Here is a 59,518-nt window from a genome sequence, read left to right as displayed (position 1 = left end):
AAAGAAGAAAGAGAAAAGGGGAGATGAGAGGGGATGATGAAAGTTTAAGGAAAGCCATTTCTTGAGGCTCATTGGTAGGGCTGGGACTGGCAAATCTTCTTCCCAGTACTGCCACCTGAAGGAATCTGGAGAATGGGCAAGCAACAGCTGGCAGCAGCAGAAGAAACAGAAGCATGAGGCTTGTGGTCAGAGATGAGTCCTCCTGGAAGAAACTTGAAATAATAATAAAGCAAAGGTGTGTTTGTACAGTTTTGTTTTGAATTAGATACATAATTTTCCCCAGTTCTTGTTAGGTAATTTTGGGTCAATAACTCAGACTCATGTCCTTGTTGCTTCCATCCCTGTATGTTCTAATGGGGTGCAGACACCCATGTGTGATTGTTACAATGGCTGCAGAAGGCAAGGGTAAACCAAGTTCTTGTTAATAGATCCCTTGGGGTGGATTGGAGTGAAAACACAAAATTATTGGTGTTTATAAATATACATATGTAGGGTTTATTATAGTACAATTTGGTTGCAAAGAAAAACAGGTATGTAGCAATTTTGGTTGTTATTATTATTTACAGTTATATAACAACATGGAAACATTGCAATATGAATGTGCAACAACATCACCCATGGACATGCACAAGGGAAAAGAAAGAAATAAGGAGAGAGAAAGGACGAGAGGGTAAAGATCTCAGGACTTGTAGGCCCAGGGACAAGACTTGGTTGCTGCACAGTCTTGTTTGAATCGGTGGTTGCAGACCAGATCCATTGGGTGGGGGCAGAAGTCCCAAAGTAATGGTGGGGAAGAATCCCGTGGAAAATCCGAGGAGGAGAAGGAGCCCTATAACCCAGTGGTTTGTGCAAGGGAGGACAATATAGCATGACAAGAGGCATCATCCAGTCTCCAAGGATTGTCTCCTAACTCACTCATAGCCCATCATTCACCCTCTGTCTTATCAGATCAGAGATCAGCCATTACACACCCAAAAGCTCGCGTCTTCCATTTCAGCAAAGCACCCTGGCTTCTCTGCAAATGGGGGGATGTTTTGAGTCATTATCCCTTAACAGTTCAGTTTCTCACAATGGTGTAATATGTGACCTCCCTGAGATCACTAAGACTGTATGAAGCCAATTGTGAAAATAACAGTAGCAGAGGGTTATCAGGTATTTTGGAGCATGACAACCAAGTTTTAACCAGTAAAGAACATGCCATCTACAACACCAAGGACTGGACAGGATTTTAGCAAGAGAGAGTGGCATTGAACTTTACTTCATGAGAAACAGAGGTGACAGTCTTGATGACAAAAAGGAAGATGATTGCTCCTAGGAAGAGATGACCAAAGGTCAGGAGATGTTTATATATCAAGAAATAAATAAAGAATCTGTGCAGGTTTACTAGGACAACTTATTCAAATACGTTCCAATCCAGATCTTAGCATTAGCATACTTCTGGCAGCACACCAGGAAAGATTGGCAGGATTTTCTGTGTTTGTTTTTGTAATGAGTTCGTGTCAAGTTTTAAGCAGGAGGTATTTGTTTTTAATGACTACAGTGGGCACCACCATGGGTTCAGAAGTGCAAACAGGTTTTACAAATTTCTCTTGTCCCCTTTTGTGATTCAGGCTCTCAAAACCAACCCATGACAGATACTACAAAAAGGACACGTTCTGCCACCCATCCTCCAGGACCTTCCAATGGAGCCAACGTGATCCCCTCCACCCCAGGGGTACAGCATGGCTGACATGGCCATTCCTGTACAACTGAGCATCTGTGCGGGATGTTTCCTCCAGCTGTAGGACTGTTTATTTGGTCTGTATCTAAACTTTTGTCTTGTTATGGAGATGCTGACAGGATTTACTCTTCTTTTACCAAGCACTACACCCAACCCTCTCACTCACATAGGAAGTGCTGAAAAAATTGCTTATGTGACCATTCTAGTTTGTCAAAAAATATCTTTGTCTGAAAAAAGGCACATCTGTTTTACACAGTTACTGTCATACCACTAGAGTGTGGAGGATCAGAAATGGGACATCATGCCATGATCAGTGTGATCAAGTGAAGCCGATTTATTGCAGAAAGTAAGCTGTATTTATACTGTGTTCCTTTGTTCACGCGCCTCAAACTAATACATGATTGGATAAATCCTTCTGTGCATGCATTTTAAGCTTTCAGTTAATTTAGTTAGTTTTTCTTCTTCATGTGTCTCACTGCGGTTTTCTTGTCTGCCTTTACATCCTGAACCATCTGCTGCTGAGTGTGTTCTTCCTCTTTCGTGTCCTTCAAGGGCATTGTGACTTTCTATTCAGTCTCAATGAAGACTGGATTGTCCGTATATCTGTTTTCCTGCAGAAATCCCTCAACACTAGAGGAAGACAATATAGCTGTGATATACTCTGATTACCTTCAAAAATAGCAGGGATCTCTTTAGCTTAGCATCTGAATACTACTTATTCAAAGGTCTCAGAAAAATTTCCACAGCTCTTTTAACTCCTACAGGCTTACAAAATGGTTTCATTATATTTTTCATTAGAGCACAAGCAGGCAACCAACTCTGAATTACATGCTGCAGATAATATTGTCTAAAATCCCCAGAAATTTCTGGAGAATATGACACAAATTTTATGTGAATCTGGAGGTCATGGTGTTCTTACAGTTATGGAATATAGCCCATATTCCAGTAAGGGATTTCCCTCTGTTTGGGTTTGTAGCTATTTGCTTTAGGCTTTCTTGTTATTGGAGCGTGGTGTCTCCATACAAGAGAAACACAAAAGTGAAAATTTAGCAGAGCTGACTGAAGTTCGTGGTGCTTTTGCTACTCTTGATGTCCATTGAAAAGACATTAAATACCCTGAGAAGAGTGGTGGTAAAAATTTTCCAGACATTGCCCAGTATCTGAATCACCTATGTCCTAAAATGTGACTTGTACATTTTAGAGCATGCAGATCACTGACTGGCTGTGAAAAAGTATGGCTTATCCCCCACTGCACTTCTTTCTGGAAATAAAGCTTTTTTTTTTTTTTTTTTCCATTTATTTTACCTCAGAAGTTCAGTAAAATGGAAGTATTTGGAGATTTCTTAGCCCAAGACTCAGATGTCTCTCAAGAGCTAGTTCAGCTATTACAGGAAAGGCCAAGGTACTGAAACTTCGGCACATGTATTTTGTCCATTCTTGTAATGTATTGGAATTAAAGAGCAAAATCAAAATGGGACTCAAATCACAGTAAAAATTAGGTTAAAACACTGCCAGTATTTACTGGTAATGAAAATATTAGAAAACATTTTTTTTTTCCCTGCAGTCCAGTTATGCAATAAACACAGAACCATAGAAGAGCTCAGGTTGGAAGGGGCCTCCGAAGTTCACCCGGTCCAATTTTTGGTGGGAAAGGGAGCCATGATGACATTATCTAGCACTGTGTCCAGTTGCACCTTGGACCAGTGATGGGGGGGTCCTCTGCAAGCTTGAGGAGGTTTTTCCACTGATTGATTGTTCTGACTGTAAAAAATTTCTTTCTTATGTCTCAAGATGAAGACACCTGTATATAAATCATTTTTTTTCTCTAAAATTTTTCCAGTAATATATAATTCTATATAGTTAGTATAGTACTTTTAAGTCCATATTAAGCTTCCTCTGACAACATGCCAAAAACCTGATCTTTCAGAATATACAAAATCCCTGAGGAAAAAAAACAGTAACGGAATACATACAATGTTATACAAAAGTATTACACCATTAGGACCTCACAAAATACTTCATAAAAGTAACTCTTACATGCTGAAGAATACACAGTCACACAGAAAGTAAGTTACAAAACCAAAGGAATAACACAGTCCTTTTGTTTCATACTTCCTGACTGGTCCAGAAGATGTTTTGTTTCAAAGGAAAATATAAGTAGGATATAAAAAAAATGACCATCATCATGAACAGTAGCTTGGAAAGATCTAAATGCTGTGGAATGATGCTGTTATTGTAATCGGTGGAAAAGTTGGCATACATTTGGTGTCAAAAATTCCATCTTTATACCATTTTAGGACCATGGTTCATATAGGAAAATGCTGCCTTCATAGTGACATGATTAATTTGCATAAGCGTTCTGCTTGTGACAGCTTTTAATGCCAGACAAAGAGATAACAAGTAATGTTCTGGTACACTTGCAAAGACAAATACAAGCTGCCTTGCCTACAGCAATGTCCTCTCTAAGAATCAGGGCTTCATCTGCCGTCAAGTAAAGACCATTTCTGCTAATACAAATGAAAGCCTGAAGAATTTGCATCAGCTTGACAGGCCGGGGTCTCAGCACTTGTCTGGGTTATGTCAGCCCAAGCTGATTCTGGTTGATTTTAGCAGTGATGGCAACCACTCAGTGGTCGGGTTGGGTTTAGGCTCCCTTTAGGGGATTTTGACAGCAGAAATTATTTTCTGTTGACTGTGTTCTCTCTTCTCCTAGAACAAAATTAAAGGTAAAAGAACCAAAAATGGGATTTCCTTCATAGGGGACCTACTCTGACGCAGCTCCTGGGCTGTGTGTTTACCATCTTTGATGATGTCATCTCCTGAGGCAGCTCCCTGGCCTTCGAGGTCGCTATGGTAACTCACAGGCTTGAGAACAGAGGAGACACCACTCCCCCTCTGGGATGTTCCCTTTCCGCCCTCTTTGTAACAGGCTCTGCTCCCCCGCCCCTCCTCTCGGGGCGGTGAAGAAGGCGGTGGCAGGGGCGGTGTCCATCGCAAGACTTGCCTTTCTCCTCCTTTACTGACCGGGGCCCCGCCCGAGCCGCACCTCCCCCGGCCCGCCTTCGCGGCCGTGATGGAGGTGGTGGCGGGGACGGGCTGTGTGTCGCCATCCTGGGCCCCCTCCGCTGTCGTGGTTGGTGTAATCAGGTCTATCTCTGTCTGTTCTGAGTTTTTATATTCGCTACTGAAGGTCAGCTCTTTCTTTTTACCTTTTAAGACCAATATATGTTCTTGTCGTCTAGGCTTTGCTCACATGCTACCACTATAAAAAGCCAGGCATACTGCAACTCTTCACAATATCAGGCCCTGTGTATGCAGGATATTAAGCTTGATACTAATTTTCGGTCTAAACTTCCGAATTTAGGCCATATTTCTCCATTATCTAGTTAATATGTTGGCCACATTTTCTCTGAGAGTCTAATAAATTCAGATTTTAAAAGCACAGACTCTTCTCTGGTTAAATTTGCCCAGTTCTTCAATATTAACCCCAGGGCTATCTCTTGGAATACTACTGTTATCATATTCACAAGAAGATACACAGGCCATTCTGATGCCCAAAAATAAAAAGCAAAGAGGCATAAAACATACAAATCCTAATCGAGATTAGAACTCAAAACCTTCAGAACCACAGCAGAGAAGCTACTCAGCTGCCTCACCCTTTGGCTTCAGGCCAACCTTACTACAGTTTAAACTTCTGCTTTTCAGAGGGCATCCCTTCTTGCCCCAGCCTAATTAGCAAAACAGCTCCACCCAGAACCCTAGTGTTCCCCGAACAAAATTGCAATTTGCCAATACCTCTTAGCACCTAACCCAGATGCTAAACAGAATATCCCTTTCTTTGGTCACTCAAGTGCCTCTATTCCAAGGGTTCTTGGCTCTGATCCCTCTGAACCTCAGCTGGATCTCCCCCAGAATGCAGGGTCCAAGGGTTTTCCAGATGCGTCACGGTCCCATCTGGGGTGCCGGAACTGCTACCTTAAACAGCTGGAACAGAGGCTAGACAGAGTTAAGGGGAATAAAAGGAAATTTATTGAAGGGCCTTCAAAGGCCACACCCTGGCAGTACCAGAGCCACCATGGCTTTGGCTCTGCCCAGATGGCTCCAAGGTGGAAGCAAAAGAAGGCTTGGTCACAAGATCTCACATTTTTTAAGTTTTGGTCCAATAGCATATTGGAGCTAATTGTCCAGTTACAGCCCCAGCCCATGACGTCCCATCCTTCTTGTTTTTCTCTCTTCAATCCACGTTGTTTATACTCTTGGGCCTGAGATCCAGATCAGTTGTCCTTGGGTCCCCAGCTAGAGAAGGAATTGTTGTGTCTACCTACTCTATGAAGAGAGCTTAATATCCCTGTATATGAAAACCCACACCTTATTATCCCCTTATATGAAACCCAGACCCACAAAATCAAAAAAAAAAAAAAAAAAAAAAGAAAAAAATAGAAAGCTGAAACCCAAGATATCATAGGAAATGCAACTATGAGTGTTTTAAGGTCCATAGAAATAAATGTCTATATTCTAGGTAGAGAAGTGATATTATGGTTAACATACTGACAAAAAAAGAATTATTCCAAATTCTATCAGGCATGTCCTATAGGATCTTGCACAAATCATGCTGTTCACCTGAGTGCTCCAGGGCCATCTCAAGTGGATTTAATAATAGCTCCTTTACCTGACAGAACTGCATACACTGGGTGTGATGAGGGGATGTAAATACTTCAAAGTTATTTTCTCATCATGAGCTTCCAGAACATGCTTTCCTTCAGAACTCATAAAAATGCACTATAAACTAGGGTGAAAAAAAATTTATTGGGGCAATATTATCCAGCAGAAACTCCTCTTGCCTCATGCAAATGCCTGAAGCTTTGTATAATGGCATTTGACATGTAGTCTGGAGCAGCTGTTCAATTCCTAGAAGCACGTTTTCACCAAACCCTGGGCCATGAGTGACCAACTCAGAATAAAACTACTGTGGCTAAACAAGTGATCCTGTGTCAGGTACTGTCCTGAATTATATATGGGATAATCTGATTTCAGTGGAACACGAGTCTGAGACCTTTTTTTCTGTCATGAGATGGGGGGGTTGTGTGGTGGAGGTTAGGTCTGCATCAACTCAAAGCAGCTCCTTCTCTGTAAATAGGTTTAGTAATGCATCAGTACTGCCAGTACTATTTCTTCTGCTGTTGATATACAGCCAACCTTTGTCACACAAATTTTGTGTTAATGTTTTATTCTACATCCTAAAGATGCAAGAAATTCACTGCAAGAAGAGTGGGTCTGTATTCTGCAATGATAAGGGTTAAAAGAACTGCCTGGATACTCTGGGTGCCTGTCAAGACAAGCTGAAAAGAAGCAGAGGTCTGTGAATCAAGATTATTTGTTTGCATTCTTTCAGTTATCTCTTCCTTGGCAACTGGAGACATTTTTGAGAAACTGTCATAAACTATGCTGCAGTTTGGCATTAAAAACTGTAAGAAGGGTAAAAGATACCATTTTCCACTAACATGCACATCATGGGAACTTATTCAAGGGCAAATGAGAAGACATTTCCAAATACAGGCATGTCACCTAAAAAAAAAAACACAGCTGTTTTTTACAAGGAATTCTGTTAAAGTGGTAATGTATTAGAATGCTGCTCAACTTGCTTCTCTTTAAAAACAAACAGAAAATCAGGCTTTTTTTTTTTTGTTCAAGCAATCCTCATCTTTTAACCTCCTATTCTGCTTAAGTTGCAGTATAAAACCCAAAGCTTTCAAAATGATTTAATCAATCTTCAGTCCTTTCTTCAGTGTAGCAGATCTCTGCCTTTTTTTCAGACATGTCTCATGTTTCAGAATGTAGTATTGAGTTCTAGTTTCACACAGAAGACAGTGTTGTGCCTGATGCCTAACCAGCCAGGCTTTATTTGCTTCCCCGTGCTACAATCCCATGCTCCAATTCTTTCTTAAACCTTATTTACTATTTCTTAATACTCTCTTTTAACCGCTCAAGGCAAATAAAGCAATGTTGACTTTGAAGGGGTCAATAACTACTTACAAATAAGTTTCAAATATGTTTTCTGGAGTTCCCAATGTATTTGAGTTGGAATAGTAAGGACATGCTGCAGGCAATGAGTGGCTAGGACTTCAAAATGGTATAAAGTATCATAGAATCAGAACAGTTTGGATTGGAAAGGACCTTTAAAAATCATTTAGCCCAAACCCCCCTGCAATGAGCAGAGACATCTTCAACTAGACCAGGTTCCTCAGAGCCCCGTCCAACCTGATCTTGAATGTTTACAGGGATCGGGCTGTCGCTACCTCCCTGCACAACCTGTTCCATTCTTTTACCACCCTCATAAAAAAAATTATTTCTTATGTCTAAAAGAATGTATTAGATTAATATTATCAGATCCCAAACTAGATAGATCTTTGCATTTAAGAAAATAAATTTTCTAGTAAAAAACAAAGCATTTAAAATCCATATTGTTTACTGGCTCTTAGGCCACCTTTTCCCAGAACAAGTAAGATTTTTGTAAGATTACAGCTCTTCTATTGCTTTTTTTTTTTTTTTTTTTTAATTACATGATCCTCTGTGTCTCAAGGGAAAAAACTCACTACACTTCTCTGATGACTGTGGGACTGTTTCAGTTTCATGTCTTTCTAAGAAACTAATTCTTGCCTTCTGAAATTTCATACCATTGATTGCTAAATACATCAACTTTCCTTTCTGGGATCTTAAAAAGCATTAAGATTCCAAGGCTCTTTCCATTCATTCTTCACCGTTTCTTTTGCTCTAACACCACTTCTGTGCTCTGGCACCAAAATACACTGGTTATATCTTCCTAAATTATTTAAAATGGAATCTGTATAATTTGCTTTAATTAAAAAAAAAATCTTTTTTTTAACACAATGTCACAGAAAACAATCCAAACTGGAATGGGTGAGAGCAAAGCTTGCAAGATATGAGCAACCAGAGCTGACCTCCAGTTGGAGCAGTTGCAGTGTAAATATGAAGAAATCTTTTGATGACTGCTTGCAGCTAGAGAAATAAACTTTTTCACACCTGCTTCCACACAGAAATTAGGGTTTTGGCACAGACAATATAAAAATTTTAAAACTGCATGCAAGTGACATCCAGTAAAATGAGCTGCATCTCTGTGATACAAACTTTGGCACAGGTATAAGGAACAAATGTGAAGATTTTCCTACAGGCTGGTCCAGGGCAGATACTGACAGTGCATATAGCTGTCAGCAACAGCATGGACAAGGGAGAGTTGGAGAAAATGTCTTCTGTCCCATATCAAATGCTGAGATCCAGCAGATTCCTACTCCCATTTCCAGCTGCTCTGAGTAATGCTTGTCCAAGGCCACTGAAAATAGATTCCTCCTCTTAAGTTCAGATCCTGGAGCAGAGTCAGATTCATAGGATCTGAAGTTCAGTGCTTCCCACACTCCTTCCCACGTCAGTACACAGTCAAGGTGAGTGTATAGTAGGTCACCCTCTCTTTGTCCCTATTAACCCTTTCCCTCCTGTCCCACTCATCCTAACAGCTCCTGAATCTTTTCCTGAAAGTCAAAACAAAAGTGCACCATGGCCAAGATAGCTGTCACTGCAGCCTGGAGGTTCAGGAAGCCACAGGCAGGGAGGTGGGAGGGCAGGACGGGTGTCTTCCACCCAGGTATTTCTACCAAGGTCAAAAACTGGGGAACCTGAAGTCAGCCTCAAAAGGGGCTTTTGTGGAGAGCTGTCATGCTTAGGGGCACTGCAGGCATCTGTACATATCAACGGGAATTAGACAGAGTGAAACTTTGTCACAACCATCCCAGACAGTGCTGAGGACAAAATGTCCTTGGAAGGCAAAACACCTTACAGCAAGGTCCCACCAGTTCAGTTTCACATATTTAGTCCCTAACAATCACAGAAGTGGTTTTGCTTCTTGCTCTACATGTTCCTCAGAGGGACTGTATCTTCTTCATGCCTTTGGCTCGGATCATCTTGTTTAAAATGACACGTGTGAAGGGGTATTTCTCAGGTTAGGTTTTTTTCCTTTTCCTTTCTGCAAAGTGAAAACTGCTTTGTTTATTGCTGTCAGCATTTTACAATTAACGTACAATCTCAAAGATGAAGACAGGTGTTTATGAAGAGGATGAGAAGAAGCTGAAATTACATTACAGTAGATTAAGAGATGCCAGTTGTAGAGCATATTCAAGTGGAATGATGTCCATTTCTTGGTGCTGCAGCTACAAGCAAGACATAAAACCCATGCATATACTCTGGTGTTTTACACAGCAGTACACTTGCTACATCACCCTGACAAGGCAGTGCAGTGACACTGCCATTCTGGAGAAGCTTTTACTTCTCTGAAGCCCCATTTACAGCTTGCCTGAGAGCAGCAGTGGTTACTGTTCTTAGGGAAATGCAGTGAAGAGCTGTTTTGCACCAGGACATGCTGGACTGCTACCATCCCAGTACCATCTCTTATTTGAGATGGAAAAATAAAGGAAGAGACAATAGTACAGATAATCTTACATCCCTTTTCATACTGGGAGCCTTAAGTTGTGAAGTCTTGAATGGGCTTCCAGTGCAAGTGTACTGCACCATGCAGACCCTGTTTGCAGAAGGGGCTACCTCATTTTGGTTGTTCAAGTGGTTGTAGGATTTTCTTGCATGAAAGAAAATCCATTCGTCGTTTCTGCTGTCAAACAGAAAGGATATTCACATGAGAACTCCTTGCTGCATTTGTAGATAAGGGAAAGGCCTCACAGGTGGTGTAATTGCTGGTATGGAGGGGGAGCTGCCAGCAGCTTTCTCCTTTACAATGAGGCTGAGGTTCTTCTGTGGGGTGAAGGAGTTTGTGCAGCATAACACAGGCCCAAAGCCATGCTGGGTGTGCAGCAGTTTAATTCATGTGTGTTCCACTGACTCCTTTGTTTGCAATCCTTCTGGTCAGGACCACCATGAGACCAACAGTTTTCATTGCATCATGGCTATAGTCTCTTCTGTGCCGCAAAGAAGGGAACAGTTTCCCTTCTCCTGTACACTGCTCATGCTCCAACCACAAGTCCTAGAACAATGCATGAGGTTGTACAGAATGACAGAATGACAGAATCATTCAGGGCTGAAAAGACCTTTGAGATCATCTAGTTCAACCTTTGACTGATCACTACCTTGTCAACTAGACCATGGCACCAAGTGCCACAACCAGTAGTTTCCTGAACACCACCAGGGATGCTGACTCCACCACCTCCCTGGGCAATCCATTCTAATACTTAGCCACCCTTTCTATTTGCACTGGCAGAGAAAGCAAGAGCTCTGCTCAACAAATGTCTCCAAACCTCAAGAGACCCCAAAGCTTGGGAGTTGCTGCCAAGTTTTAGCTGTTGCACACGTAAGGATCTGCTTTATATTTTTGAGTAATTACTGAGTAATAACATGTACTGCGATTGCAGAGACATATATCACAGTGGATACAGGGACACTGGAAAGCATTCTGTGATTGGAGAAGTGTAGTGGCAGTCACACAGCCAGTGCAAGTCCTGCTGTCATAGGCACAGAGCTCAGCCTTGATGGATGCCACAGTGCTCACAGCAGTTCACAGAATCACAGAGTGGGTTAGGTTGGAAGGGACCATGCTGGGTCATCCAGTCCAACCTCCCTGCTCAGGCATGGTCACCCTGGAGCACATGGCACAGGATTGCATCCAGATGGTTCCTGAATATCTCCAGTGAGGGAGACTTCCACAACCTCTTCAGGCAATCTGTTCCAGTGCTTGGTCATCCACACAGTGAAGAAGTTCTTCCTCATATACAGGTGTGCATCATTTCCAGTGCATCAGTTTCTGCCCATTGCCTTTCTTACCCTTTCCAAATACCTCTTGGTGCTTGGCTGCACCAAGAAGGACCTGACTCCATCTCCTTGGCACACACCCTTTAGGTATTTATAGACATTAATGAGGTCCAATCTCAGTCATCTCATCTCAAGGCTGAACAGGCTCAGCTCTTGCCTGTCCTTGTAAGAGAGATGGTCCAGTCGCCCAGTCAACATTGTTGCCCTCTGCTGGACCTGCTCCAGGAGCTCCATGCCTCACTCGTACTGATGAACCCAGAACTGGACACAGCACTCCCGATGTGGCCTCACCAGGGCTGAATAGAGGGGCAAGGTCACCTCCCTCGACCTGCTGGCAATGTACCCCAGGATATCACTGGGCTTCTAGGCCGCAAGGGCCCTGCTGACTCAGGCACAGCCTGCTGTGCCCCGGGACGCCCGGGTCGGACACAGCCGGGTCGGACACAGCCGGGTCGGACACAGCCGGGTCGGACACAGCCGGGTCGGACACAGCCGGGTCGGACACAGCCGGGTCGGACACAGCCGGGGCCCCTTTGCGGGTCCCGCCCGGCCTCCCCTCCTTCAGCACCTCCGCAGCGCGGCCTCCCGCCGCCAGGGGGCGCGCCCCTCCCCGGCGGCGTGCGCGCGCCCCGCTTCCCGCCCGGCGTTGGCGCGAGCGCAGCTCCCTGCCCGGCGGCGCCCATGGCCGGCGCGATCCGGCGGCTGGATGAAGCCGTGGTGAACCGCATCGCCGCCGGCGAGGTCATCCAGAGGCCGGCCAACGCCATCAAGGAGATGATCGAGAACTGGTAACGCGGGGACCGCCCCTCGTGCACCCCGGCCGCGCTGCGTGGGGCGAGGGGGCTCTGCCGGGGCCGACAACGCGTCCCGGCCCCGCGTCCCTGCCCCGGCGTGCAGCGAGGGGCGAGCGGGAGCCCGGGTGCCGAGGGGGGGCGGTACCTGTGTGTGCTCCTATGGAGCGCCCGGGAAGCAGCTCCGCTTGGAAAGCCGCGTTTCTGTCTGCGTTTGTGTTTCGGCTCGTTTTGCTATTGTTTGAGAAACTTATGAATTGTTTGCTTTCGGTGTCAGGCTAATAATTCATAGAATGATTTAGGTTGGAAAAGAACTCCAAGATCGCCAAGTCCAACCATTAACCCACCACTCCAAATCTACCGCTAAGCCATATCCCTAAGCACAACATCTTCAGATATTTTAAATACCTCCAGAGACAGCGACTCAAACACTTCCATTGGCAGCCTTCTCTATGCTTGACCACCCTTTCTGTGAAGATATGTATCCTAATATCCAGTCAAAACCTCTCCTGGCACAAGTCGAGGCCATTTCCTCTTGACTTGTTCCTTGGGAGAAGAGGCCAGCCCCCACCTTGGTACAACCTCCTTTCAGGGAGGTGAGAGCAATAATGTCACCCCTGAGCCTCCTTTTCTCCTGGGTAAACACCCCAGCTCCCTCAGCCTTTCCTCATCAGCCTTGTGCTCTGGACCCTTCCCCAGCTCCATCTCCCTTCTCTGGACACGCTCCAGCCCCTCAATGTCTCTCTTGTAGAGAGGGGCCTAAAACAACACAGGATTTGAGGTGTGGCCTCACCAGTGCTGAGTACAGGGAGACAATCACTGCCCTGGTCCTGCTGGCCGCACTACTGCTGATACAGGATGCCATTGGCCTTTTTGGCCACCTGGGCACACACTGGCTCATGTTCAGACAGCTGTTAGAGCAGCACCCCCAGGTCCTTTTCTACATGGCAGCTTTCCAGCCACTCTTCTCTCGGCCTGTAGCACTGCATGGGGTTATTGTCACCCAAGAGCAGGACCTGGCACTTTATCTTGTTGACCCTCATACCACTGGCCTCAGCCCATCAGTCTGGCCTGTCCAGATCCCTCTGCAGAGCCTTCCTACCCTCCAGCAGATCAATGCTTCTGCCCAACTTGGTGTCATCCGCAAACTGAATAAGGCTACGCTCAATCTCCTCATCCAGGTCATGGATAAAGATATTAAACAGAGCTCTGGGATTGAAATTGCTTTCTTGGTTTCTTGGTTTCTGCAGTTTGGATGCTAAATCTACGAGTATCCAGGTAGTAGTTAAAGAAGGTGGTCTGAAGTTCATCCAGGTTCAAGATAATGGCTGTGGTATCAGAGTAAGTAAACAAAGTTGACAGGTGTATGCTGCTGTTTGATACAAGCTTTTAAAAATTTATAAGTGTTTTATAAGTTTAGAAGTGTTTCTGATCTGGAACAAACTCGGAAAGTGACTGTTGCTTGTCCCTTTCACATAGAAAGAAGATCTTGACATCGTATGTGAGAGATTTACTACGAGTAAACTGCAAAAATTTGAAGACTTGGCTAGTATTTCTACATATGGTTTTAGGGGTGAGGTAAGCTCTTCATCAAGGTTTTGAAGCTGTTCATTGCTGTTATTCTGTTGTAGTGGGTTGTACATAGTGTCACATTCCCAGTACTCTTTACAGAAACTTCTGTTTTCTGAGAGAGTCTGCTATGTGAATATAGTTCAAAATACATTTCAGTGTCTTTCAAGATTAGGTGGATTCCTATAGGGAGGTATATATTCTTTTTGCTTTCTGGAATAAGATTTTTTCTTTAATTCAAGCAAAGTCTGTCTTCTTAAATGACAATTCAAGAACCTACAGGTAAAAGACAGTGGATGATTTGAGTAGGAGGTGAATCTTCTATGTCAGACATTTGTCTAAATACCATGCTTAAAACTAAATGTGCAAAATGTACTGTGGTCTTCCTTTGTGTTTGCTGTTAGACAAGGTTAGTATCTCGGACCCGTCAGATATACTGGTTCTTCATACTCTCATAGACTGTATCTAAACTCTGGAAGAACAGTCAAGGATGAGTTTAGCTTTTCCCTCTGGATGAACAAGATATATAAGTGTTTGTCCTGTGCTCAGATACATAGATGCTCACATGCTCCAGAGAGTAGACTGCTTGGGTCCGCTCCTCACACACTTTCAACATAATCATCTCCACAGCCAGTGGAGTCGGATCCTGAGGCTGGTTTCATCTGTGTAGACATGTCCATTGAGTTTTCCAGGAAAACCATTGTCACCTAACATTGTAATATTACTTACAGTCAAGAGAAGAACTTGGGCAGGAGTGAGAGAATAGCAGCTAAAATCTTCCAGCTGCTTTCTAGTTAACACAGAAAAGAAAGAGGCACAACTGTAATAATTTTGCAAAATTCTTTTAGTTATGCTACATGGTTAACCACTTGCATCGTCAGAGATAACAAAATATTAGGGCAGCCAGAACAATTTCCTGGATAAAATAACTGGAAGTTTAGTATTATAGATACTAAAAATTGTTTATGCTTTATTGACCTGCAATTTCCTTGTAAGGATTTTTATTTACTGCTTGCAAGTGGTATATTGAAATTTAGTGATAGTGTTTAAAGTGTGGACATGCCTCAGCATTGTCCAGAGCAAGGTTTACAAAGATGCTTTCTCTTTACCTAGGCCTTGGCTAGCATCAGTCATGTTGCCCATGTTACAGTAACAACTAAAACGGCTGACGCAAAGTGTGCATTCAGGTATGCTGCCTATTATCCAAGTGACTTCTGCTGTATGCAATAACAAACAGATGTATCAATTTCAGAGCTCCTATTACAGAGGAGGGTATGGTAAGGGCAGGTATCAAAAAGAGTTGGAATGTGAGAAAATTGTATTTTTTCAAATTTTAAAGGTAAGCTTTAGCTTAATAATGTATTTTAAAATTGGTGGAGGTGGAGTGAGGAGGCAGGAAATCTTGAAAGAACTTCTATTTCAGTAGCTAAAGTAAGTTAAACATTTGTCTTTTTCTCTATTTCAGAATAGAAAGTTGCATATATATTATGGGCACCATGTCTAGCAAATTTCACAAGTCTCAGCACAGGAACTTACAGCTTAGTTTTTTATCATTTTTATCTTTTTGATACAACAGGTGCTTTATCCTATCCAAAAAGAGTTTTGAATATTCTTTTGAAAACTTAAGCTAAATAAGCTTATCCATTAATTTCTTAACTACCTTTAAGAAAAGGGAGGGGGAAAAAAAGATGTTCTGAATCTTGGTTTTGCAAAAGATTGTGTGGCTATGGTCTTTCGTGCATTAAACATACAGGGTATGTTAGAGGGAAAGAAAAAGTCTATCCTTTGAATTTATGCATCTCTATAACTTTCTTAGCAGTAAGACCTGTGTGGGTCAGAAATCTCTTACGCTCAAAATCCTGTTACTGTCAAAGGAAATAGATCTTAGACTAAAGTCAAGAATTTCTTGTTAGCCTAACTGAAATATAAAGTCTAGTGGGACAATTGTTATTGTCTAGCTATTAAAGAAAGAAACAAAATGCAGTAAGCCTGCCTTTAGAGGGAAAGTCCCAGTAACACAATTTCAAAATGCATATGCCATGATCTGCCTCCTTTCCTTTGCTATTATTCCTTTTCCCCCACTTCCCCTCTGGCTCTTACAATCAATGAAGACAGTTTTACTCTAGCAGATAAGTGGAAGAAGCTAATTCTCAGTGTTCCAAATTCTTTGCTGGGAGGAGTGTGTCAATGATGGGATTTCTTTTGTTTTTATCCTTTGTTGTTGTCTATCCACGTCTGCCCTCCTGTAAATCTGGATGACTGACAACTTTTTATTTTCCTCCTAGAGCTACTTACAGTGATGGAAAAATCAAAGCCCCTCCAAAGCCCTGTGCTGGAAACCAAGGAACTCAGATCACAGTAGGTTTTTGTGCCCATTCTCTCTTGTTCCTTTTCTGTTCCCCTTGCACCAATTACATTGTAAGGTACATAACAGTATCATCTCTGAAGTTGCAGTTTGTTAGGTGAACCTAGGGAGTTAAGGAATAAACTGAAAGTTGATTTTTCATAAACCAAAGTATTCTCATAAAATTTATATATAAATTAAAAATTAACAAGATGGATTTAGATTAATTCTATAGTAAGAGAGAATTTTTAAAATTGTTTTTAATTGTGAACTTTCTCTCTGTAGGTTGAAGATCTTTTTTACAATGTCAATACAAGGAGGAAGGCTTTAAAGAATCCAAATGAAGAATATGCAAAAATACTAGAAGTTGTTAGCAGGTAAACTAAAATAGGAAGCTCCCAATTTTATATACTGCCATGGGGAGTACTGGGGTTCTTCAGGGGGACTGGCAACTGTGTGTTTGGTGTCATTTTGTTGTTGGTGGTGATGATTTTGGTATGGTTTTTTTGAACTGTTTGTTAGTGTGCAGTGTCAAATAACAGTCTGTCCAATTTGATGTGAAAAATCCAGATAGGAAGTAGTGTATTCTGTCTGTAGCTATTAATAATTTGTAAGAATTCCAGCAAAGAAATGGTGATGGACTTGATTGAGTGAACTTTAAATGTACCTGGGCTGAATAGTATTAATGTAAAAACTGCTCAGGAGCATTGAGATTTGGCTGAATACAGAAAAGCTGAATGGCAACTTTCACATCCCCAAAAAGGAGTAATATCATTTTAGCTATTGGATGTTCCCTTCCTGGGCCCCTTTGTTGCCTCTTTTGCTACTTCTGTAGTCTTCCATAGTGTGCAGAGGTCTTGCAAGCAGGATCTGCACAATTTAAGCAAAAGAACTGCTTTACGCTTTCAGAAGACACAAAAGGTAGCAAAGAGAAGCAAGACGGTATACGAAGGTTTAGCCTATTCCCTAAATGTACTATTCAAGAGTCTCTACTGGGTCAGGTAGACTTCAGCCAGAAGGTGGAGGGTCAGATCCTGCTGCTTTGTCAAACAGGATGATGTGAAGTCTTGCTGAGTTACAGCCTTCCAGCTCATTGGTTGTTCTTTTTAATTAGGATTTTTCTACTACTTAATTTTGGTTTTTTTTTCCCCTCTTGAATTTTTGAGTTCACAGTCACAGTAGTCTAATATTTGTCTGCATTTTCACATTTCTCATGTTGCAAGGTTCTATGGTGTGTTTTTCTCACAGTGCAGTAATTTCCCTAGAATTTTGAGCCAAGATTACACAGCTGTAGTGTATCAGATCTCAGCTGTGGGATCACAGATAGCTGAACTGTCTGGGTAGGGGAAGTTAGAAGGGTGGGCCAGCCATTATTCAGATGCTTTTCCATAGCAATTGAGACTTGATTCTGTTGAGGGTGCTTTGGTGGGTTTTTTAGTTAAACTTGTACAGTGAAACTGAAAAAACAGGTCTATAGAAACTGATCCTTGAATTTCCTTTGGTTACAATTGAGTTCTAAATACACACTTTTTTTTTTTTTTTTAAGCTGTTCAGTCTGCAAAAGCTCAGCTTGGCTCAAATTGCATTACTATCTAACAGGAAGTGAAATTACTTGTCCCCATTATTAGCTGCTTTTCACCAGTCAAGGGAAACAATTACCTTTTGTTCCACATACTGCAGACTTACATTTATCTGTTTTTCAGGTATGCCATCCATAACTCAGGCATCAGCTTTTCAGTTAAAAAGGTGTGTAGATAAAATTTTTGTAATTCACAGTGTGTCTGTATGTGCCTGTATATATATACATAATGTGTATATCTGAAAATGCCAGAAAATTTGCACTGTCTTTTGCAGCAGGAGCAGCACAGAGAGCCTGCCCTTATACTGAAATGTTGAAGGGTATGTTGGTGCAGTTTGGATAGAAAGCACATCAGTTAGAAGTAAACAATACAAAAATACATTTGTCAGGAGTCTGGAGGATTCTGTGTAATCTGTGGTCTATTTGGTTTAGCTTTATGGGTTGTTTCAGCTTCTCTGGAGAGCCTGGTTACTAAGTGCTGTATGAAAGAGGCTGGGGTAGATTATTTTTGTTCTGTGCCATTCTTAATAATTATTTACTGAACTGAGTTCAGTAAATAGTGTTCCTCACTTTCCAGAGTGGAGTTCCTAGCCGCAGTGGGTCTGATGTGCTCTAGCTGATATTGTAAACATGTGCCATTTACCATACATTGCTTTTTTGAACCTGAATAAGTAAATAATACAAAACATTATAATGATGTTATGTCATTCCCTGTGGTTTTTTTTTTTTTTTGAAATGTTATTATTTAATTTAAAGTATTTCTAAAACTTCATCCAGAAAGGTGAATTGATTGATACTCCTTCCTGCTCTCTTTAGCAAGGTGACACCGTGTCAGATGTTAGAACCTTATCCAATGCCTCAACAGTGGACAACATCAGGGCCATCTTCGGAAATGCTGTTAGCAGGTACATTAATGTCAGATTTCCTTTTGATATGAAGCTTTCCAGTGAATCACCCTCCCTTTTCTCTTTAAAGACCATGGGCTATGATAACTTTTCTTGCTTCCTTCATAGTTAATTTCAGAGAAGAGGGAGTGCTGCAATTAGAGAGCTCTTCCCTCTTTTCAGAATGTGTGACTTTTTTTGTGTACCAAAGGGAAGAGGAAAGTTACAAAATTGTTCCCTTAATGCACTGAAAGGAACCATCTACTTGTAACTTTTTGTGTCCTCATGTAAAAACAGCAAGCTGAACCTGTGTTCTCTACAAGTTGCTGGTCTCTTCCTATACCATGAAAATCTTACCTCTTCTTACTGTCTGCTACCTGATAAATTTTGAAGCTACTCATTGTTTTTTTCTGAAATCTTATGGTTTCTTATTTTGACAAAAGCTACATTAGCTGAAGCAGTGTAAATCAGATAGAAAAATTAAAAAACCAAGATCATATTTTTGAAGATGTATCTGCCATTTTAGGAAAAATTCTCTTTATGAGACTTAGTTTTCAGTTGTGAGGAATCCATTGTATGTATTTGTCCCATGAATATTTGGGTGTCACTTTGATTCTGTTCTGTTACTGACTGAAGTCAAGCTTCACATTTAATGAATGTAACTTCTAATTCACGAAAACACCTTTAGGAAGCACAGCAAAATAGAGAGGCTGCAAAGTAATGAGGTTTGCAGTATTACATGTATTTCTTTGCTATGCATTCATTTATTTCTACTATGGATGCTCATTTGGTAAGAATTTTTCCTCTGTACGGTTCAGGATAAATTGTCCATTTCAAAGTAAATGTTTTGATAATTTCTTTCAAACAATAATTTACCCAGTTCAAGATAATGTTGAAAACTGAACACAAATAAAAATGGCACTTGGTATATATTGAGGTTGAATTGGAAATAAGTAGCCCTTAAGTCTGTTCTGTGTTAACTTTAGAAGTTGGCATAACACCTTCCTAGAGAGCTGTACTAACAAACTACTGAAGTGGATTTTCCTTGACTAATGAATTTAAAAAATTATTAAAACTGTTATGAAAATAGTTAATGTTAGGATTTATGTGCATGAGCAAGAGAGAAATTTTTACATTTTAATGCCTTCTTAACAGACCACCAAGAGATAAAAGTGGACAAAGTAGTCCAAAAAAAAGTGTTTGTTCTTCCTTGGCTGCAGGCAATTTTGAAGTGTTCTTGTCAATCACTGTCAATGACTTAAACAATGAAATACATATTAGAATTATCACTAGATTATAATGCTGTGGATCCTGTGATATGTTACAGTATTAAAAAGATAATGGGGTAATTTTACAGATTCCAACCATACAAGATTACCAGTTTACACTTAAGAAGAGGAAATTATGCAGTTGAGGCTAAATAATTACCATGTCCCAGCAATCACTGTTTGAACTCTGAAATAATTCTAATGTTTTAATTAACTATGATAGAAGATAGATCAGTATATGAAGTAGTGAGACTTGAGCAAAAGTTGACCTTTAGATGAACCTTCCAACCATATGTTATATGATATTTGTATCTGCTCATTAGCAAAATACACATGATCATTAGCAAAATATGTAGTGTGATAAGAACATATTTATCTTTCCATATTTAGAGGATGGACAAGGTCATGAAGTCAGACATCTGACCTTGTTTGGAGGTATGTGGTCAAAGCCAACTCCCTTGGCTTGAGCCCTGGCCAGGCTTTGGGTGGAACCCAAGAGGAGAATGAAACCAGATGTTTCTCCATTAGAAGTATGTGATCTTTTTTATTCAAGAGTATAAAAGCTGGACCCTTTCCCAGCAAAGGTGAAGTCTTCACCTATGTGTGGACACACTGTGTAGGATTTCCCAGTTACCAGGAGTGGTTCTCTAGTCCTTTGCTGTGACTGGGGCTCCTCAGCTGATGTGTGGATCCTGAGGATGGTAAAGAGTTAGGTTAACTGGTAATATATTTTCTTAATCACTCTAGGCAATCTTTTGTAGTAATGATTAAGTGCATTACTTATATTATCCTTTTGTAATTCTTTGCTGTTTTGAACTGTAGTTAATTACACTTATCCCTTAAAGTTGGTGCCTGTGTCTTTTGTGCTCACCCTGCCAACTGGCAAAACAGAATATCATTGCTTTTGAGTACTGTTCAAAATTTGCATCAATGGAAGAATTAATTTTTTGTTCATGTTTGTCAAACTTAACAGGGAACTCATAGAAGTGGGCTGTGAAGATGCAAATCTGGCCTTTAAAATGAAAGGTTACATCACGAATGCAAACTACTCTGTGAAGAAATGTATATTTTTACTCTTCATAAACCGTAAGTTAAAAAAAACCCAGCATTTTGTCATATGTTGCTTACATAATCAGAAAAACAAAACATTCTGAAGACCTACAAAGTGCATAAGTATTCTTTAAAATATTTTTAAGAATAAGTATTACAGTTAATTGTAAATCTTAAAGTGTTTTTCGATTTGTAATGTGCATCACACTTGGCACTGTATTTAGTGGAAAACAGCTAAGACTGGACCTAAAGAAACTTTGGTGTAGTGAGGTTATGGCTGTGTCCTGCCAGCTTACACAGATTGATCTCTCTTCTGTAGCAACACTGTTGACTGTATGAAATAATGAAAGATAGCCTGGTTATTTCAGTATTTGTGGGAAAAAAATACCTCTAAATGTAAAACATGCTGAGAAAAATACTTTTTATTCCTGGTTTTATATGAAGATTAAATAGGTCTTGGGGGAAAGTGGGTATAACAGATTCCCTTTGAAGACATAAAAAGCATGTAGATGTTTGACTGCAGGAGGAGCTGGGCAGTGTTCAGTGCATTGTAGCTCTTTGGAAACAGCGCTGTGTTCTGTGTTTCAGATCGGTTGGTAGAGTCAGCCGCTATGCGCAAAGCCATAGAAACTGTGTACGCTGCTTATTTGCCAAAAAGCACGCACCCATTCCTATACTTAAGGTAAAGTAATAGGAAGAATATTGTCTTGTAGGATACAGCTAGGGTAAGTTTAGAAGGACATTTCTGTTCCTCATGATAGTGTTAAGCACTGCACTGAGGTAATTAACTGCCAGGCAGGAGATAATTAAATAACATTAAGGAAATCTTAAAAAGACAGACCTTATTTTTAGAAGTAGTGAGTATCTGTAATTTCAACTGAAGTTCTTTCCTATTAATTCATGAGACACTGCAAGTAAAAGATATTTCTAAAAGTGGGTTTTTGTAGTTGTTCAGTGGAGAGTTTGGTTTAAGCTTACCAATGTAAGCTCATTTTGGTGAGTGATTTTGGATTATTTTTTAATTATCTAAACAAGTCCGACTGTAAATAAATAACTTTAATAGGTTTCAGGATCTTTTAGACTTCTTTGTATGGAATAACATCCCCAGGCCTGACAAATTTTGTCAAATTTGAGCCAATTTTTGATTTCTCTGCCATCCATGGGATATTTTAGGTTAATTTATTTTAAAACATTTTCCAGCCTGGAAATAGCCCCCCAGAATGTAGATGTGAATGTGCATCCTACAAAACACGAGGTCCATTTTCTTCATGAAGACAGTATTCTGGAGCGTGTGCAACAACACGTAGAGAGCAAGTTATTGGGCTCTAATTCCTCAAGGATGTACTTCACTCAGGTGAGACAATCTATGAAGTGATGGCAATTCTGCATTATTTTAATGATCAGGGATAATTTACTCTTTAGTAAAATCTTTGCAGATATGGCACTTACCAGTTTTGTACCAGTACCCTTAGATCTTTGCTCTGTTTCAAGTTACTTTAATGTACCAGTGTTAACAATATGACAAAAGAGAGAAAAAAAAGTATGAGAACATTTTAAGTACATTTCTGTCACATACCCGATTAGTTGTCTTGATTTTATAAGTGTGTTAGCCTTCACATGTATTGAATTGTTTTTTTATTCTGCCTCGGTTGGTGTGAAGAAGATGGGATTGAGGAAACTGTTCTGTGTATTTGATAACACTTTGGATTTAATCTTACCAGAAAAAAAAAGTCAGGAAGATACTCTCCTCCCTCTCTTTATGTAAAGCATAGTATAATAATTACTACAATTTTTGTACAAACTAATTTCCTTGTTATTTTTTTACCTTAAAGATTTTTTCTTTTGAGACAAAGAAAAGTATTGGTTTTAATTGCCAAGATGACAACATTCACTCTATGTGGACAGCAAGTGCAAAGCTAGTGGCCTTTTAAGCAGTTGACACTGTGTTGCTGGGGGTTTCAAATTTGCCTCTGAGCAGTAAGATACTGTGAGAAGTGTGACTACTCTTTCTGCTTCTTCTTTTCTTGTTGTTCAATCTCTTCTCTTTGCTTCCTCATGTGTGAATGAAGACATTGCTTCCAGGGGCTGACTGCTCTTCCAATGAGGTAGTAAAATCAGCAGCAAACTCTTCTGTGGTTACCAAGGGAAGCAGTGATAAAGTGTATGCGCATCAGATGGTCCGCACTGATTCCCGAGAGCAGAAATTGGATGCTTTTCTTCAGCCAGTGAACAACCCCCTAAGTGCAGGCCCCACTGAAGTGACAAAAGGGGTTAATGCAGGACCTCCAGAGGGTGCAGACAGACCCCAGGATGCTGAAATGGAAGAAGTCAGTGACCTGGTTGAAATGGCTGATGTTCAGGAGAATACAGTGAAGCCTGGGGGGCCAAGCGAGAGTGGACACTTGTCTCCTGAGACTATGCCTTCTCGGTAAGTCCCACCTTTCCTGAACTAAATAAGTGCAAGGCTACTTATTTATTTCATGGCATAGCCCTGAAACTGTAATTTTTTCTGATCTCTTAGGGCTTCTGCTTTTCCAGAAGGGAAAAATTATCAAGAATAACTTTTCATGACATTTTATTGAGAAATTAAACCTAATCTGTGAACTGTAAATTATGTAACGTGATAAATTTTATGACTGGAATAGCGTTTCTATGCAAACTGAAAGGCAGGAAGCAGTATAAATCATGGCATTAGTTTAGGGAGGTCATACTGGTCTGTCTCTTTCTGGAGGCCTCCCCTTTTGTGAGGGATAGAAACTATATCACTGAATTTGACAGGCATTACCCTATTAAAGGCTAAATTGCTATAAATTTTTTATAGCTCCTGCAGGAGCTGTTGCAAGAGGCCATAGTCTTCTGAGGGAATCTGATTCCCTCTCCCAGTATTACAGAAAAATGGGTATGGAAAAGAAAACTGTTTGAAATAGGAACATTTTTGATGTGTCAAAAAGAGCCAAATTTGCTTGGTGCTTAAGCAACAGTTGCCTAACGGGATTGATATTAGTGTCACAAATTCTCTTAAAATTCTGAAGTACCCTTTCCTAACAAATTATTCCTCAGAAGCAAAATAAAACTGTCTTTCTGGGAAACTGTCTGCATTTCATGTGTTAACATACAGCATGTGAATTGAGCATCTTATCTGTTGCTGTGTTTGGCCTAAGTGATAGGAGAATTGAACATAATTCCTTTTGTTTTGGTATTGTAGGAAGAGAGCACGGGAAGACATGGACGTAGAATTGGGGAAAGATGACACCAGAAATGACATGACTGCTGCCTGCACCCCTAGAAGAAGAATTATCAACTTGACTAGTGTGTTGACTCTCCAGGAGGAAATCAGTAACCAGGCACATGCAAGTAAGCATGACTCGTTTCTCAAAATTACGGTTATTCTACCACTAAATATGACTGTTTGAAGTGGGAAAAGGTATTTAAAAGGAGGCCCAGTGAGCTTACTGTGCTGCTAAGCAAGCTTTTAATAAAAGCTTTTGTTTTCCATTTTTATTTGTATCTATCCCACTTTTATGAAATGATGAGACTTATGAAATACTCTCTTTTTTTGTTAAGAGTTGTTTTAGACAAAGGTAAAAGGTTTGTGAATCTTTTTATGGTGTTTCCCTCTTAACTCAGTTGCCTCTGAAGGCAACTTACACTGACTCATACCCTTATGATTCGTATGTCTAAAAATGTTAGGAATCTCACGTCCTGGAGGTTTTGTTGGATTTATTTTGATTTTTCTGGTTGTAAGAATTGGGGACGCTCCACACAAACATCAGTAATAAGTAACTTTTCTATAAATTGATAAGAATCTTAAACTTTAGAGAGCATGAACTTTTACTTTACTTGTGCTCCACTAAACATTTTGCAGAAGACTGGTAATTCTGACCCAGTAATTCCGTATCTGACTGTCACTGTTTAAATACTGAAATCAAAGAGTTGTCCCTGAATGTTAAAATACCCAAAAATGTCTCAAAATTCACAATAAAATTTGTGAAGCTGTCTCGGGTTGTGTCTCATCTTCACATCTGTAAGAAATACCTAAAAGAGACTTTGGAAAGAGAGAAATCTTTTCTCAGACTGTTACATTCCTTTAGAAAACATAGCAGTGGAATTAGTGAAATGAGTGTAGTGCTCTGTACATGCTGTGACTGCAGTGCCAAACATCTGTAAAAAATCTTCTCCCAAGGATGGCAACTAGTGATTTTTTTTTGTGGAATGTCTACAATGAACTTCTTTTATGAAGTCTGACTTCTTATACCTTTCCCAGCCTTCTCACTCATAGATATATTTTCTTAAAAAGTTACTTTGTGAGAGAAAAAAAAAGAAATTACGAAAAAAAATATTATGGACCTATTCTATCGCACCTCTAGAATTCAGTTTGATAATACCTAGATTGTGTTGCAAAGCTGGTTTACACCTGCAGTTTTTGAAGTATGTATGTGCTCCTCACCAATCTCCTGTGGCTGGAAATTAATTTTGGAAGGCTATTCAAACACAGGAACTTTATTTTTTTCTAATCTGCATTTGTAGTTTAAATGTTAAATAACTCTTCTCACTTACACTTTAATAGTATGACTATGCATTAAAATTATTAATATTTCAAAACTTGTAATTGGTCATACAAGGATATAAGAAGAAGCAGGGTACAAGAGTGACTGAACAGTAATCTGAGACTTTCATGCTAAAAAGACACAAACCACTCAACTAAATAAATGAAGGCAGGGTTGCAACTATGAAATGACATTCTTTTATTTCTTCCCCACCTCTCTGTTGTTCCAGAACTCCAGGAGATGCTACATGAGCACTCATTTGTTGGTTGTGTGAGTCCTCAGTGGGCTCTGGCCCAGTACCAGACAAAACTGTACCTTCTCAATACGACAAAACTCAGGTAAAAGAATTGTTAGACCTGTTGGCAACTGAAATAAGTACTAATTGTGAAGCTAATTAGAAGAAGGAAGGAAATGACAGGGAGAACAACATTGTTCTCTTGTTGCCTATGTGAAAAGTCATGAGGTTAAAGATTAAGCGGTCCATTCAGAACAGTGGAAACAAGTCTGGCACGCTTGGGAAAAGTTGCAGGGAATCAGTGTCATTAAAATGCCACCTACTGTATTGTGTGCTCACAGACAGTGGGAAGGGAGAGACTTTTTCTTGCTTCATGGTGATCTAGATGATCTATGATCATCAAAATGATTTGCTGCAGTATCATGTACAGCACATTGTATAAAGCAGAGGCTTCAGAAAAGTCCTGGAAAACATTGTATCCAGTTGGGTTAAGAGTATCTGCAGGACATGATTGTAACACGAAATTTGTAATGTGCAGCCTTACAAGCCCAGCTACATAAATTTTTGTAACAAGTCAGAGAATAGACTTGAGATAGACATGTCTATTAATTTGCCAGTTCCTTTGCATTTCTTACAGTGCAGTAAAGGAGTAAAGAAGTTGAAATATAAATTATCAGGGAATAAATTCATAGCGATTGGATACTTGAGTATGTAACCTTTCTGCACCAGTGTAGCTGATGATGTCAGAAAACAAGGACTAGATTTAATTGTAAATATCTAGATAATGCAGGTGAACCCCTAAACTCTTAACTTAAAGTAAGATCTTTATTGATAGGACTAGATATGGATATCTGATGTTTACAGGATGATCCTTACTTTCCCCTCTTCATTATAGTAACTTGGAGATATGCAATCCTGTCCATATAATTAATTTTTGTGCTTCAATTTAGCCAAGAACTCTTCTACCAGATACTTATTTATGACTTTGCAAACTTTGGAGTCTTAAGGTTGTCTGTAAGTATAATTTTACGTTATATCTTACAGAATTTTTTTTTAAAAAATGTATTTACAATATGTCTGTCCTTTCAGACAAATGCATAATTTTGGTTGTACAGTCAGGTTGGCTTTTGTCCACTACAGGAATGTTGTTTTGTTTCTCAGTAAGAACAGAATGTAGAAAACATAGTAATTTTGTAGCTGCTACTGTTAAATTGTCATCCTGGCTTCTTGTTATTAGTGTCAGTTGTAGTTATACACCAAGTTTTGCTGTTGCTCATTACATTGGGACAAATAATTAATTTGAATATACAATCTGCAGAAATACAGTGTTGATTGCCAGTGTTTATCCTGTAAAATATCAGAGTGCTCGGTGGGATTGTGGACTGCAGAGAAAGAAGAAAGAAATTCATACCTTTTTAGCCTGGTTATGATAAACAGAACTGTTAGTTCTGCAGGCCAGAAATAGTGTATTACAATTAATTAGTATGTGAAGGAAGAAGTTACAGCTTTCCAGTAGAATGTGCTGATCATTAACCAAAGTTTTGCCTTCTTTATTTTTAGGAGCCAGCTCCTTTATATGAGCTTTCAGTGCTTGCTTTAGAGGATCCTGAATGTGGCTGGACAGAAGAAGATGGCCCAAAAGAAGGGCTTGCTGAGTACATTGTGGAGTTTTTGAAAAAGAAGACTGAAATGTTGAAAGATTATTTCTCTCTTGAAATTGATGAGGTGACTGCAGCTATTACCTCTGATAGTAAATGAATGGTGGACTTGGCAGTGTTAGGTTTACGGTTGGATTAGATCTTAAAGGTCTTTTCCAACCTAAGTGATTCCATAATACTACATTTTGGTGACAGATAACTGCAGTAGTTTGCTTGCAGTGCTTACCATCACTAAGAACTAGTTCCAGTAAGATTTTAGGTGGCATAACCCTTTCATTTAAAATGCTCAGGATTTACGCTGCTTTTAAGGACGGTGCTACACAAAGTTTCTATTTAATTAGTTACTAAGTCACAGAATGGATTGGGTTGGCAGGGACCACAGTGGGTCCTTGCTCTGGCAGGGTCATCCTGGAGCACATGGCATGGGTTTGTGTCCAGATGGTTCTTGAATACCTCCAATGAGGAAGACTCCACAGCCTCTGTGAGCAATCCATAATTCAGTCATTGCTTCTGTAACTAGAATGCAGATCTCTTAACCAACAAGGTGTGCATCTTAACCAGCCCTCAAGTCAGACAGGGCTGCAGCACCACTGTGCTCTCAGTGTGTCTTTTTTGTGTGGTTTAAGGCATCCCTTACTTTATACAAAAATAAACAGCTTCATCAAGCCCAGGCACTTCATTTGGATATTTGCCTGGGAAGTGGTATCTGTGTAACCTGGAGCTAGAGGAGAAGGTTGAATTCAGCCACTCCCTGAGCTGAGTGGTTTAATTCATGCCTTGTGAAATTAAACACTGCCAATAACTCTCTTCATGCAGCATCTGCCTGGCATCAGGCTTTAAAAACTTGTAAGTTTTTACTCAGTTTGGTAAGAATCAGTCTTAAAATACATAAGAGTTTTGGTGCATTAACTGCAAAAAAGAACTTCTTTTTTTTTCTTTTTGTTTGTTTTTTTTTTTTTTTTTACTGAAGCAGCAATCTTGCCTTGCAGGAAGGAAATCTTACTGGGTTACCACTTCTAATAGACAACTATGTCCCACCATTGGAAGGACTGCCTATGTTTATCCTGCGCTTGGCCACAGAGGTATAGTCTCTCAATGATTTTATTAACGCACCATTACTTTTTTTACTTTAGGCAATTCCAACCTGCCTTTTCAATTTCTGGCACAGCTTAAATGTCCTGTTACATGTTCCAGATGCTGTTCTGTGGTTACTGATTAGTTATGCTTTGCCATTACTACGACTGACTGAGCCTCTATTTTGATTTAAAAGTCTGCATTCCTACCCTCTTTTTTCCTTCTATACCTTTACCTTACCAGGACAAAAATGGCCAACACATTAATATAAATTTTCCATATTAAAAATCTCTATATTATATAATTTTCCATATGAAGTCTCTGACTGCTACCCAGATTCTCTAAAATGACTTTTTTTTCTATTGTAATAGGTAAACTGGGATGAAGAAAAGGAGTGTTTTGAAAGCCTGAGTAAAGAACTAGCCATGTTCTACTCCATCAGAAAGCAGTATATAATAGAAGAATCCAACCCAACAAACTCTCAGGTACTAGAATACTGTAACTAGTTCTGTGAGCAAAGAACTAACAACATACAGGAAACTTCTGCTCTTCCAGATGTAGACTTCTAATCCCAGCCCTTTCAAGGAACTGAATCAAGTAGCAGTGTGGCAAGATTCTGAAAGAATGTGGCTTAAATTCTCTGAAGTATAGGCATTGAGGGAACCTTTTAAGTTTGGGCATTGCAGTGTACTTAGTACTATTACAAGCCCCTTCGGCCTCAGAGTTGGGAATGTATTTTTTATGCTGTATTTCTATAGAAGAATAAGGATGCAAATAAATTACAAGTACAACCTGATTGTGTCTAAACATCTGCCTAATCGATCAGTTAAGCTCATCCATTCTGCAAGTGACTTTACAGAGCTTAGAATTGACTGTATAGAATGAACTTTTCTAATACCAACAGAATTTTACAATTTCTGTGGTATTACATAGTAAAGTTTTTAAGGTATGCCCTCTTCTAGTTAAACAGAACCTCTGTTTGTCCTTGTTTTCCTGTATTTCAGAATGAAGAATCTGAGTCTGGTTCAACAACATGGAAATGGACTGTGGAACACGTACTTTACAAAGCTTTTAGGACTCATCTTTTACCTCCTAAACACTTTGCAGAAGATGGCAACATTTTGCAGCTTGCTAACCTGCCTGACTTGTATAAAGTTTTTGAAAGATGTTGAGCAAGTAGTTATTAAAGACTTGTTATTTTAGATAGACACCATTCACGTTACCTTCAGTTTCACTTAGTAGAAGATGGAGCTGGAATCTTGATGGAGGAAAGAAAAAAGGGATTTAGTACCCTACTAAACTGCTAACATGACAGTAAATTGTCTATTTTCCTTCTGTAGATCAAAGTGTAAAAAAAAATAATTTTTGCTGTGTCTAAACCCAAGGAAAATCCCTAAAATAAAATCTCCACTTACACTCTGAGTTTCCCTATTAACCGGTCTGCTAACACTTCTACTGAAGAAAATATACTGGGTTAAGTGATTGTGCAAGAAGATGGAGCTTAATTTAGTTGAAATGTGAATGCTTTAACTTTGCTTGACCCTGGAAATCAAACTAGGTTACCTGCATTCCTTTGTTTTAAGCATGAAGTTTGTCTGACAGTACCTGCAATATGAGTGTACATGCAAAGCACTTAAAATCACCTACTACTGCAAGAGTTAGTCTTGTAATATTTCAGGGTCCTTGCAGAAATAAGGCAAATCCTTTCCCTTTTAATCAAGGAGTCAGAGAATAGAAATGGGAATGTTCTGGCAGATAGTAAATAAGCATGCACACATAATATTGTTTCTAGTTTAATGAGTAGGGTTTGGGAGATCTGCTGCTTTCAAGGCTGTGTCCCAACCAGGAAAACATTTTTCTAAGTCCAAGAGGCATCTAGCATCCAAACTAGAAAGGAAAGCAAGCTTCGTTTTTGCACTGTAAAGATTTCCATTCCATTTGAAAGCAGCTGGTACAAGCAGAAGCATTAATTCTCTTGGATTGCTGAGGTCCCAAACCCTGACTTACACTGAGAAATACTCATGAAGGGCAGCAGTTTGATATCAGAGTCCAAAAAGACAAGTCCTCTCAGATGGGCATCTGCTGGCCTCAAGTTAAGTATTACATGGGGGCTGTGTAACTTCATTTATTTAAGGGGTGCCAAGTGCAGATGCTGAATTTCTCACCTGTGATGTCCCAGCTTCAAAAGAGTGGGAGTTCTCAATAGTAGAAAACCACATAGTTCCAGAAGGCATCTTCTTTCTGCTTCCTCTCTTTGATGACAATCCTGGCAATGGATTAACTACTGGAGAATCATATCTTCCTAAGCCAGCCCAGGAAATGAAATTTCAAGTGAGAAACTGGCTTTAGCTGGCCTCAGCCCACATATTACTTCTGGCATGGAAATTGTGGAAAATACAGGAACTACTAATGGAAATTGTATTTGTATTGTGATTTCATTATATCTTGCCCTTGCTAGTGTGCTTGTGATTTCAGCATACTGCTGTATGACTCTTCACATGTAATGCCCAATAGATCAAGCAAGTAAATTTGATATTGAATATGAAAAGCTCCCTCTGTGGAACATCCAAAATAACCTGGACTCTCTGGACTCTGACATACATGTGAGAAATGTCTTTAGATACTACAGGCTTACCTTACATGTTAAGTGTGGCACCAGTCTGGTCTGCACTCTCATGCCATGTAACAAATGCCAGCTCCTCATCACACTGCTGCGTGGGTACCTGAACCCCAACAAAACTAACAACCCCCAAAATCATAAGATGCTTATTTAGGAGAGGCTTGCAAAATCTTTATCTGACATCTACCAAATATAACTATTCATGTCTGGTGTAACAGAATACCCCCCAGCCCAAGGATTTTCTATCACCAGTGCACATGGCTTGTTCTGCTTTGCAGTTTTTATATTAATTCCCTTTTTTCCAAGTACTGAACTGCAGGAGGAAGCAGGCACCGAGAATAGGTTGAATTTCTTAGATATGCAGAGGAATTTCATATTCAGATTGAAGAGGATGTTCAAGTAAAGTCGGGAGTTGTGTGACTAGATGAAGTTCATAGGTTTAATGGAACCTTTGATCTCCTATCCCAGATGTGTTTTTCTACTGAATTTAATCACAGAATCGTTAGGGTTGGATTGGACATCTGGACATCATCTGGTCCAACCTGCCAAGGCATGGTCACCTAGAGCAAGTGACACAGGAATGCATACAGGTGGGGTTGGAATGTCTCCAGAGAGGGAAACTCCATGAACTCTGGGCAGCTGTTCAGTGCTCTGCCACTCTCAATGTAAAGAAGTTCTTCCTCCTGTTGAGGTGACACTTCTGGTGTTTTAGGTTACAGTCATTGCTCCTTGTCCTGTTGCTGGGCACCACCAAAGAGTCTGGCACCATCCTCTTGGCACCTGAGAGATATTTACCTGCATTAATGAGATTCCCTCTCAGTCTTCCCTAGACTAAACATGTCCAGCTTCTGCAGTCTCTCCTCAGATACTCCAGATCCTTGGTTAGGAACATTCCAACATTGTTAAATGACAGGGTTTGAATTTCTCTTTCTTCTAATAATTTATTTTTATCTGCATCCTCTGAAACAGATCTTGGCTATTCTGAAGCAATGTAAGGGATAACCTTGGTCCTGGCTTATATTTTCATTCACCAATTACAGAAGAGAACTTTAGGAAGAGCATACTGAAGCCAATGCAACAAAGAAGTGATGTGCCACTACCACTAAGATGGCCTCCCTACAGGCCATGTAGGGAGAACCAAATAGTATTATAACACATTTTGCACAAATTCTAGGCAAACTGGAGTCCTTATTGCCCACATATATAGGAGTGGTAAATACAGATTTTTCCAATTACAAAGCAATGATATATCATAATGCATTACTCATGTTTTAACATTTTTATTTTAGAAAGTGAACATATCCATTAAAAAAAAAGAAAATGCATGGAGTTAAAAAAAAGTAAACATAAACTAATGACAAACTGAAATAATATAAAATAATTTTATCTAGTGAGACCCAACAATTGTTAAATACACTTCCACCACAGAGAAGTTTTACTTCATTATATTAACAGTCTCTTGATTAGGTACACAAGACAACACTTTCCAGTAATTACCTAGTCATTAGAAGATCAACTTCAGGAATCACTGAATAATAAAATACATTGTGGACAAATACTTTCATACCACCTGGGAGGCAACCTAATATACATATGTCAACAAAGTACATCTTCATGAGGTATTACAGTACATGGGAACTGTTCCCTTTACTTTCTAATGAGTACACTCTCCTGTCAGCAGATCTGCCAGCAAGTCAGCCACAGATTCTGTCACCAGTTTCCAAACCCCAACAACTTCATGCAGAGATTTTCTTTCTGCAACAGATCACACAAGTCAGGATAAATGAAGATGGGAGTAAAGAAAACAGATACTGTAAACAGGTAGGCTGAAAAGAAAAGGTCATCCACTCTTCAGGTGAGCACTAGGAGGCTTCAAATCAGAAGTTTCCCCTTCTCAAGAACATTTAATACCTCCCCCAGCTTGCGCTTTGCTGTGTAAGCAGTGAAGTGAAAGCATGGGGCACAATAATTCCAGAAGTAAATTAAGTCATTTCCAAAATAAGGAAGTAATCTCATATTTAAACAAAGTACACTACAAAAATGTTAAGATGAGGCTGCTCCAGTGTAATCCATTTGTAGTTTTAAACAGGAGGGGAAATAGCAAAGCAGGTTTGCCCATGAAATCTTCAGGCATACCTGTCCTAGATTTAAACCAAATGTCCTTGATTTAAACCAAATCCTAGATTTAAACCAAATAAAATCTTTTCCTAGCATTCTTGTGCTTTCATCTCCAAAGAAATGTATCTCTTTGCTGCCAAAAAAAAGGAGCTTTGACACATCTGGTTCACAATTGTCCTTTCCAAGAGAGCCAAAATATAAATGCAAAGGGACCTCCTCTAGGCTCTCAAGAGCTTGGCAGGATTTCCTTCTTGAAGGCTGCTATGAGAGACAGACTGAGTTCAAAAATTATGAACTCTTAAGAGTTAGTACACCATTTATTTTGTTTGGAAAGGAACTAGGAAGAGAAAGCATATATTTAGGAATATTCAGGTTCTATGCAAAGGAACGTACCTGCTTGTCCTTATTTGCTATACAATTGGTTTTTCACTGTCTTGTTTTTCTTCAGAATCTTCATCAGAACCTGAAAAGGAAGACAAGAATGCTGTAGATCCGTTAAAAGAAGTTAAAAGACATAAGAGCGTTAAGCTTTTTCTTTTTTTGGACAAATTAGTCTGAATGTCTTTCATTTCTTGGAATAGCACATTGGCTGCGTATTGAAGCTCAAATTATACAGAAACTGAATAAATTTACTCTTTTCAGGCTGATTTTCCACTTGCTACCTCCAGAATAGACTTGGTTACCAAGTAACTAATGTCGAAGATGAAGGGTCACCCCATATAAAGAAGTGGCTCCAGGGCATGTCCCTGGACATGTGTAGCTTCAAAAAAGACAAAAAGAGACAAATATGCTGAAAATTCCAACAGAGCTCATTTTATATGTCACCTCCTAAAAGCAAAGATTTGTTTTAAAAAATGTTTCCATATCAGCAGAGATGTTTATTCCCTGCTGCACGATCACAGGGGATAGTTTATCTCTAAATATTTGTCAAATCAGTATGTATAGCAAAGTGACCAAAAACTGCTCTCTTAGAACAATCCATAATTTATCTTCTCAGAAAGAAATGCAGATTTTTGAAGAAAAATTTTAATCATGAGCTATTTTTACTTTACATTATCCAGCAGTTTCACTCTGTGACTACCAGTGTGTGTTAGTTCAAATATATTAATCTGTCTGTTTCTTCTGTGTCTCACACCCATAAAGGGTGCTTAAAATGTACCTGGCAGTCAGGGCAGACAAAGAAAAGGCACCTGAGCTGTTACTGAATCCCACAAGACAAGCTGAAAGTAATGGCACACCTACAGTCAATACATGCATGCTGAAACACAACATTTCACTGCACAAGCAACACTGACCCAGCCACAATGTCTAGAAAAACATGTTAGCTTCACTTACACTTCCTCTCACACTGTGTATTCTGTTGCTTAAAAAAAACCCACAAAACACAGGCTGAACAGCTGAGTCCAGTACAATACTTCCACTATTCCTCAAAGCAGACCCATAGTTTTATTTAAAATCCATTTTCACTTTGAATCACTGGTTATACTCGACACTAATGCTCAGTGACCCCTAGATGGAGCTCGAAGTCATTCACTAAGCCAAGACACTCAGCAGAGAGAAACCAGAGACAGACATTAAAATGAAAAATATCACCAACATGTATAATTCTATACTGCAAGAGACGCAAACTTACCTGTAGCAACTAGAAGATATTATTTTAATTATATTGCATTATACAGCACAGCTTTGCAAAGGAGGTTTATATTCTAGGGGAAAAGACTGATATAGGAGTTGGGGGTCCCCACTGCATTCTCAGGTAACTCAAATTGATTTGATCCATTAAGAAATTACTTTTTTCCTTGAAATGCTTGAGACAAGTTCTTGAATCTTGCATTATTTACATTTATTTTTGATTTAATCAACTCATATCTCAACTAGAGAAAGCAAATGATATGCAGAGTTAAGATGTACTTAACAACATTACCCACTGATTTACCCAGACAGGTGAACCTTTTCATAGAGAGAAGACTTTTTCTTTTTGTTATGAAAAAAGAAAAGAAGCTCTGATTCAAATTTCAGTTTGCCTTATAGCAGTTTCAGATTCATTGTCTATCCTAAGACAGTATAAATCTCCAAATTTAGGCTGGATTAAATTGTGCATTGCTGCATAAATGCTATTGCTGGCAGATAAGAGACCACAGAGTCACAGAACATCTCAGGCTGGAAGGGAAGCAAACCATAACTCCTTTCAGTTGTGGTGCCATTTTATTTCAAACTTACCTTGCTTTTAGTCAGAACATTACTTAAAATACATTAATCAACCTTTGAACTCATGTGGTAGATAGCAACTAAACTGAATTACTGAACAAAAAAGAATCTTGCATTTTAGGATGATAAATACAGTTTTCATTTAAAAACAAAAATATATTTTTCCCCTTCCCCTCTTGAAGGGCATGAAATATGCAGGAGTGTAAAGTGAGTATGAAAAATCTTTCACTAAGGAAATGTGACTACCTGCTACAGACTCAGGAGGAGAATAGAACTGCCCGTCAGAGAGGACACCCGGGTGAAGAAGAGCTGCTCGTTCTGAAGCATCCTGTGCTATCAAAAATCCTAAAAGAAAAAACCCAAAAAATAATTCCTTAGTGGTAACACATAAAATCTTAAATATCAAATACTGATGAAGAATCTTGAAGACCGATGTATTATATTAGTACTCCTAACTAGTTACTTCTTTAAATAAATATATTTTTAAAAAGCATCAACAGTTAACTTAACACGTATGTTTTCTATTTAAATGCTGTCAACCAAGGTGACATACACTAGCAAAACAGAGATATCGCACACATTAATTAAGGAATTTTTCCTTCTACTATGTGTGATTACATTATTAGGTTGCCATATGTAAATTCATCAATATTCAGTGGCTAACTAAAACTTCCGAAATATATTTTTAATGATCAGTGAGGTGCCATCCAAAACCAAATAAATTATTTTCTCTCTCTGCCACTATGACCCTTCACTAATGGCTTGCTTTCACCTATGTGTCCCACCATACTCAGTTTCTGCAACTTTCATGAGCTATTTGCACGTATATGTATGGAATATTTTGTCTGTGAATATTCAATATGAAAAAATGCAAAAGTCTCCAAACTGGTTAGATTTCTTATCTATTTAGATAACGATGTGATGCAGCTGTATTTCCTCATCCCCTTATTAGATAAAAAAAATTACTCTAAGTTTCTTTTTCTCCAGATAAACCCTATTGTTCTCATTTCAACTTCTATTGTTCTCATAATCAACTTCTTTCTCAGACCAGTGAAAAAGAAGAGGGAAGGGATCAAAGTAGGAAGACTGCATTCGGAGCACATAAAAATGAAGGCATCCATGCCCATGTACAGTTTTTCTGATTTACCTAGCAGATAAACATGCCTTTCCAATAGAATTTCAGACTGTATTTCAGGTAATGATGCATAAGTAACAGGTTGGCTGTATCATTACTCTCCTGTTGTTGAAACTCACGAGTATCTGTAAGCTTTCCTTCCCTCACCACTCAAGCAGTATTCTCTTTCAACTGAAACAGTGGATTTCCTCCATTTAGTTGAATATATTGAGTGTCAGATGAGCTGGTGCCTCATCTCAAAGGCTGAAATTCATACTTGTTCTGGTCTCATTCTGCCTGTGCATGAAACAGACTCTCCACAACACTTCTTTGCTTTCCCCTTTCCACCTCAAAAGAAGAGTTAGTGACATCAAATTAGTTCTTGTATCAACTCTTCCTAAAACAGGAGCCAGACACTTTATGCATTATCCAAAAAATAAAGTTTTACAAACCCAAGTCAGTTAAATTTTTATATATCAAACATACAAAATTAAATGCATTCCCAAGTGCTTGACAAACTGCTGATCTGGCCCTTCTGACTTTTAACTTTGCCCCCTTCTGACTTTTAACTATGCCTCCCTAAATTAATTAACACCTCTCTTCTTTGAAGGCATATGTTCCCCTTTCCCAAAGAGGAAAAAATCATGACATTTGATTTAATTTTTTTCCACAGCTCTTCAAATTTTGAGAAGTTGAAAGAAGCATTCTTCTGCCAGTTAACATGGGATCAAGTGTTGCCAACTGCAGTGACTGAAGGGAAATAACATAAGCTTACTATTTTCTTCTTCAGCTTCTTGTGGTAACACCTTAAAGTCCAGGAACCAAGTTTCAATCCAGGCAAGTATGAAGGATATGATGGGCAGCACATAGCCAAAAGCACCCTGTGAGAACAGCTAGAAGGAAAGAAAACATTACAAAAATTACTCTAAGGAATCTTGCTTTTAAGAAAACAAAGTAAAACAAACATTTGATTAGAATATATACCTGTGAAATAATTACTTTTGCTAATAAAAAGGCACTGGTCACTGCTGTTGTAAACTGAAAGAGACAGAACAGATAAACTAATGAATGGATTTAGTTTCTTATTTCTGCCGTTATCTATTAGTTGCAACTTCAAATATTTACGGACAACAGCAAGATCACGTAAACTAACGAAATGTAACAAGCACGATACAATTAACTTAAAGTGTTACTAAAATAACCTTATAAAAGGTAATTTTAAATACAAACACCTCCAAACATTGATTTCCACATAGCATTGTGTAGAATCTAAACTGCCTGAGTTATGCAAATTGTGATCTTACTGTATAATAAAGATAGTGTACTTTATTCATCAAGTCCCTTAAAAAAACCCCAAGTACTTACATACTTGGGATAAAAGCAAACAGCAGTTGTTGCAAATGCTTTTCACTACCATTCAAATCAAAATACCCATTTCAAACAACAAAACATCTTTGTGGGAGTAAATTGGAATAAATATTTTAATTCATGAAGTGGTATTTTGAAAAAAAAATTTTTTTGAAGACTTGACACTACCTGATATATTTAAAATAATCAGCATGCTGGATAAAGTATCTAAAAAAACCCCAAAATCTGAAAAAGCAGTGAACAAGTACTGTTCACATAAGCAAGGCCTCTATATCTTCTAGTGCATTTGGATCCAGCAATTCTTTAAAAAACAGCAGAATCAACTTCTGTCAATCACAGGTAGGATGTTAAGATTCAAGGCTTTGGCAAAACCTTCAGCAAAGCTTTATGTATCTAATTACTTGCTACCATGATGGGTTCACTCTCACCCCTTCACAAGCAAAGGCATCAAGCTGGAGGATTAAGAAATACTCTACAGCTACACAACAAAGAGCAAGGCCTTTTAAGAAGCATGCATTTAAATATAAGCACAATCTTGTGCCATGCTAGTAACACAATCTGTAAAAATCATGGCATGTAGTCTCAGAGCACTAAGCAAACTGCATGCTACTCACTTGAAGAAAGTTAGACATGAACTTGTTCTACATGCACCTACCATAGTGTAAGGAGAAAAAAGTGATTTACAAAGCACTAAGCCAGCAATACACCTATTGTATTACAACCTACAGTATTGACTGGTGGAAGCATGAATTTTTCACCAAATTTTGCATTCTTTGTCATTCACACCATACAGCTGCATTAACGATATTGGCTCCAATCCACCGTGGCTGCCTACAGTTCTTGAGAACTTCCTTTTTAAGAAGGGATGCATATTCAACCTTTTGTATTGGAGCATGAAGCAATACAGGTGCTAATGTTCAATGGGTGGCACCTAAAACTTTTTAACATAAGAATGTGGGACTTAATGGGCACTTGGATCTCTAGCACAATAATGCCAATTCTTGTTTTTGAAGAAGGTTCACTATTACAAATGCAAATATATTTCCAAAATTGATTAACCATTCTCAGACGTAACAAGCAGTTATGGATGACTAACCATCCATACTGGATGAAAAATAAACCTTCAATTTGTATTAACAGGATACCTAATGAGAACCACATCCACTGTGCTATTAAATTCTTGCCTTTAGGCTGAAAAAACCAAGTTTTTAATCTGTTACTGTACGACAAATTTTTATATATACACCATCAAGATGATTCTTAACACACAAGCGTTAAGAGGCATCTAAAGTTTTGTCTGCTTCATCCGTTCTAGGAAAAACTCCATTATGCTTGGCTACTACTCACAGCTATTGCCCACCAATGGCGCAGTCTGCACATTGCATATGCAAGTATTAACACCTTAAACCGAAAGACTGCCAGTAGCTATAGAGAGAGGAAAAAATATTGGTTGGTTAATTCAGAACACAGAAGAACCACAATAGTCTCAACTCACCGAAAATACTAAGTACTTACAAAGAAACTTAGGATGATCTAAGTTCTGTTACCAAGAAACAAATTTGAATGTGTCGTTATAAAACAAAAATAGAAAGTAATTTCCCATTTGTAAAGCAAATGACAACATCCACCTGCCTACACAGGCTCAAATATGCAAGCATGTGCCATTCCACTAAGAAACATAAGAAAACTATACAAAAGTGTCTTTATGACCATTTTACCTGACTGGAATCTAAACAGTTATATTAATCCAGATTAACAGCTGGATGCAGTTAATCCAGCAAATATCTTGCACATCACTGTGCATCTCACTGATCTTAGCAGTATGCTACTATATTTCTAGTATTTTGTGAAATATTAATATTGCAACAAACAATTATTCTTTATGTAGCTGCCCATAATAGCAAGTCATTCTCTTTGGCAGTAGAGAAATGTAAATTATGGTATTTGTAGGCCAGAAAATTAAATCAATAGCAGACAGACAAGATCTCTGAATCAGGGACCCCGAGCTTCAATTTCCCTGTTTATTTTTTGACAGTAGATTATCTCCAACTTGTTTTAAAGTATGTGTTCAGAATCAAAAAAGTGTGAAACAAATGCTTAAAAATTAAGAGAAATCAAAGACAGCCATGGCCTGAGGTATGATAAACCCATTTAATCTTATGCAAATGTATAGTAGAAACAGAGGAAATCCTGTAAAAACCCACAAATAATTTTGCAAAATTTAAAGTTCTAGTCCCTTCCCAAGGAATAAAAGTCTATTATTTTGCATTATTTTGAGAAGTTGGTTCACCTACAGGATAAAGTAATTTCCAGAGCATAAATGTTACAGATAACATTTTTTGCCTTCTGCAGCATGGTATATCATGGAGACCCTGCCAGCAAAACAATGGAAAAGGGAGAAGGAGCATAGTTTGCTAGCTTATAAAATTTTTCAATCTAGTACTTAAATTCATTTGACAAAGAAAATGTCCAATGCAGAAGTAAGGATGGGTTTTTACACCAGTTTCAAAGAGAGATTCTGGATATGGTCATCAGTACAAAATGACTGATACCAAACCAAGTCATCTCTGCAAGGCAAAGAAGATCTGGTAGAATTAACAATCTTGCCCTTTAGAAGAACTGCAAAAAAAAAGCTTTTACTTGGGCCGTGCAGTGCAAAATGCATGCTACTACAGAGCTACAGCTTTGCTTAAAGAAAGAAATTTCCTAATGCAGTTGAGTTCCTCTTACGTGCCCAAGGTACATATACATAGTAAGGGAGCATCATCACGTCATCTCTTTTTACTGTTTGAGTTAAAACACAGAACTCTGAAAAACCTGCCCTGTGCAGGCCACCCTGGGCACAAATCTCTCCTCACCACAGCCATCTTGTGCCCAATGAAGGACAAAAACATCAGTTTAAGCAAAATGATTTTAGAGTGGAAGGCTATGGGTCTTGTCCTCTTAATGAATTACCTTACATCACATCAAAGGCACTTCTTGACTGGGTTTTCCATATGCTTTTCCACACACCCCAAAGCCAAAGATGCAAATCGATTGGCCCTAAGCATTTCTATCCAAAGGCTCCATGAGCCTGCTGCCAGAGCAGGATTGGGTAAACCCTAGATGGGTGAAACTTGGCCCTTCTGGTTTAAATTATCAAGAAAAGATCAACCCTTTCACAAGACTCAAACTGGAAGGAGGAATGGTAAAACTATACTTTTGCTGCTTCTTTTTCTTTTTTTAAGAACACTTACAAATATATCAAAATATGAAGAAGAGTAGTCATAATGTAGAACTTCTTTCTCTAAGGTAGTCTCAATGCCTCCTTTTACCTACAAAGCAACAACAACACACACAGCTTCAGAAAACAAAATACACACAAATATGAAGAGTAAAACTAATAACTCCCTGCTGATATACAAAAAGACCATTAACCTACATACAGAAGAGCTGACATTATCATTCTTGGCAGACAAGACTAATCCTGTTATTTGTTTTTCAAGATTTTTCAAAGTGAAAACATTTAAGATTGTCATCTGGCCTAGGCAAGCAACATTTCAGGTTGTCTCAAAATAAAAACAAACAAATTATTGAGGGAGGAATAAATGATTAAATGTTAAGGTCTGTTACACAAACTCACAAAGCGTTTTACCTCTTATAAGGAGGATCAAAACAGCTGATCAAAAAGCCAACCATAATCCAGTTCTAGTTAGTCACATGTTAGCAAACAGGGAAGAGAACAGAAACTGAATTCATACTTCAGATCTCTTCCTTATCAGCCCTCACATGATTTGTTAAGAGAGCTGAGCCAAAAGATCCACAGTAAAAAAAGCAGAAGCTGAAACTATTAGACTAATCTTGCACAAATAACTAACATTCAAGTTTAATTCTTCCATTTGCTGATGAGATTCAGAATTATATCTTCCTTAGCCATCACGTTTCTTTCGAGTGGAAGGATTCTACTGTTCCAACTGGCTTTGTAAGAAAATAATTTAATGTGCATTGGCTCAGACAATGAAAGGAGAATCTATCTTAGTTGAAATCTAAAAACCTCAGTGTCCATTTCCTATTGTTTTTAATATGAAATTCCATAATTAAGCACTGCATGAAATAGTTATGTAAAACAACACCAACAGAAGGCTTTAATATTGAGTTGGACTACTGTCATCTTTTTAAGGAAGGGAGTTACCAAAGCACACCAACAACATACGCTCACTGTCTCAAAGCAATGCAGTCTACACACTTCCACACTTTTCCAAGTACACTGCTGGACAGTGTTTTCCTGAAACTAGTCACTCCAACTCTGAATTTCTTCTATTTCTTCTCTTCTCCCTCCCCTCTATGTCTACCTAACAAACCACTTTCAAAATACAGCTTTCCCTTGGTTGTTCTCCTGCATCAAGTGTGATTATCTATTTCCAGCATAAATAAGGAAGATCAACTTCCCCTACTCCAAGCTGCTCATCACTATGTGGCTGTGTGAGCACCATGTTAAAATAAGGATAAACAGAGAACCATGAAAGCCTTGATTTTTGCTCAAAATGCCATGGAGCTACTCCCCATAGCACTTAACAATAAACTACACTACACCTAAGGAAACTGGATAACAGCAACGAAGTGAAAACAATGTTTATAGAACTCTCATAGCAATTCTGACCCATTACTTATGCACCAATAACACAGGGTCCTAACACAATGCTATATGACTTCTCAGCAAACAAAGCAATTCAAAGAAAAACAGAACAAAAAACCTAAGCATGTGCCAAATCCTAGATATCAAATTTTAGCTTCTCATATCATTGACTTCTAATGACAAAAACCTGTTTTTTATTCTTGCTGACATGTGGCAGTATAGGACACCAGTTCATAATATATTGTCCTGAAAATACAACTTTTTACAAAGAAAACTGCTGTGATCCTGTGATCCCTTGATACTGTAGCATTCAAAAGGAAACACCATGATATCATGAGTTGGTAGCATTTTCTATGCAGAATCTTCAATATTCTGAGAGCACTCATGTGAAAATCTGTACTCTGAAACCTCAACAAGAGATATAAGCCCACTCTGTTCCTCTTAGTTGTACAAGCTGTTGAGAAACTGGCCTAAAAAAAGAATTGCATCAGAACACTATGCTACAACCATTTCTCCACCTAGAGAGAAACAGAAAGTCTAGTCCCAAAATTACATCATTCAGGCAAGCAAAATCTGCTCTCTCAAATTACATCAGAATGAGTATTTTTCACTGTATCAGTGAGCTATTGAACAGTCAGCTCCTGAAGCTTCATAATGTAAATTAATAACCAAGGTTATTTATCTAGCAAAGAAATACTGATAAAACATATTTACTCCAGATCGTTCTTTCTAGAAAAGGAATTGCTTCCTAATGTGTCCTTTCTTAAATGCAAACCAGTATATAGCTTAATACCTAGCTCAAGAACTAAGATGCTACTTATGAAATAACAACAAATGAGCTATCCTGTTCCTTTCTGGAAATTTTAGAACAGTCTCATTTTCCAGATTACAAATGCTGGAGTTAAAAAGTGGCAACTGTGGGAGTTTATTTAGTTGTTTAAATGAACCCTGCCATGATGCACCAAGTTTACATCAAAGAAAATACAACAAAAGAAAAGCTTTGGCCATTAGAAGTCTTTTCAGGGACTAACACTTCAGTGAAATATCACTGACTTAAAGTTACTCAGAAGGCAGAGTCTTGAATCTGGTTAAAATTCACACTTCTCCCTAAATTCAAAGACATACAGTAACATTTCTGTATTTGATGCCTGAAGACCACACTGGATTTCCAATGTTTATTTCAGCATGGTTCACAGACTACAGTAACATCTAAAGGTTTCATAATAAGAAGATAAACACATATCTTAATTCATCAAAGAAGATGCAGTTGAGTAGGACTGTGTTCATGGAAGCTTAAATAAGCTGCTTAAACTTAAATAGATACAAATAACATAATTTTGGCTAGAAAGGAGCAACTTATTAACCATCTCTGTAGTGAATAAAACCTTAATATACTGTCTAAGGGTAGGTACTGAAAAGACAACTCACATTTAATTCTATTATCCACAGTAAGGTTATGAATAAGAGATCAAATGTAACAAACAAACAGAAAGTCCTTCTGACATCTGATATGCCTTTCTTCTCCCTGCCTTCATATGATTCAATCCTTGCCATCAGCTGTGTTGGGTTGATGGAGTGGACATCCCGCAAGGAAGGACAAGATTCCACACTGCTACTGTGAGCATTTTCTGCATCAGCTGGGACCCGAATCATCCTGTGTTTGCTTAGAGTGGTCTTCTCCCAGTTTCACCATCACTAGAAGGCTGATCCATACAGGAAGAATTTCTAAACAAACAAACAAAACCAAACCACATTAGTCAACAAACCCCCATAATTCCAAGAGGTATTTTCATCTTACAATGTCAGTTCTCTTTTTGCTAAACTGATGACTAAGAGAATTAGGCAAGTAGGCCCTAGAAATTGTTTCTAACACAGTACAGAGTATCCTCTTCATCTCTCAGAGGATTTGTGAAGCAAGAGAATTAATGTTCAATTAGGCCATTTGAAATAAGGGAGCACTGTCTAGATTTAGAAGGGTCATTTCTCCATGCTGCTAGAGTGAGATCATTGAATACAATGAATAAAAAGCATGATGCTGTGCATCCTTTAAGGTTTTAAATACTGACTTAAATGCTCTCAATAAACAGGAAGACAACCTAAAGGAATGTCCACGTACAATTCCTTAAAAATAGCAGTGTTAGTTAATAGCACATCCAGAGCTGACACAAACAAAAGATGAAAAGTCCATTAAAATCCCTGAATAGTGTAGTAATCATTCTATAAAGCATGTACACTGCTATTTGCTCTGTAAATTCAGATGCTATAGCAACTTACATTGCCAGACAGTTTCTCCATGAAAAAAGTGTGTGTAACTAGTGGTTAAAGGTAATGCAATTCTTAAGTCTCTTCTGACTACAAGGCTTTTGAAAGAATTTCAGGCTGAATTTCCTATAAAACTGGAACAGTTTGATGCATGATCCACTTAAATCCTCCATGAGAACATTTGTCCAATTAAAGCTTCTAGAAAGGGCAGACTCAGAAGGTCACAAAAGTTTCATGAAAACACAAAGAAAATTTAATTTTACGCAAAATGCTCAGATGATTAAGCTATACATCCTGCAGTACAAACCACATCAGACAAGTTTTTGTAATACTGAGGGAATAGCTTTTTTAAATTCAAGAACAAAACTTTGCCTCCTCCTGGGTGGATTATCTTTCAGTAAATGGCAAGAGATTGAGAAATTCTTCCCGCTCCTGTCTTTCAAACAACTCTTTTCCTGTCAACTCCAAAGCTGCAAGAACACAGTCAGTCAAACCTCAACAGGGCATCTGTAACACACCAGTAAGCAAACACAAGGGAGGATACAAGGACATAGGGAAACAGTAAAGGTGGTGTGGGGAGCTGCCAGAGCACACACATCACAGCTGAGGAAGAAAGAGGCCAGCCAGGAATGGTCAATGTCTAGGTCAAGTCACACAGAACAGCCTTTAGGGAATTCAAAGCACCAGGCATGGGTGGACAAGCATAATGCAGCTTTATATCTTCCTCCTTTGTTTCCACAGCAGCTGCCTGAAACATGGCTGGCAAAGGGCTCTAGAGGAGGGAGACATACATGGTGTGTGTTTGGTCAGGTGCCTTGAGCACTACAGTGAACTTTGGGCCACCTGAACCCAAGGGCGTGAGCAGAATCACGGCACTCCAGTGCTGTAAACAGCACTTGCTTTGTACCGAAAAACTCACACTGAAGTGCCCTGCTATGTAACAGCAGCCCATAGCAAAATGTTCGGGATGAGACATAAATCTCACATCAGGCCATCAATGGTTATATTTCAAAATAAAAAGGAAAAAAAAAAGTTAAGGAACACTTGAAACACCAAAGAAACTTCCATTTACATTGGCTAAAATATTTATTTTATTTTGATGTGGAACTCAGTGCCAATTATATAGGAAGTTGTTACTTCCAATCTGGATTATTGCTAGATACAGCACAGGATGGTAATGCAATTAGTACAGCCAGAGTGAATTGTTTCAGAATGCACTAGTTCAGCATCCATTTGCCTTGTGGGGCTCTTTGCAAAGAGAAAAGCATGGTTTTAAAATGCACTGGCTACTAGTTTGTTTTCAAGCATGACTCAAAACATCAGATTCAGCTTATAAATCCCATGCACTCTGAAATCCTTACTACTGACAGACTTTTTTTTTGCCTCAAAGCCCTCTAGACAGGGGATACTCACAGTAGGGGGATTTCTCTCTAGTCTTGCTCTGCCTGCTGATCCATCAGATCCGTGTTTGGACACATGGCAGGGCCTCTCTCGTCACACTAAGCTGGCATCAAAATGTTATGATTCTTTAACTGAACAGACACAGCTTGGCAGTTTTTTGCACTCATTGCAACAGCTCTGCAAACTGTTTAATCACAAAGTATGTGCTAAAGATTGTTTCCCATAGTTTCTCTCATTAATTAAAATAAAAAGTTCCTTTGTACCTGAATGACATAATCAGTCATTTTATCACACCAGCATTCTCAGATGGTTTCAGGTGGGTGCACAAAAAAAAATCTTAAATTCTTCTTGGCAGCTGTCTTACAGGCACATGAGGACTATTAAAAAGCAGCATTTCTCTTTTAGTGATGGATGGTGACTTGGCCAGACACTTTCCTTCCCATCTTAGCACTACCAGTAACAACATTTCTCCTCCCTTGCACTTCCAAAGCACCAATCATGCCCTAGCTCTCTCCCATCACAATTTTGCAGTGGGAGTGAGCCCTTGGCTCCATTTCTCCAGGGGTTCTTGCTCACGCAAAACAGCCTGTACTTGGAAGGGCTGCAGGCTTGCAGCCCCATGAGGAGCTGCCACTTTTCAGCACTCCATGTGGGCAATACAAGAACCAGGCAGGCACAGGAGTGCTTTTCATGTATCTCTGGCCAAGAAACTTAGTGGTGGAACAAGTTTAGGAAGGCAAAAAAGGTGTGCTTGTCCTTGAGATGTGTCACACTTTTGAAAACACCACACAATTCTTTTGCATGTAACTTATTCTTGCTATTCAGGAAGCAGGCACTGCTTGGCCTGAATTCATTCTGCCAGATTACTTGAGTTTTTGCATCTGAAGTGATACATGCCATTGTTATTGTTCTATTGGCATGGTTATTGTGCTTTTTAAAAACCAAAATAACTTAAAAACAGAAAAAAAAATTATTATAAATTGGGTGTGAGGATGTCTGGGGTTTGGGTTTTTGAAAGCTAAAATGCAAATTCAGCCAGAAAAAAATTCATTATCAAATAAAGAGAGAAAATTGTATTCTTACAACTTTTGAGGTTTTTTTTCCTTGAAAGAGCCTTTGTGCATGAGTCAGTTATCTACTTTCCTGTTTCTGGTAAAGGTTAATATTTTAGATTTTTAGTGCGTTTTTACAATATCAGTTACATATTTTCAAGACTGCTTTATCATCTGTGGCTTGACCCAGTGTCTGGGTCTCTGATTTGAAGGAAACTGGGTTCACCTGGCACCACTTCTTTTGGCTCCAGGCAGTTCCATTGTTTAAGTTATTCTATACGGCAGGGTTCAGGAAGGATGTGTGGTCAAAACAAACACAGCCTATGAAGAAGTGATGTTTAGAGACCAGCTTGTTAATTTTCTGCACAGCCTGGGTGCAAGACACTCATCATCAGGAAGATAAACAGCCCATAATTCAGAATATTCCAAGAAACTCTAAGGGCAAACTTGCCTGAAGACGTGGAGTTCATAGCAACTGTGTTGGATACAAATTGTGCCATTAACTTCTTGCCACAAGAGACATGTGAGTGAGACAGAAATCTGTTCTCCCCACACAGACCCACAAGCAAATGGCTCTCCACAAAATGTAGGGGATTTGCAATGTTCTGTAGCACTCTGACTTTCCTTTGCCAGACTTCAAGTGATGGTTTTTCAAGCCAAATTGCATCAATCTGCTCTTGGCTACACCTGCACATTGTGATAATGCTTGTGAACATCTGTGCTGAAAGAGTTAGAAAAATAAAATCCTGTTTCCTGTATCTCTTGTGTTACATGTTTTTGAAAGTGTTTTCAAAGGTAAAAAAATCCCTGGCATTTCAGGCAAATAACAGTCTGATTGTAATTTGACTCATCGTGAGTGCAGAATAGAATATTCAGTTGAAAGGGACAGGAAACAGTCACCTTATCCATCTGCCTGACCACTTCAGGGCTGACCAAAAGTTTAAGTATGGCATTAGGGGCAATGCCCAGACAGGCTTGGGGCATCAACCCCTTCTCAAAGAAAACTTTTCCATGGTTTGACAATGCTATTGGTAAAGAAATATTTCCTCCTATCAAGTCTGAACCTGCCCTGATGGATGCAACTTTCAGCCATTCCCACATACCCTAGCACTAGGTACTACTGAGAAGAGATCAGCAACTTCCCTCTCCACCACCTCAGAAAGCTGCAAAAAACAGTGTGGCCACCCCTCAGCCTCCTTCTCTCCAGACAAGATGAACCCTGTCTTCAGATGCTTCTCACAGGGCATTACTTCCAGCTCTTCAACCAGCTTCAGTGCCCTCCTCTTGCACACATTTAAGGACCTTCACATCCCTTTTAAATTTTGGGGCCCAGAAATGCACAGAGTACTCAAAATGAAGTTGCAGCATAATAGAGTGCTAAATAGAGTGGGATGATCACTCCTTTTGACCAGACGGTTGTGCTGTATTTGAAGGTTTGCTACTGCTGACTTTGAGCCTGCTGTCAAGCCAGCATCCCCAGACCCATTTCTGTGGTGCTGCTTCCCAGCCACTCTTGAAATTTGTACTTGTGGAAGGTATGCTCTATCCCAGGTGCAGAGTCTGGCATTTGTCCTTGTTCAGTTTCATGCTATTGATGATTGCTCAGCACTCCAATCCATCCACACCCCTCTGCAAGGCGTCTTGTCCCTTGAGAGTGTAAACAGCACCTCCTACTTTAGCATCATCAGCAAACTTGCTAATAGTGTATTTGACTTCTGCCTCCAGATCCCTGATAAAAACTTTGAACAGAACAGGCCTCGGGGACTGAGCCCTGAGGAACACCACTGGTGACTGGTCTCCAGCCAGGTGTAGCCCCACTCTCTACAACCCTTTGAGCCCTGCCCTTAGCCAGTTCTTCCAGCAACCTGCTCACTTCACAGTCAGACTTGTCCAGAAGGATACTGGGAGGTACAGTATCAAATGCCTTAATAAAATCCAGGAAAACTATATTCACCACCTTTCCTCCATCTACTAGGCAGATGAAATGACAGAATCTACAAACTTATTGAAGTGTCAAAATATTTAAGAGGAAAATAAAACTTCTGAAATAAGAATCCACATTAGAATATTTGTGATATATCGTCTTCTCACTTCCCTTGATTTCAAAAGATGTAAGATTCTAATGGGGCTTTTTTGTTTTCTTCATAACTGCATATATTCACTCAAATACCACTAAAATACCACTAAGTAAATTTTCTATGCTGATCTATTCAAAGTCATAGACAACAGTGGCATATTTTTCCTTGAAAGAAAGCCTTCAAAGTTCGTATCTATTTAAATTAAAGGCGTGTTTTGCTTTTTTTTTTTTAAATACCTAATCGTTATGGCCGTAACCCAAGCTTCCAAACAGAGAATTAAATTCTCAAGCTTTCTAGTGAAATACAGATTTTACACTTATTAATAGTTTTAACTAGTATAATAAATGAAAAGTAAAGGAATCAAAATTATCAAGCTTAGGACTGCAGTCCTTCCCTGCCCTCAAAGACTAATAAAGACTTTAGCAATACACGGTGAGAGCTTGCCCATGATTTCAAGCTACATTTACAATTAACATTATTATTTTCATTCATATTGACAGAAGCAGAAGCATGTGTCAATTTTACACATATCTTAGAGATGCAACATCAGAATGCTACTTCTCTTTTCTATCATTATTCTACCCCTATTCTTCCAGTTTATTGTCCTTGGTTTAAATTATTTTTGTTTACTATATTACTGTAGCATACATGAGCAATAGCACTATATATGATACATTTTTCTTTCGAAAAGAAAAAAAACACACAGCAGAACTTAACTGCGAAGAGATAAAAAAACATGATTAAAAATGAAAAAAAAAAGGATTACTCAAAGGCTATCAGCAGCTCAGCAAAATCAAAAATTGAAGTGCCACATGGAGGCAATTTGGAAAAGCCAATGCTAAGTTACGTTAAAATATCAAAGAAGTCACGTTTGCATAAAGTAACTAGTCACACAATGTAACATTGTGTCACAACTGCTGTTGAAACATACTGAACACCTAGAATACTTATATATGTCTGGACAACACTAAATATGGCCCAAACATTCCCACCATAAACAGCTTTTCTGTGAATGTTAAAAAAAAAAATCTAAAAATGTTTCGTCTTTCCAATGAGTAAAACAGGATGACATGGCCAGTATAGTGGCCAAGATGCTCAAGTACTATGAAAACTACAGGGTAGTTTTCTACTGAAAAGCTGACACCCAAAGAACAGCAATTTTCACTCATAACAAAAAAGAACCAAACCAAAAAACCTCAACAAAACAACAAAAAAAGCACATTTCCTTGCTAAAAACTTTCCTCATAGGGAGAAAAATAAAACATGACAGTTCTTTACTAAAGCAGTTGTTTTCTACTAAAAGGGCTGACATTGCTGCTTACACTACCTGCTATTCTGTAGGAGCACACTACACGGCACAGATAAACCCAAAATTTCTCACAAGAACAGAGCTAAATACAGTAATTGATACATATCTCAAGGAAAATGGTCTCAAACCATTGTTTGCTCTGTCCCCATCATGAAGCTTCACCCCATTCTTAATCTAGGAACAGACACAAATTGCCCTAGCCAACACCTTGGACAGAATATACAATTATCTGTAAAGACTTCATACTGGAAGTCAAATAAACTTCTGGGATGAAGCTGTATTAACCTGCAGGATTATTAGCAGAATACTCTCAGTGTATTTTCTGACAGTATCAGCACACACCCTGATTAAGAGACAACACAGATAAAACCAATACCTATGAAGTAATGCTGACTATAAATCAGGGTGATGAAAAAATCCCAAAGAGCTGGAGACTGTCTCCAAAGCTTACCCAGACACATTTTTTACAGTTTTCCACTATAAATGAATGAAACCCACTCTGCTGACATACACTGTTCCACTTCTGTTTATATAACCGCAAAAACTAATTTTCCTGAAATCTGCTTGCAGTGGATACATTACTAGTGACCTCCTGATAGTCACTGCTCCTGTTCCTGAAGGACACTTAAATCCCTTCCAAGCTGCACTCATTTTGTCTCTAGCTGCAACACATCATTGCCTCAGAAACATTTTAATGTTTGAATGCCTTTAAAAACACCGTTTGAAGCACTGTTCTGTTCAAAACAAATGTTCCTTTAGTGAACATGAAGGGATATTAAAGGAAAAAAAAAAAACCCAAAAAAAACCAACCAAAAACAAACCTGGGCCAGACACTTTAATCAAAGTAAGAATGAAAAATTCAAACTGATGCACCCCCACAAAATTCCCCGAACATAAGCAGAAGATACTGCAGAGTGCTTTGGCAATACTCTAGCTTCTCAATTAGGCAACACAGCAGGAATTACAAGTTACAAATATGTAACACATTTAAGGACTGGGAAGGTTTCCCACTGGAGAAGCAGGGCAAGATTAACCAGCATACAGGAGAGAACTCCTTACAAAGAGTTTGGCTTTATCTGAGTGTTCAGAACTCGAATAGCTCTGCTTTACCCTGAAATAGCAGCTCTTACCATAGGTAACTTGTCCCTGTAAGAACAAAACCAAAACAACAAACCACTATTTTCCTTCAGAAAAATGTTTCCCCAAGTTCCTATGCTCCAATGGTGACCTAGCAAAAGTAACAGAGCAATTGCCCACAAATGTACCGAATAATATTTTTCTCAGACCTTTGATAGAAGGTGAAAAAGAGAAAGAAAAAAAAAGAAATAAATTTTTTAGATTAGTAGAGCATCTGAGGAAACAGCAGTGTCACCTTTCTCCATCCCAAGAGTGAAACTCATAGATTCAGAAAGTCAAATTAAAGTGCTCCAACCTTGGACTAGTTTTCCCTGCAGAGGAAGAATCCCTGTTACTGAGCCATGTCCTGCAAAACACTATTGTCTTTTTCCAAACACTTCCTTTTTTATTCTACAAGAGCTGAGAAAAATGGCAGAGTAAACAGCTTGTAAATTTGGCATCAGCATTGTCCTTCCTCCCTCCCTTTCATTTCCATAGTCTTTTCCCCTCTGGAGTCCTTCTTAAGAGCATATCCCAGACTTTTAAAATGAGCTCAAACCAGAATGAATGGCCCATACAGGGCTCAAACCTGTGCCCTGGCATTATTAGAACAGTGCTCTAAACATCTGAGCTAATATGCAACTATATCCTGTTTTAAGAAAATACTAAAAACTAACAAAACGGATGCACCATAACCATGGTGCAACCAACATAACCATGTTCCAAAGGTCTGCCTCAGATCTCAGCTGCACTGAAGATACTTAAACATTGCAAACTACAAAACTGAATCCTGTGCATATTATCATTGTTAGGTCCTTAGAACACAGAGAGAGAAATTATCCCAGTTATAGAACTGACAATACATCATCCCACTTAGAATCTATACATTCCAACCGACAGTACTCACTTCATAGAATCAGAGAATGCTATGGATTGGAATGGACCTTGAAGATCACCCAGTTCCAACTCTTAATTAATTAATTATCAAACCAAAACTGTAATTTTCTTAAAAATAACATATCCCTTTCTTTTGGTTTAAATGTTGTGGACTAATCTTGCCAAAGACCTGAAGGATTTTAAGGTTTAATACAGTCAGCTCCCCACAGTTGTATTAACACATGTATACAGTATTTTTGTATGTTGTATGTATACATACACATTCCAGTCATAAGAAATATCTGCATGCAATAAAAAAATATAAAGAAAAGAAAAAAAAAACCCTAATTATTTCTTGCAAGAGCAGGGAGGGAGAGGTGGGCATAAAGGGGAACTGATACAAAAATAAGGGAAAGACAGTTAAAAAACCTCCAATGAATCTGGTACTAACTCTTCTTCACATCTGTTATGTGCTCTCTGAAGCTGATTTTGTAGCCTACCCAACACCAACTCACAGAAATGAAGATTTCATGGCAAACTTTCTCCATTAAACACTAAATAAGTAATAAGGGCTTAATATCCATTCAGTTTCTCAGAGTTAACTGTGAGACAAAGAAACCATTTAGATATCGAAAGCACATCTATTTTATTATGTCTGCATTTCTCTAATTGTGGTACAAACCACAATTTTTTAAAGATGCCAAACACCTCACTGATTGCCTCAAACATCAAGTATGATACTGGTTTATAACACTGACTACTCCTACATGTTTATTTGTTTTTTTCCCAAATCAACAACAAAAATATGCCCCAAGGCTGCTAGCCAGTTACTACTTGGACAAGAAAAGCTATTCTTTTGCTAGCACAGAACTGTGGGACTCTTCCTGAAATAGCTCAGGCATTTTATGTATTCGTGAGAAACACTCAGGATTCTGTCACTCCCTCAAGAACTATTCCACAAAATGGTGCAAAAGTTTATTCCAGGCAAACAACCCCTGAAAATTCTTCAGAGCTCTTAAAGAAAACAGCATTTCAAGAAACTGACATGCATTTCAAAATGGGATTAACTTTTGTAAGATTTTTTTCACTCATAAGTCCTCTTGTACAGCTCTTGAAGGTGCTTCAAAACAAAAGGAAGTTTCAGGTTTCACATTTTAGCTCTACTTTTCTTCTTAAAGGACATTGTAAGGAAACAATTACCTAGTCCAAGCAGTAACAAGTTCTAGAAAAGACCTACATCTGAACATTAAGGAGAAAGTATTTATTTTAACACATCTCCGTATAATTTATCTAATTTTTCTGTCAGTGCAAGATGGAAATTAACTTCTGATGTCTGAAGTGATGCAATTTTAGGATGCTGAGTAGCTGAACTTAATATGAAGAGCATAATGACATTAGAAGATATTCAGTTGGTTCTTTTTAGTTCTAAGACTACTTTTTTTCAACTGTTCATTTTTAATTCTACTCCTAGCTGAATTTAAGACAGCAAGGCAGAGAGGTAATGTACAAGCTGTCTTTTAACACAGTTGCTAATGATTCCAAATTAAGAACAGATGTTTAGCACATACAGTTAAATTAGAGAATGTTTAACAAGCAACAAATCTGTGATCCTTCAATATGACTCATCTGAGTTGCTGGATGCTGCTGTCTAACCACAAGAAATCACAGTCCCTGCTGTGATTTTGATCATAAGTGTGATTTACCATTATCATGCCATCAATACCTTCTGCAAAATCACTGGTAATATTGTTCATGCTGACTTAATTCACTGAGTGAAATCCATTAGCCGTGCTTATGAGAAAACTAGGTTTGGCCCCGTAAAACATTTTAACAAAGATGTTTTAATAACTGTATGTTTAGCTAGGATGGTCTGACAAAGTTTAAAATTGTAAAGTCTAAATATATTCTTTCTCATGAATGAAGGCCTAGAACAATTGTGCTAAACTCATTTTGAAAAAATCATGGCTAAACACTTGAGAATTTATGAAAATTAGATCACATTGCATCAAGACAACCACAATCAAGCCCAAACGCACCAAAACAAATGCCTAATCCAGCTGAACAGAGTTTACTACTTCATAAATTCCAGCACTGCTAAAAGGTCATATATATCTTTCTCAACATACCAAGTCTATAGAAAGCAACATTCATCCTGTAAAAGTTTAACACATGAATAAAAAAAATACTTAAAAATTATGGATTTGTGCCACAATAAGAGGATCACTAGTGCATTTTATGCAAAGTAACTGGCCCTGAACACCATCAACAAACAAACAAACAAAACCCAAATCACTCTGCATCTGGCCTACTTAAAACTGCAAAGCTGATGAAAAACATATACTAAAAATAGTAGCGCCACTACGGACTTATAAATAGAAATGAGTCTTCTCACAATGTTGAATTCACTAACAATACCCCAAAACACTATGACTTCCAGCACAAAATGACAGTTCTCATAGCAATTAATATTCAATCCAATATATATAATACATAGATATTATATAAACCAAGATTATGAACTTGCACAGTAAAAAGTATTGACAACGTTGTGCAAAAATACAGTGATGGTCTTATGCCTTTAAGCACACTAAAACAATTTTAAAACAAACAAACAACCTCTTTAACCAAGTTTAGTATTTGTGGTGAATATTTTCCAGGTTAAAGTCGACCACTGTGTCTACTGACACCTGACCACAGTGAATTGGGAACTGCTGAGTGTTAGCGCTCCATCAATGAGTAACTTGAACTGCTGCTGGAGACCGAACGCTGCGGGTTTAACCATTCTCTCTGCAGACCTACCAGCGTCACCCTCAACACGGATTAAAAACGCTGCACTTCAGCAATGTATGACCCACTTTAAATTCGGACGCTGAACGCAGGCAGTGCCTCTCCGAAGCTGCCTAAATTCAGCCCGACGCCAAAATTAACCCTCAGCACAACATTTTCCCGCGATGGAAGCCGGCGGTCGCAGGGCCCGGCTCGCTCACACCGTTACCAGCAGGACAAACAGGTCGCCGTACCTCCGTGAGGATGGATTTGCTGGGCTGGAATCGCAAGGAGAGAGGAAAAGCAAACCTCCTCCGGGTGCGCCAGCAGGAGAGACCCTGGGCATATGGGAGAGGGGGCCCTGCCCGCAGAGCATCCCCCGAGCGCCGCACGCACCCCCCTCCCGGAGAGGGATCCCGTTCCCAGAAACGGACCCCCGCCCAGCTCAGCCCGATCCCGGCACGTGATCGCCTTCCTCCTCCTTCCTCCTCTTCCTCTCCCTGCCCCCTCTCGCCCCAGCAGGGCAGCGGGCTGCGTACCGAGGGGGCCAAACCCGCGCCTTCTCCGGAGAAAGCGGCGGCTCCGGCACCGGAGGAAGTGGGAAAAGGGGAGGGAAGGGAAAGGAAGGAAGGGAAGAAGGGCCGAGCCGGGCCGCACCGGCGGCCCCGCCGCCCCTCTGCCAGCAACACGCCCCGCATCCCTCCCGGCCTATTCCCCGCTGCGTTCCCCTCGCTCCAGGCGAGGGAACAGCGAGCTCACCCCGGCGCGCCGCTCCGGCCCCGCAGAGACGGCCCCGCCGCACCGGGCAGCGCCGCAGGCCGCAGGAACGGGCGGGGCGGGGCCCGGCGGCAAGGGGCGGGCCCGGCTCGGCCTCTCGCTGCCTCATGGAGCGCGGGACCGGCGGCACCGCCACCCGGCCCGCCCCCGCTGCGAGGGCTCGGGGAGCAGAAGGCAGCGGGTGCAGAGCCCCGGCGGAGGCAGCGGGAGCGGCCGGTAGATAAGGCTCTTATCTCTGAGCCTCAACACCCCCAAGTTGTAGTGGAGCCGTCGGAACGAGCGGAGGGACTGGTTCGCTGTCGTTCGCCCGGATTCCACTTGTGTCTTGTCATAGCACAATCCTTATCTTTGCAGGGATTAACACCAGAAAATCACAAAATTGCAGAGTTGGAAGCCATCCTCAAGGATCATCGAGTCCCAACTCCCAACGCCAACTCACTGTGCTGGACACCCCAAGAGTCACGCAGTGTGCCCAAGAGCATTGTCCAAATGCTTCTTGAACCCTATCAGGCTTGGTGCTGTGACCACTTCCCTGGAGAGCCTGTTCCAGTGACCAAACCCCACACTCTGGATAAAGAACCAATTTTTTATATCCAACCTAAACCTTCTCGGTTTTACGTTGTCTGAACCTGACAGCTTCAGGTCATTCCCTTGGGTCTTGCCACTGGTCACCACAGAGAAGGGATCTAGGCATGATTGCTGTCATTGTGAAAATACAACAGAGAATAAATCAACCAGCCACTGTAGGAAGCCGTCCATTCCTTGGGAAGCACAGTATCCAACCTTATTGAAGCCTAGAGCTTGTCAAATGCTTACATATGTCATAAGGTTTGTCTGTAGTTCAGTGCTGCAGGCTAGATCCACCTCTTTTAACAAGAAATAGGTGTAGCAGGGAAACAGAGGAAGAAAGGTGAAAATATAGGTCCAGGAAATAACAAGATAAAGGTCACTCGCTCCACCCTGCCTTGCTCACTCCACTAGAGCCCAGCGTCTTCAGGGATATCCATGCAGAGTAGGTAACTGTTTTTACTTATTACTGTTGCTTTTCATGCAAGTTCAAAGAGAAAGACTTGGATCTCAGTTGGCAGTCTGTGTTTGAATTACCTATCACCAAATAGGTTTGATACAAGATGTTTAACACATTGGAAACCAAAGGCAGCAATCCTCTGCCACAGCATGTTTTGAAATAAACATAGCTTGGAATAAAATGTGGTTGAAATTTAGCTGAACAGATTAAGAGCATAATTTGTGATAGCACATGAACAGCCACTGTTATTTAGGCCTCATCTGTAGTTGAAATTATATGAAAAGATGAGTGTTATGTCTTAGAAATATAGACAATAAATAGAGGATAGATTTCAGATAACTAAAGCCTGTGCAGGTTGTGTGTAACCACTAACATCATGAGGAAAGCAAAACCCTGAGTATTCCTGCATGTTCCTGACTGAATGATTTGTTATAATCCAATTTAAAAAATATTATATATTTGATAGTTATAACTAACTGAGGCTCAGATCTCAATAAAATGTGGCTATCAGATATGATAGCCATGCATGCTCACAGAACCAGCCAGACTGCTGGTTAGTGGGAAAAGAGAGATCTGACTGCAAGAAAAGGCAATTAGATTGTAGCTCTTCCATTTTGGAGTTATGCTACAATAGACACAGGATTAGAAGAAGAGCAAAAAAATCCCCAAATCTAATTTCCTTAAAACCTAGGTGTAATAGAATTTTTTCACATCGGGTTCTCATCTCCATTAGATAGGTTTATTGGCACCAACCAGTTATGATACCTGGTAGCTCCAGCCAAGTGCCTGAAAAGAGGGACCATGGAAAAAGAAATCCCTGGGCAAATACACCCTTACAATGTAATCTCTCTATCCATCATGTGACAGTCTGGAGCAGCAGCCGTATTGGGGCTGTGGTATTGTCACCTTTCATTGTTTTTTTACCAAGTGATTGCTATGTGATCATTTTTACATCCCCTTAGGTTGGTTTCGGTGGGAGTTTCAGCCAGTTTGTAGTCCATGTTGTAATAGTGTTGTTACAGTTCATATGCCACAATTTAGAGGCTGCCCACTCTAGAAAAGGAACCATCAGCTTTAAGGGAAAGGCATGACAAAACTATGGAAGGGAGGGGGGAAAGGGATCCTGGGTAAAATCTAGCAGAGATTAGAAATATCTGTCTTCAGATAAAGAACTAATAGTTTAAGACCTGTCAGATTAATGTTTGAGTCTACTTCTGTTTGGCCTAATGTTTGCTACCTCCTTCTGGATGGCCTATCTCCTCTCCTGTGCTAGCTTTGTCAAAATACTGTCTTACAGAATCTCACTGGGGAAAAAAAAAAAAGTGTTCTGCTTTTGCTGTTCTACAGGGTGTACGGAGGGGAACCTAAAAGGTAAAGAACTGTTTCACTCCCTACTGCAACAGCATCACATCTTACATTAATCAAGGAAATTCAAGTAGGGTTTGCCGAGAAGATTTTATTAAGCTGTACTAAACCCAGTCAGTAATTAAAGTGCTTAGCACAATAAGCTAAGGCTATGTTTTCTAATCTACTAAGAACTTTGAGAGTCAAAATATATCATTGTATATAACACAGTGTATTATTGCTAGGTGCCCTAATTTCAGATCATACTAGTGAACTAAACAACAACTTAATTTTGGAAGCTGGTAATCTTCTGCTTTTGGATAGGGAATGGAGAGATTTGGGGATTTACATTCAGTAACCACTCAGGACATGACTTCAGACAGATTAAATTATGTAGAAGTTGGCTTTGAAAGTCCTTCTGAAGAAATTTGCACAGGTAATCTTGTGTTTGTAATGCTGTCCAAAGAGAGGACGTTTAGCAGTGCAGACTTGAAAAAAATGAGCTGAGCATGAACTAATGGACTATCTTTTCCAGACTGTGTAGAGGTATTTCCCTAACTGTCAGTGGTTCTGAACACAGGGAAGGACAGACAAGGTTAGGTCATGTAAGGAAGGACTCTACAGTTTCTTCAATAGCGCTGTCATGGTTTAGCTCCAGTTGGCAACTATGTACCATGCAGCTGCTTCTTCACTAGACCCTCCAAACCAGTGGGATAGAGAGGAGAAATGGAGAAATGTAAAACCCATGGGCTGAAACAAGGGCAGTTTAACAACAGGAAAAAGTAAAAGGATAAATAAAAAAATACAGAAAAAACTGATGCTCACTTCAATTGCTCACCACCTGCTGACTAATGCCCAGCCCATCATCAAGCAGCAATTGGCAGCTCCCAGCCAACTCCCCTGAGTTTAAATATTAACCAAGA

At 39.4% G+C, this 59,518-nt stretch overlaps 2 protein-coding genes and 1 long non-coding RNA gene across 8 annotated transcripts; 1 reads left to right on the top strand and 2 right to left on the bottom strand.

Moving 5' to 3' along the window:
* Positions 1–2,034: 2,034 nt before the first annotated feature.
* LOC128808918 (uncharacterized) lies at positions 2,035–5,281 on the bottom strand. Its single transcript, XR_008437569.1, has 2 exons — positions 4,489–5,281; positions 2,035–2,350 (listed from the first exon to the last, which is right to left on the bottom strand). It is a non-coding gene; the product is annotated as an uncharacterized LOC128808918 (long non-coding RNA).
* Positions 5,282–12,191: 6,910 nt separating this feature from the next.
* Positions 12,192–29,975, top strand: MLH1 (mutL homolog 1). Of its 2 annotated transcripts, XM_053989167.1 has the most exons (19): positions 12,192–12,333; positions 13,587–13,677; positions 13,816–13,914; positions 15,019–15,092; positions 16,191–16,263; positions 16,535–16,626; positions 17,953–17,995; positions 18,645–18,733; positions 20,954–21,066; positions 21,619–21,712; positions 22,231–22,384; positions 23,100–23,458; positions 24,236–24,384; positions 25,807–25,915; positions 26,763–26,826; positions 27,373–27,537; positions 28,460–28,552; positions 28,916–29,029; positions 29,549–29,975. In XM_053989167.1, exons 1-19 carry the CDS (start codon positions 12,227–12,229, stop codon positions 29,714–29,716), a joined length of 2,250 nt encoding a protein of 749 aa, XP_053845142.1. In that variant the 5' UTR covers positions 12,192–12,226; the 3' UTR covers positions 29,717–29,975. The 2 variants fall into 2 exon arrangements, with proteins under 2 accessions (XP_053845142.1, XP_053845151.1); XM_053989176.1 differs by lacking the exons at positions 12,192–12,333; positions 13,587–13,677; positions 13,816–13,914; ... (4 more) ...; positions 18,645–18,733; positions 21,619–21,712.
* A 2,453-nt stretch (positions 29,976–32,428) lies between these two features.
* Positions 32,429–56,271, bottom strand: STARD3NL (STARD3 N-terminal like). Of its 5 annotated transcripts, none has more exons than XM_053996464.1 (9): positions 56,207–56,271; positions 44,016–44,312; positions 41,209–41,286; positions 39,320–39,397; positions 37,589–37,642; positions 37,380–37,497; positions 35,737–35,835; positions 33,676–33,745; positions 32,429–32,919 (listed from the first exon to the last, which is right to left on the bottom strand). In XM_053996464.1, exons 2-8 carry the CDS (start codon positions 44,238–44,240, stop codon positions 33,693–33,695), a joined length of 705 nt encoding a protein of 234 aa, XP_053852439.1. In that variant the 5' UTR covers positions 44,241–44,312; positions 56,207–56,271; the 3' UTR covers positions 32,429–32,919; positions 33,676–33,692. The 5 variants fall into 5 exon arrangements, with proteins under 5 accessions (XP_053852439.1, XP_053852448.1, XP_053852456.1 ...); XM_053996473.1 differs by lacking the exon at positions 56,207–56,271 and adding an exon at positions 55,702–55,793; XM_053996481.1 differs by lacking the exon at positions 37,589–37,642.
* Positions 56,272–59,518: the final 3,247 nt, after the last annotated feature.

This window comes from Vidua macroura, chromosome 1 (genome assembly GCF_024509145.1).
Source record: "Vidua macroura isolate BioBank_ID:100142 chromosome 1, ASM2450914v1, whole genome shotgun sequence".
Lineage (NCBI taxonomy): Eukaryota > Metazoa > Chordata > Aves > Passeriformes > Viduidae > Vidua > Vidua macroura.
The sequence above is the reverse complement of the archived record's forward strand: the minus strand, read 5'-3'. Positions and strand labels throughout refer to the sequence as shown.

Coding starts and splice junctions, on each gene's coding strand:
- STARD3NL (XM_053996464.1), bottom strand. CDS start 44,240: ATGATTCGGGTCCCAGCTGATGCAGAAAATGCTCACAGTAGCAGTGTG. Junction 41,287..44,015: donor TGTGGATAATAGAATTAAAT/GTGAGTTGTCTT, acceptor GTTGCTTTGTAG/GTAAAAGGAGGCATTGAGAC. Junction 37,643..39,319: donor GCCATTGGTGGGCAATAGCT/GTGAGTAGTAGC, acceptor TGTCTCTTTCAG/TTTACAACAGCAGTGACCAG.
- MLH1 (XM_053989167.1), top strand. CDS start 12,227: ATGGCCGGCGCGATCCGGCGGCTGGATGAAGCCGTGGTGAACCGCATC. Junction 12,334..13,586: donor AAGGAGATGATCGAGAACTG/GTAACGCGGGGA, acceptor TGGTTTCTGCAG/TTTGGATGCTAAATCTACGA. Junction 15,093..16,190: donor GACGCAAAGTGTGCATTCAG/GTATGCTGCCTA, acceptor TTTTCCTCCTAG/AGCTACTTACAGTGATGGAA.